The following is a 60948-nucleotide window of genomic DNA, read 5'->3' as shown; positions in this document are numbered from 1 at the left end:
CCGTGAAGGACGGCCGGCGGCGTGCGGGAGGCGTGGAGGGCAAGCGGAAGCGGAAGGTTTGGCTTAGTATCTGAAACCCTAAACTCGTGATACCATGTAGGAGAATAGAATTGAGTATAACGGATTGATTGTATTGCATTGAGGCCTCGGTCGGTATATATAGAGTACAAGACTTGGGGGTAAGGCTCCCCGGATACATATGGCAGTCTACGATACGTATATCTACAACTACCAAATATACTCTAACATGGGAGCCGATGACGTGGCGGTGACCATAAGTGGGACATGATCCGAGGTGGGGCGCGGCAGCGACTGCAGCACGGAGTTGAGGAGGATGCCCCCCAAGCCGGGTTGATGAAGGCGCGATCGAGGTGTACCAGCGTCGGGACGGGGCGCATGTTCGACCAGGTATACTGCCGGTCGAGGAGCGATAGTTCCTGGAGGAGCATGGCGTTGATGGCATCGTCCAACTAGGCGGCGGCGGCGTCGAAGTTGTGGTTGTTCTTGTCCTCGGGGGAGCGTGTCAGGTTGAAGTCGTCGAAGAGGAGAAGCGGCCCGTCCACGAGTGGCTTCTGTTATCAGTTTATTATATGCTTTGACTGCTTTCTTAGGGTCTGTTTGGTTCCTCTTGCTAAACTTTAGTTGCTAAACTTTAGCAAAAGCTGTTTGGATACTCTTGCTAAAAACATTTAATGAGCTGTAAAAAGACCTATCTACCCTTACTAAAGGTGCGCAGGAGGGGGAGACAAGCAATAAATGAGGGGTACAGGTTGTCCAGCCCACCTTTTAGCAAGTTTTAGCAACCAAAAACTTGCTAAAGTGCTAAACTTTAGCAACTCAACTTTAGCAAGTTTTAGCAAGGGTGTTTGGCAGTTTAGGAGCTAAAGTATGCTAAACTTTAGCAACTAAAGTTTAGCAAGGTAGAACCAAACACCCCCTTAGATATATAGATTGATGATGGCCAAAGTTAAAAACTTCCACAAGAAGAATCCTAAGCCAACTTATTTCAGGCCGTCAGGGACAGGGAATGATAAGGCTGGACCATCCTCTGCCATGGACGGCAAACCCCCCTTTTCCAATAATTGGGCATTGGAAAACATCCTGTGTTCCAAAGCAAAACAAAAGGCATTGGGCCACTGGCCAATGGCTTTAGAGTTTAGACACTACTCATAACCGTGAATTTCACTTTACATGAAGTTCGCGGGGAAATCCCAGTAAACTTCCTGTGTGTGTTCCAACTTCCAAGCGACGCGTAAGAAAGTTGTCCAACGACTGTTCAAACAAACAAGACCCCAACTACTAGCCAAAAGTCAAATTAACTCCCATCGCACCCACTAGAATAATTGTATAATGTAGTAGTTCTCAAGCAAAAGGTTGAAATGCTCGAGAAATTGCAAGCAATCTGCAGATGAAACACCCAGAGCTGAAAACAAATCGCTGAGGCAATCCATACGTGACCGGACTCGCATTTCCCTGCAAATTACACACGGAAAGTCACAAATCTTTTCAGACGGAGCACTGCGCTGGTCTTAATCATGCATCCTTTACGAAAAAGCATGCGGTCGGGTCGATGCTCGCCGAAGCTGATTTTTCAGACAGCAGCGCAATTGCAGAAAGCACTAGCTGGTAGCAGTTGCAGTTGGGTCTCCTCGAGTCCTCGGTGGCTCGGTCGGGAAGCGATCCATCCGAAATTATCATCATCCGAAACGATCATCCCTGTGCATTTGGTTGGCTGACCGACCGGAACCGAGCGAGACTTCGACTCGAGACCGGCGCTGGCAGCCGCCGTGTAAATAGCCCGGACCTCGACGACTGACCGGTGACCGGCGCGCGCGACTGTGTACTGTTACAATCGATAGGCAATATAAACGAGGAAGACAGCAGATCCAATACAGGAGACACGAGACTTTAACGTGAAAAACCTTTTAAGGAGGAAGAGAAAAAACTACGGGCGCCAGCTAGCAAATCTTCACTGTATCGGGTGAGGTTACAAACGCTGGGGATTTACAACTGTTTCAACTTATCCCAAACGACGGCTTACAGGAGGTATATAAAGAGGTGAAATCCTACTAGGTGATGATCTGTACCGGCTTGAGCTGAAAAGAAGTGGAGGCCGAAGTCGGCCTTTATCTGTATATAATTGAATTTGGATCATAACTCAATATGTACTAGCTTCGTTGTCGCGGCAGCGTGGACTCGGCACAGGCTGTGTCTTCTTAGTCTTTTGTTTTTGGGAGACGGAAAGCTCCATGCAATTTAAGTTGGGTTCGGGATGGATGACGCAAACGAACACCGAAATCAGGCTGGTTTTGCGTTTGGTTATCCATGTCAACTTGCACATTCATCCACCGGGGAATCAGGATGATTTTTAACGAGACTATATGTATGTGTTTGTCAACTTGCAGATCGACAGTGAAATCAGACTGGTTTTAGTTTGGATTGGCGTCATGACAGTGAAAATCAGGCCAACTGTAGCTAGTCTACCTCTTTATCAACTTGCAGGCAGTCTCGGATGGTCAAAATCTAATGTATGTTGAGTCGTCCCGTCGTCAGTGGGAGCCCATTTGCAGACGAGAGAAGAGTTGCTTTGCAAATTCCAGAGCTGACTCACTCACCTGCTGCTTGGCCTCTTTTAGCGCTTTTAAGAAACCTTTATTGGATAAGAAAAAAAACTTCTCAGGATACTTCGTGCAACCTCCGTTGCTTGACCTAAAGAGCGTAGTCAATTATCTAGCTCGATCTGGTCAAGACAAAACTAGTATGGTTTGGCCCTGCATGTCGCGCTAGATCGGACCAGCACCCACAGGTAACTAGCAGGGATCTACCAGGTGACTGTCGATCGGATCGGATCGGATCGGATCGTATCACTGAATTGCACTGTTTGCGCTGCTCGCTGATCCGGTCAGGACGTCAGGTGCAGGCCATGCAGCGAGACACCGGTGGGGATACTGTATCGTTGTACTTAGAATAAGCAAATGGACAGGCACTCAGACAGTCAGTGCAACCACCTTGGCACCTTGTGGTGCCGCATCAACCATGCTGGTATGTCCTAGATTCTCACACAGCTACGTTCCCCATCTTTAAACATTAGACATTTAGTTCTATTATAAGATTATTAACTCTTTTAATTTTTATTAATTGTAGAAAAAATACAACAACATTTAAAACATCGATTTAGTATCATAATTAAATTTATCAATATATATGTCTTAGTATCACAATCTTCTTCTCCTCCGCGAAGCCGTTGGTGAGGCGCGACAGAGGCTAGAGCCATCCCGTCCTTAACAGAGGCCGTTGGATTCCGGCATCCTCTCACTGTGCCATACTGCCATGCCGCCACGGACTCCAAATCAAATCCTGCACTTGTCGGATCTCGGATCCGATCGTACAGCGTGGCCCGTACGATTGTGCTAGCCCCACAGCAGCTTGCTTAACATTCTAGAGACGAGTGCCTTGTGAAAAAAAAAAAAGCATGGGCAGAGGCGCCGCTTGGGCAGATGGAGAATTGCACGAACTTGGCGCTGATTAGATGGGGCACGGATCAGCACCCTGCCTGCCTGCAGCAACAAAAGATGAACGGACCACCCAACTACACCTTTCGCGCCCGCGTGGCGTGACATGCATGGTTACAGTACACCACCATAGCAACCTCCATCACTGGAATAGTGGAATTGGAACACAGCAAGCACACTGTTGTGGGGCTCTCTGCGTGCAATCACGCCGGCGAGCAATCACTGGAGCTGGCAGCACTAAAGCAGTACTTGCACACATGCACATCACATATAAGCACATGGTGCGCCCAAACTTCTAGATCAACGAATTGGAACCACACCTCTTGGCTTTAGGGGCTGTTTGGATACGAGGTGCTAAACTTTAACAGTGTCATATCGAATGTTCGGATGCTAATTAGGAGAACTAAACATGAGCTAATTATAAAATTAATTGCAGAACCTTGTGCTAATTCGCGAGACGAATCTATTAAGCCTAATTAATCCATCATTAGCAAATGGTTACTGTAGCACCATATTGTCAAATCATGGACTAATTAGGCTTAATAGATTCGTCTCGCGAATTATACTCTATCTATGCAATTAGTTTTGTAATTAGCTTATGTTTAGTACTCCTAATTAGTATCCAAACATTCGATGTGACAGGTGTTAAACTTTAATAGGGTGTTCCCAAACACCCCCTTAGTTCTCCAAAATTCCAACTTTGGCACTATGCAAAAAGAAGATTCCCCATCACATCAAACTTGCGGTACATGCATGAAGTACTAAATGTAGACGAAATCAAAAACTAATTGCACAGTTTTGTTGTACTTTGCGAGACGAATCTTTTGAGCCTAATTAGTCAATGTTTGGATAATAATTCACAAATACAAACGAAATGCTACAGTACTGGCTTTATTGCGCTGAAATGAATGAAGAAATCGAGGCCGAGGCACCGGCGCGCGCGGAACTGAACTGTCGCGGTCATATCATCACCAGCCCGATTCTGTTTTCCTCTTCTTGCTTGGAACGAGATATATGGGCTCCTGGCTGGGGCACATGTTTGGGTTCATCTAGATCACATAATCTGTCTTTTCGCATATGCACATGCGCATCTGTCTTTTCGCCAAGGAATGCGCGGAAAATATCAACGATTCTGGTGTCATTCGAGCCGTTTCGAGGTGTTTGGATATGACGTGCTAAATTTTAGCAGCATCACATCGGATGTTCGAATGTTAATTAGTAGGACTAAATATAAGCTAATTACAAAACTAAGTACACAGATGGAGTCTAATTCGTAAGATGAATCTATTAAGCCTAATTACTCCATAATTTGACAATGTGGTGCTACAGTAACTATTTAGACTTAATAGATTCGAATCAGATAGTAGTTACCGTAGCACCATATTGTCAAATCATGGACTAATTAGGCTTAATAGATTCGTCTCGCGAATTAGACTCCATCTGTGCAATTAATTTTATAATTAGACTATGTTTAATAATCCTAATTAGTATCAAACATCCGATGTGACATGTACTAAAGTTTAACGTGGTGTACAAACACCCCCTTACCCTGAATGGCTGAATCCATATACACAGTATGCAGCATGAACAACAGAAGAACGATCTACCGGACAAAAACTGGCTGCACGACCAAAATAGAGACATGCCCTGAAAGCTTTCGGCCGCAACGCCGCCTGATCGGTCGTCGTCGTCCTCCACTTGCTCCCTTGCTAGCTCCACTACCACCTGTCGCCCTGGGCACCCCATCATCATCAGTGGTCAAGGGTGTGGCCTCTCTCTCGTCGCCGAGAGAGACTGGTATGGTAGCAGTGGTGGGAGACGCAGGTACCATCTCTTTCGCGCGAAACGTGCGTGCAACCAATGCAATCTACCGCGACGAATCCTTGCTTGATCCATGGAGCATGGAGCATCAGAAGAAAAAAAAATATCGGGGGCACAGTTACACACTTCGGATCGTGGAACTGACCAGCAACGAACGCAACCTAACGTGCATTTTTTACTACTAGGATTACAGGATGCTCCTCTTCTTTATGACCTCATCAGGTTAAGTAAAATGATGAGCCTGCCATGCTACGACGCCAGGCGTCACAGGCCACGTATCACATGAGCTTTGGCGTTTCACCATTCCGTACACCGTAATTAACTTCCATGCAAACGAGATAGTGTATTTTTGCTTGACCTCGACAGGATCGCTACTGTCGTCATATAGTAAAACGCTAGGTCAGTAACATACGGCTCCATGTGCCAAATACACTTCACTGGCCACTCCAACACGTGTGGTGTGCTTGGTCTGCAGCATCTGTGTCGAGTGTCTGGACTCGATCGAGAGCTAGGACTTGACCGCAAAAGCTTGCAAGGCCAAGACTAGCAGCCCCGGTCGGTCGGTCTAATAGTCAATGCTTTGATGGTCAGGCAAGGGTTCACACGAATCATCTGCTTGACCGACATGCCGGACCCAACACTTTGCAACTAGAGATTCGAATATGCCAACGGAACAACCGAAAGGATAATTCGTGTGAGTTTGACTGCCCACTGAGTGAATTTGCCTTTTGAGGAGGTTCTCTTTTGGCTAATTTGATGGGCGTACCACGTACGTAATAATCTTCCATGAATTCTCTACGTATTGTCAAAGAAAAAAAAACGGTTTCATTTTATGATGTTCTATAAAAGCAGCGGTGAAATTTTTTTTCTGACGGACACTTGTTAAAATCCGGTTTTTGACAGTTCTCTTTAACAGAGATATGTTGGTTACTTTCTTGACAATTCTTTAAAAAGAGATTTGGTTGACACAAGATAACGCACACTTAGAGGGACCTCAGAAGTCCAAACTTAGCTCATCTCTACATTCCTTAACGTGTAAAATCATTGCCAAGTACACTGTGGAGAGCCAAATGAGTAGTACCAAAGAAAATGCCATTCCGGATAAACCTGTTGGCCCGAGATTTGCCCTGGGTCATTTATGCTCCCTCAAAGTTGTGGTAATATAAAAAGCAGATTAGGCCACAAAAAGGTACTCCATCTTCCACTAGTTTCATTCATTCTGGCTAATGCTCAATGTCATAGTTCAGTCCAACTTCAACCGGTTCCTATGATGGCAGTGTTGTCTGTGTTGATCGACACAGAGATAAGGAAAGCCAGAAGTGGACTTGAAGGCTGAAATCAGAAACAATATTGATTACTTACGGAAAATCACGGCTAGGTACATGTAATTTAGATCTGATTGATGTTGACTATGTTTTCGTATAATATCTATATACTGAATCCAAGTCTTGTGAAAAGTTATTTTTCTTAGTTTTTTTTCCTCGTTCTTGATATTGGTTATTTATGTGTTCATACCCATGTCATAATAGTTCCTTTTCGTTGCTCTCTCCTGAGAATCTCTACTGTGTGGGGAAGAAGAGCCCCGCCCGACTATAGAATGATGGAATCATGGATTGTAATCAGCTGAAGGGCACATGCACCACTAGTGTAAATATCTAATAGCAAAATGTAAACTAGATGCCATCTAGAATTGACGTAAATGAACTATGAGAAATTTAGCAGCAGCTTCAGTTCTTGTTCTAGAATTCAGATGCAACAGTCCATGTTCCCATAAACTATACCACTAAAAAACATGCCATAAATCAAAATATCACATCAATCGTCGCAGATACAGGCCGCAATCCAGACACCAACATCAACCGCAACAGAAAATCTCTCATTGCTCTCTCCTTCAATACCTGAGAATCTTTACTGTGTGTGGGGAGGAAGAGCCATGCGTGGCATCTAGATCGTACACGTCATGCGTGGTATCGAGCCATCAAATTCCTTGCTTCGCCTCTCACCGTTCTCACGCTAGCTATATAAAAAGAGAATGCTTGTCTTCTCTCTAGTCGCCATTTGAGCTCCTCCACATTCAACAACAATTTCGTTTATCTCTCTCCGGCGAGATGTAGATGCAAGCAGCCACGTAAGGTGAGCTGCATTGCCCTTTGCCCTCTTCTTCTTACAAAGTTTCCATTCTAACCGAGTCACTGCTTTGACATCAAGGAGCGCGAGATGGATGATGGAAAAAAGTTTTTTAGCTGCAGTCGGTGCATGATGTCTGGGATGTACACTCGTGCTCAAGCAGTGGTGGACCTAGATTTTCAAGATTGAATGTACATAACTAATATAAAAAATTTATACTCCGTCAGATTCTAAATACAACTCATTATAAATATGTTTGAACAATAGATCATATCAAGAACTTTTATTATTTTCCTCACAATTTATGTGTATTATTACACAAATATATTTTAAGATTAAATTGAAATTATGCCATTGTTAAGAAAAAACAAGTCTGAGTTCATGTACAAGTTTATGGTACAATAATTTGAAATTATAAGTAGAAATATTTTAGATATAATCTGCAAGTCAAACTGCATATAATGTATATTACCCATCTTCTCAAAGCTAATCATGTCTTTGTAACTTATTTTAATCGCTATATCACTAGCATGTAAAATATCTATCGTGGTTATTTTTTCTACCGTATGACTTAAAATTTTGTGTAACACATTTTTTAATATTTTGTTAGCATAAAGACTATTTTTTTAATAGCTGAGATAATTTGTAGCAACATATTATTTAAAATGTTGGAAACTATATATTTGAGTGTGGCATGCAATGATTAATAATATTACAGTCTCATATTTAATATAGCATTACTTTGCACTCGAAAGTTTGTAGCCAAGCCAAGCCCAACAACAGAAAGTTAATTACATGAAAATCCTACCATTATATGTTGCATGGATTCCACCACAACCGTGCTTGTGCTGCATGCATGGTCCATTCTTGCCGGCTTGCACTACTAGCCACGAGCCCACGGGTTTAGTATTCTCTACAAGTACAGTAGGACAAAACCGTCGATCGAGTAGAGTATCGTCAACAGCACGTCCTGCTTGCGTATACCGCATCGTGCCCACTGTCTTGCTGCCTGGCATAAATGAGACGTGAGGTCTACTCCTCCACTCCACACTTACACACGCACTAATCCCAACTCTCTACTCCGGCTATCGCAACTCTCTACTCCAGCCATCTCTACGCTCCGGCGGGTATCCTTTTGGCCTCGGATAGTTTGCTTGAATTGCAAATTCATTGGTAGCTTGATATTTGTTGTATTTTGGCTATTCTGCGGGTTAGTAATTTCGACGCTGACCCTAATTTGACAAGATGGACGGATGGGTGAATTGCAACTGTTCTTTATAATGTAATTGGGTGGAATATTAGTAGGAGGAAGCAATGAGATTTTCAAGATTGGGTGTACATAACTAATATAAAAAAAATTTATACTCCATCAGATTCTAAATACAAGTTGTTTGAACAACAGGTCATATCAAGATCTTTTATTATTTTTCCTCATGATTTATGTGTATTATTATAAAAAATATTATTTTTAAGGTTAAATTGAAATTATGGCCACTGTTAGAGAAAAACAAGTAACGAAAAATGTGAGTTCATCTACATGTTTATGGTACAATAATTTGAAATTAAAAGTAGATAGATTTTATAAATAAACTACAAGTGAAGTTGTATATAATGTATACTACCCAACTTCTCAGAGCTAACCATATATTTGTAGCTTATTTAATTGTTACATCACTAGCACGTAAAATATCTATTATGGTGATTTTTTTCTACGTATGACTTAAAATGTTGCATAACACATTTCTTAATATTTTGTTAGCATAAAGACTGTTTTTTTTTAGTTGAGACTTGAGAACCAAACAAGCCCTGTATGCATAGTGGAGAGGCAAACAATAGCAATTGACAGGATACCATTCCGGATAGGCCAACCCGTTGACTTCAGGCCTATCTATTTTCTGAATGAATTTTTGACAGTTTCCCCCGTGGATCTATGCACGTAGACAATGACAGGACAAGGGAAATTCCCAAAGTCGCATAGGCCTAGGACCATGCGATCCATGGAAAAGCAGTCTATCGAAGCTTTAGGAACCCAGTGCACCATCACTAGCGATCGATCTTGTTATCGCGCACGAAATCAATCGCGTGGGTGCACGCTCGCCACAAAAGCTCCTCTCACCGTGCCGTCGCACGTACATCTGCCATCTACTCTGCTGCTGCTGCTGCGTGATGCTCTGGCCGTGGGAACCTTACCCAATCAGCACCACCACTGCACTAGCAAATAGCAATAGCAGGCAGCAGCAACAGCCAACAGGGACCGGTCCACCCAGCGAACTAAGGGTGCGTTTGGATAGGAGACAATGTAGCATGGGACGGTCCTATTCCAGTTTTTCGAGATGGGATGATCCCATTTCATGTTTGGTTGAATGGGATGGGTCCGTCCTAATTTTTTGTTTGGTTGGAGAGACTGCTGTAGACGAGACGAGCACCGTTTTCTCCTTCTGTTAGACACCGTTTGTGGGGCCCACCTGTTATACTAACAGCCATCTTCTTCCTTCACCCCGGTTCCGCTCGTGGCACTGTTCTTGGGCTCGCCGTTGCGCCGCCGGGGGGAGCTTGCCCCGGGCGCGCCGCCCGTGAATCGGGCCCCGCCAGCCTCGAGCCGCCACCCGCCGAATCTCAGGGGCCGCGGCGGAGCTCGCGCGTGCCGGCCGGGGCGGATCTCGCGCCCGCCAGCTGGGGCGGAGCTCGCCCGCGCCGGCCCCTCCGCCAGCAGCTCGCCCGCCGCCGGCCCCTCCGCCAGCAGCTCGCCCGCCGCCAAACCTCGCCCCCTCCACCGGTGCGGACAGATGGCCCATGATGACACGTGCAGGGGGCGAAGTGGGATGCTCCCGTTCGCTCGTTTTGGTGGGATGGGGGCATCCCGCATCTGAAGGGTATATTCCCTCATAGGGATGTCCCCATCCCACCTGTCTCCAAACCAAACACGGGACGAAGTGGGATCGTCCCATCCCGTCCCACTTCATCCCTCAAACCAAACGCACCCTAACGGGCTGGGCAGCTACAGCGCGGGTGTGAAAAATCGTGCCCAGGAGGCACGGAACATGTGGATGTGGTCAAGACCCCGCGTTTTCACTTCACTTTCCTTGCAACCTCGAGCCCCTGCCCCCGACCTCCGAGCCGCTCCGTTTTCTCCCAAACAATTTTGTACACCCCTGGCGCCCCTGCTGGGTCCACCGTCCGACGCAGCTCACACTGCCCGCGAGCCCTATATATAGATCCACCTCGGCCGTCCCTGCAGCTCACTCACCTCACCCATAACATCCTCGCACCAGCAGCACTAGTGCTCCTTCATCTCTGCTAACTCAACTAAGGCTGATCGATCGACCATGAACCAGCTCCCGAAGCGCCCGGCCAACTACGTGCCGCTGAGCCCCGTCGGGTTCCTGCCGCGCGCCAATGCCGTCTACGGCGACCGCTTGTCGGTCATCTACGGCCGCGTCCGCTTCACCTGGAGCGAGACGTACCGCCGCTGCCGCAGCTTCGCCTCCGCGCTCCTCGCGCTCGGCATCCGCAGGGGCGACGTCGTCTCCGTGCTCGCGCCCAACGTCCCGGCCATGTACGAGATGCACTTCGCCGTGCCCATGGCCGGCGCGGTGCTCAACACCATCAACACCCGCCTCGACGCCAACGCCGTCGCCACCATCCTGCGCCACTCCGAGGCCAAGCTCTTCTTCGTCGACTACGACTGCGTGCGCCTCGCCGGCGACGCGCTCCGCCTCCTCGCCGCCGAAGCCGGCAGGCATGTCCCGCTCGTCGCCGTCATCGACGACATCGACGCGCCCACCGGGGTCCGACTCGGCGAGCTCGAGTACGAGGGCCTGGTCGCGCACGGTGACGCGGAAGCCGAGCTCCCGCCGCTCGCCGACGAGTGGGACGCCGTCACGCTCAACTACACGTCCGGCACCACGTCGGCGCCCAAGGGGGTCGTTTACAGCCACCGCGGCGCGTACCTGAGCACCACCAGCCTGCTGCTGCAGTGGGGGGTGGGCACCGAGCCCGTCTACCTGTGGACGCTCCCCATGTTCCACTGCAACGGCTGGACCTTCACGTGGGGCATGGCGGCGCGCGGCGGCGTCAACGTCTGCATCCGCGACGCGCGCGCCGCGGACATCTACCGCGCCATCGCGCGCCACCGCGTCACCCACATGTGCTGCGCGCCCGTCGTCTTCAGCATCCTTCTCGAGGGCGACGACGCCACCAGCAGCAAGCGGCAGCTCGAGGCCCCGGTCCACGTCCTCACCGGCGGCGCCCCGCCGCCGGCCGCGCTGCTGGAGCGCGTCGAGCGGATCGGCTTCCGCGTCACGCACGCCTACGGCCTCACGGAGGCGACGGGGCCCGCGCTCGCGTGCGAGTGGCGGGACCAGTGGGACCGCCTGCCGCTCCCGGAGCGCGCGCGCCTCAAGGCGCGCCAGGGGGTCAGCGTCCTGTCCCTCGCCGACGCCGACGTCAAGAACGCCGACACCATGGCCAGCGTGCCGCGCGACGGGAAGACCTTGGGGGAGATCGTGCTCCGCGGCAGCAGCGTCATGAAGGGCTACCTCAACAACCCCAAGGCCAACGAGGAGGCCTTCAGGGGCGGCTGGTTCCTGACGGGCGACGTCGGCGTCGTGCACGAGGACGGGTACATCGAGATCAAGGACAGGTCCAAGGACGTGATCATTAGCGGGGGAGAAAACATTTGCAGTAAGGAGGTGGAGGAGGTGCTGTTCCGGCACCCGGCCGTGGCGGACGCGGCGGTGGTCGCCATGCCGCACCCGCGCTGGGGCGAGACGCCGTGCGCCTTCGTCGTGGCCAGGGACAAGGCCGCCCGCGTCTCTGAGGACGATGTGCTCGCGTTCTGCAGCAAGCGCATGGCGCGCTTCATGGTGCCTAAGAAGGTGGTGGTCATGGAAGCCCTACCCAGAAATGGACTCGGAAAGGTCGAGAAGGTCAAGCTCCGGGAGGTGGCACGTAAACTGGCGCCAACAGTGACGGCGCAGAAGCCCAAGGGGAAGACGACGACGGTCGGCGGGCGCCGCGACGAGCAGCAGGTGGCGCACGTCATGGCCGTCTCGAGGCTATAGCCCAACACTGCGCGCGGTGACTGGGGTGCTACGCTTCTTTTTGCCAATGTTGCTGAACTGGTGATGATAAGTCAGTTGATGGTTGGTAAAAAAGAAGGATTTTGGAACTATTCGCGTCAAAGTTCCAGGAATAAGAATGGCGTAGTTTAGTGTTTAGACTTTTTATGTGCAGTGAAGGGGTAGGGATGGATGGGGTATATCACTGCGCACACATTTGTTCTTTTGTTTTTCCTTCCTTTTCTCTTTGCGCTTTCAAACTTATGTGCACATTGTAAAGTATATGATATGAAAATGTGAAGGAAATAAAATTTTGTGATACGTGTCTAAATCCCCATCTTTTCCTCTCTTGTTGTGAATCAGGTGGTAGAGAACTAGTAGTGATTGAAAGTAGTACCCTCGCTCTATATGAAATCCAGTGGCAATGATTGAAAATGGAATGACACGTTTCCCGTGGTTCAAGCATTTCTCGTGCATTTAGAAATATTCATCCATCTCTTTCTAATGAGTTTACGGAGAATCTGTGCCCACTATTCATGTGTGTGTTCTCATGCTCTTGTATTGTGTTGGCAACTACATAGCAATTTAGCATTACGAGAGGGAAAGCATTCAACCGCCAGTAACATAAAACCAGTACCAGTGCCGTATCCCATTCCCATGATAGTCTATCTTGAGAAATAGAGCAAACAAGCATAGTATGCACCGAATTGTGCTTTACTAGTTCAACAATAACTAGAGTTCTCTGAAGAAAACTGAAGCCAAAACCATCTTCAGTTTGCATAAATTTGTTTTTAGCTGGGTATGGACAAACTGCCCTGGTATCTCCTTTCATTCAGTGGGAACCTTGTAAAGCTTAAACAGTGACAGTCCCTATCGGTCCTAAAGAGAACAAATTGCTGAAACGGTGACAGTCTCTATCGATCATACAGAACACATAATTTGCCATTTGAGGGGACATCCGGCTGATCCACACACTGCAGTGCAGAGAGTATCTCTGTTTAGCTCAGGAGCTGACCATCGGGGCGGAACGCTCCAAACGTCTCCAGTCCAAACACAATACGCATAGAGAAGATGCAGCACGAGAACACCCGCGGGAAAGGGAAAAAAAAAAAAACTAGGCGTGTCTCTCAACAACACGTTTTGCGTGTTTCAAATTCAAATTTCTGCAGAATTGAATTTTGTAATGCCCATCCATCCATCTACTCTTTCTGGACGCTTGCGATGAAAACGAGAGCACCGGCCGATGCAAAATGGCGGCGTGCTTAACGTTTCGCCTGACGTAGGGCAGGAAAAACAAAGCAGGTGGCAGCGGTGGCTCCCTTCCCAAGCGCTCGGAATATTCTGCGCCGTGGCGTGTCTTTGGCCAAGTGAATGAATGAAGAAGAAAAAGAAAACATAGTTTTTTTTTATTCTGCTCCCAAATCAGGACCTGCTCGTGGTGCTCCTCTTCCAGCACGAAATTGGCGTGAACCATCATCCGCGAGCGAGCCTGGATGAAATTCTTTTTAATCGTCAACACGTCTACATGCAGTTACAAAAAAAAAAAACTCGTCTACATGTGGCGTACGTTCGTTCGATTCCTGGCGACTACGCGAAGAAAAAAACGCCGGTTTTGCTCAGAAGAAGGGCTACGGCACGTCGTGCGGACCACCAACTGTTTCTGCCGTGCACCGGCTGCTTCTGTTCGTGGTTTGCGGGTTGCAGCTCGGCTGCCTCTCGTGCACTAGCTGTCTGGCTACCGTACGTGAGCACCAGTAAATGATACAGGCCTTATTTAATTGCTAAAGTTGGGAGGTGCCAAATTACTGTTATAGCACTGTAGCACACTGTAACGTTTCGTTTGTATTTGAGAATTATTGTCCAAACATTGACTAATTAGGCTTAAAAGATTCGTCTCGCAAAGTACAACAAAACTGTGCAATTAGTTTTTAATTTCTTCTACATTTAGTACTCCATGCATGCACCGCAAGTTTGATGTGATAGGGAATCTTCTTTTTGGGTGAAGTAAACAATCGGCAAGTCGGCATGCTTCTCGGCTCGCCAAAGTTTCTTCCAGACATGTTGCGACATGCGGTGCTGTCTGTACCATGCAGTTCTGTCGCACATCCCAAAAAAAAAAGCAAGATGACATTGTGGTCTCCGGCGTCCCTGCGAAATGGACTTGCTGGGCCAAACCGGGCAACCGAGGGAGCAAGATGAGGGAGGGAAAGGAAAGCTTTGTGAGGACGGGCCGGCGACCATCTGCCGGGACCGACCCGGCGCGAAAAATATCTTCCGCGAAGTTGCCCCGCCTTGTCTTGCGGATCGCGTTGCGCGGCGGGGGTGCCTCTCCTTTGCCCGTGGCAGCGACGTGCCCGGCAGCGTGTCGCGGACAGCGATCCCGTCGCCGGTGGCCGGCACCGCGTGCGCACCCCCGCACAGTTTCGGCACGGTTTCGCGGCGTTCGGCCTCGCGATCGCGCCACGAAAACGACGGTTTTTGTTGAGTGAGACCACCGTCGTTTTTTTTCAGCCACAGTTTCGTTGCCTATTCAAATGCTGAATTTTGGGTGCCGTCGAAAGCTGCTGCTGCCGGAGGGCGACTCAGGTCATAAAACGTGTTTTGGAGGTTACGGAGAACGGACTTGAATAGAATTGACCTTTACTTTGGGTGCTCGTACGTTGCTGGTAATGCTGATGCAGTTTCATGAACATTGCTGCACGGTTCCGTTTGACTGACCGTACTACCACATCGGTACAGCCGTCTAGGTCTGTGAGGCTATTTGGTGGGCTGCTTCTAGTAAGGGTCCAACTAGTTCTCGGCTTTAAAGATGGGCTCAATTAAATGGACCCAGTGGGCTAATAATGGACCAAGATAAAGCCCAGGGAAAGTGCGCCCACCCAGTGGGCTAATCGCACCTTTTCTTCAGAGTGCACACGCTCTGCCTGCAAAGCAGACATGTTTGATGCTTCTCAGCTTCTGACGAGGAAAGAAGACAGCACGCAATGTCCTGTTGCTAACGGAATCACTTCGGAACGTGGTGAACATGGCGTTTGAAGCAAAGGGAAGAAAAAGGCTTCACAAATGTCAGACTGATGGTGCGGTTTGAAACGCTGGAAATTACCAGCAAAAAAAAAGAGAGAGAAAGCTAATGCGTTGCGCTACATGTATCCTTGCTTTATTCCGTAAATCTCTGAACGCTTCACTTGTCTCTCTTTTCTCGTCCGAACCTGAGTGACGATCCACAGCATCCACCCGATGGATCGACGAAGATCGGATCAGCGGGCTCCTTTATTTGACAGACTGCGCCGACGCGAATAAAACAACTATACATTTTCTGATCGGTGTCGCAAACTTTTTTACTTTCTGAAAGAAATGCACCAGCTGCAGATTCCCTGCAAAGGAAAAAAGGAAAGTGCCGACAGCATATCAGCGAGAGGCACCACGGTTAACGAACGCACACGCGTGACGCGATGAGAAAAGAAACCGCATGAGTTTTGCATGAACAAGCCCGTCGACGACTTGCAAAAGATCAGAACGCTTGCTCGTTAGTACTTGCGAATCGAACAAGATCGCCTGGCCTTGGGGCTCAAGACATAGAGCTATTTCGGTTGGATTTATAAGCCGGTTGAAAAGTTGAAACGGCTGATTTGCTGTGAGAGAAAAGCACTGTTCGGTAACTGATAAGCTGAAATGAAGAGAGCGGTTAACACTATTAGTAGCATGATGCTAACGTGCAGTGCTGGACACTGCTCCGTGCTCACAGGCATCGCCCAGCTCTGGAACGCTCCAGCCGGCACCGACTCCCAGCTTTTACGATGTCTCGTTGCGACCTAAACGGCAGGGTGCTTAGTCTTTACACGTACGCGCCTCGCTGCACGCCCGTGGACGCGCGCGGGGCCCCACGTGGACGGCGTTCATGTTGCTTTCCTTGCACCTGGTTGCTTTACTCGCGTCACGCCTCGCATCTTGTGCTGTGTGGCACACACTACCAGCAGTCTACCACGGCCATCACTAGCAGCTCGTGTGTCCGGCTCTCGCTATATAAGGTAGGACAGCCACACCCCAGCTCGCTCCACAAGTAGCCTCCCTTCATCTCCATTCCTGAGATCATCACTGGTGGAAGAAAGAATCAAGCAAGCTCGCAATGGAGCTCTCTCGCAAGCTCTTCTCGGCCGTCCTCCTCGTCCTGCTGCTGCTCGTGGCCACAGGTACGTCCCGGCTCTGCTATAGATCTTCTGAACTGAATTCGGAGTGGCTGATCTGAGATGAGATGACACTGCATGCTAATTCGTTTCTGTTACGCCTTCACCAGAGGTCGGAGGTCCGGTGGGCGTGGCGGAGGCGCGTACGTGCCTGTCGCAGAGCCACAAGTTCCGGGGACCCTGCGTGCGCAGGGCCAACTGCGCCAACGTCTGCAGGACCGAGGGCTTCCCGGACGGCAAGTGCCGGGGCTTACGCCGCCGCTGCTTCTGCACCACGCACTGCCGTGAGTGAGCTAGCTGGCTGCCGCCCGTGCGTGCCCGGCGCGAGATGCATGATGGCCGGGCCATGCATATGGCTAGCTCACTAGCTGCCGCCGCCCTTTTCCAACCCTCGTGTCACCAGGCGCAGTTCATGAATAAAGAGCGTGTGTGTTTTGGACTTTTGGCTAGTCCTGGTGTAAGAAATCCATCGTCTCGTTAATCCAGCTAGCCCGGCCTTCTGATTTGTTCTGCCGGTGTCAGCGTGTCTGTGTGTCTTATTTACCTTTGTTCAACAAGGTTTATATCGGTCCTCGGTGTGTTAAGATCTAATAAAGGATTCAAAGGTTCGAATCATCCCAATCAAAGACATGCATAGCTAGAAAACAAGGATATATCACTGCAAGCTGATGCATGTGTCCTACAAATATCACTGATATCCACGGGCACACAGGTCACACGGGCACACATGCTAGCTGCTTTTGGCTGGTGGCAAGCATGATGCGTGCGCAGGGCGCAGCGCAGTGTGCCAGTGTGTGCGCGTGCCACGCACTCTAGGTGCGAGCCGACACGCGGAGCTCTGCATGGATGCACGACGCACAGGTTATCACCAGTTGCTTCGCATCGCGTGCTGGTAGCTAGGTGCTCGTCTTCTCACGGGGAGAGAGCGGACGAACGCGGAGGAAAAGGAAAGGGAAAAGATGAGCGAGCACTGCTTTGCCTCCCAGTGCTGCATCTAGTTAACAGAAGACGCGGTGCACGATTTCCCCAGAGGCTTCTGAAACCGCACAAGCCCTTTCGTCGTCTGTCTTGTGTAGCCGAGGAAGCACAGCTACAAGGCCACATGTCGCCGTCGCCGGTGCCTATGGCGCCATGCCTGGTCCTTGATCCCAATGGGATAACCGAAGAGGGGCACACGACTCTACTCGACCCGACAGGCGAGCGCGTCACGTGCGATATCAAGCCGTTGGGGGAGCAACATGAGGTTTTCGCTCACATGGAAATTAAAGGGTGGATACCCTCCTCGGATCGAAACGATTTCCGCACCTTCCTCTACGATCCTATGACTTCGGACAAAATCGAGCTGCCACCCTTTGCTCACCACTTGCCCAGAGTATTCCAGTGTGCTTTGTCCGACAAGCCTACCAACATTGGGTGCATAGTGGTTATTCTTCATCCAAACGGACGATGCTTTTGGTACTGCCGTATCGGTGGGCCGAATGAGTGGAACAAGTACGACTATGACGTGGGGAGCCAGCAATACGACACAAAAGGGCTGGTTTGGGAGAAGATAGTTATAAGAAACCTTACATCATGCAAGGGCAAGTTCTATTTTCCCATTTCAGGCGTTAAGCATGGTATCATTGAGTTCAACCCGAGCCCAGTAACCCGTATCGTGACGATGCGTGGCATGCCTAGGGGTTACAATGCTGATGCTTGCTTTTTCGAGTTAGATGAGGAACCCTATCAGTTCTTTGCATTCAAGGGCGCATCAAGCATTACTGGTATCACCCTTTACAAAGATAGACTTGGTAAAGCAACGGTTCATCGAGATAGATGAAATCGGTGATCGAGCCTTGTTGTTGTCTGGTTATGGTGGAGGATGTTGTCCTGCTGCGAGAGATTTGCATTGGAGCCAAACTGCGTTTACTGGATTAGGCCACATGACAATTCAATGCATATATTCGACATAGTGGAGAACACGCAGAGAGTATGCTATCATCCTTCAGGAGATCTTCCAAGCTATCCTCAAAAGCATTTTGGCTGCTTCCTAGCAATTAGTTAAATCGTAAACCAGGAAGGACAAGCAACAGAAATGTATCGATTAGTGTCTTCAAATCATTTATCTCTTATATTTTATTGTGGATTTTGCCTCCTGTAATTTGCTTATGGATGTATATTTATAAATATTTTAGCATCTACCTTCTCTGACGTTTAGTTGTTGGTAAAAAGAAATGCATGCATACAACTTTTATTTTACGAAACAATAGTTTGCATATAACTTGGTCGATGAGGACTAGGTTCCTTTTTGGTGATTTCTGTCCCAAGTCCCATTGCGCTGCGAGCGGTGGATTTTCATGCAAAGGTCTGAGGTAGATACACCAACAACAAGAATTCACATCAGAATCTCCGAGCAAACCAGCAAAGTCTGTTGAGTCCAAGTAGGTCTGCAATTAATTAACCTACGGCGGCATCTCTGAGCATAGATTCGGCAAACTACCTGTTACGCCGTCTCGCAACACCTACTAAGAGAACAATGTAGCGAGACGGTGGCTGAGGGGATGTATATTTACTTATCTCCATGCATTAGGGTTTGCTGTTGGGTGTCAGTGGTTAGCGACAAGCTGCCGGTGGTCCTCGGCGTCCGGGCTCACGTACGGATGCATGGCGAGCATTGAACGGGGTTGCGACGACCTGCTCGCCTGCTCGCGTGGACAAGCATGTGTAGGTGGTGGCCTAGGCGGGGCGCTGGGTAGGGAGGTGACGAGCAAAAATCCTCGTCTGATGAGGAGTAACTAGTAGCTAATAAGACTTGAATAGTGTGCGCACCTATTGTTTATCTGGTAGTAGTAACTAGTATAATACGCGCACCAGCAGTTGAACTAGCTATCTACTTCGATATTTGGACTATTTGTTTGGTACCAGTAAATAGTAAGTGAAGTTTTAGTCTATGTTTCAATAAAACAAATGCTGTTACATTTGGAGAAGGTTTATCATGTCTAATTTGTATTTTGCATCAGCCGTGCCCGTACGTATGGTACGTGCAAACCCTAGCATGATCCTACGACCCTCGGCTCGATTATATAAGAATACCTATTCCATCCACAATCCACAACGAAGCCACCTACCTGCAACAAATTCATACTTTTCCACCGGAACTCGAGCGCTCGAGACATCCCATCAGGATTAGTTAATTGTTTTGGGCACTAGCTAGCAATGGTCGAGAGGACACCAAGCACACCGACACACGCGTAACTGGTCTCATGTATATTCTGTATATGCTTGACGTTAACTTTTCTCTACAGGAGTTATAGCGGGCCTTAGTTAACTGGACCTGCGATATTTGCAGGATGAATGGTTAGTTCATGCAAACCTATATCAAAAATCATGATGCGATGCATCAGGTAGAGGTTGCTGCACAAGGCGGTGGTAGCTAGCAGGGTGGTGCTGGACAAGGTGGAGGTGGGATAGCAAGACGGCGGCTGCCAGCAGGGCGGTGGTGGACAAGCAGGTGGAGGTGGTGGCCAGGGCTGGGCAGGGAGCTCGTCTGACAATGAGTAACTAGTAGCTAATAAAAGTTGAATAATGTGTGCACACGTTGTTTGTCTACTAGTAGTAATTAGTATAATCCGCGAGCCTGCAGCTGAACTAGCTATCTACTTTGTTGTTTGGACTGTTTGTGTGTCTGATAGTAATGTTTTAGTCTATATTTTGATAAAACAAAGTTGTTGTATTTGGAGGTGGTTTATCTTGTCTTTTAGGTGAGAGGGCGGAGGAGGTGATGTGAATCATTCGTTTGCCGCGGTGGCTGCGGAGATCCAAACAGCCTGTCGATCACCTTTTAATCTAGAGATCCGATAACCCAGTTATTTATAATCTTTAATCCAACTATTGTCCAAATTTTTATAGTCTAATTACCATGCTGATAACTCCACCAATTCTTTGCATTCGATAAGTGCATTAATCATCATTGGTAACACTCTTTACAAGCATAGACTTTATGAGGCAAATAGTCATTGAGGTGAATGAAATCGATGATTGAGCCTTTCTGTGGTCTTGGTAAGTGGGTATGGTGGATGATATTGTCCTGCTAATAGGTTCGTATTGGAGCCAAACTTTGCCTACTGGATTAAGTGCAGTTCAATGTATATATCTTCCAAATATATCCTCAAAGGCGTTTTGGCTACTTCTTAGCAATTGAACTGTAAACAACTAGTTCTTCCAATAATATATCTTTAGCCTCCTGTAAATATCTTAGCAGCTACTTTTCTTAGTAAAAGGAGGTTTCTCGATGTTTATTTCTCCTGGTAGAAAAATCTTTTATGCCGCTTTCGTTTACACTATTTGCAAGTCACTTGGAGAATAAGAATCATGTTATTTTTATTTTGTCATGTCTCTCAAGTCTCGTTTTATCTATGTTATTATATTTACTAGTATTGTTGTTGTTTATTTTTATATCTCTACAGGTAAAAAAAAAAGAATTGGAGGCCGAACAAACGTCGTACGTCGGGGATCCTTGATCGCTCCTCCTTGACGCCTCCGAGCTATTCACAAAACCGATCGCCACGGCATCGAGTAGCGTCGACCCTTAGATCGAGTTGTGGCTACCCCGCGCGGACTGAATATGAAGCTGTGAGGAGGTTGCATTGGGACGGCCGGGCCCCGATGGCTACGTGGCCCTAGTGGCTAGGCCTCCATCATTCTCTTCCTTCCCCCTCTTGAGTGGCACAAGTCAGATCCGAGCTCATCTGACCTTGGTGGTGGCCTAGGGTGTGAGGAGGTTGGGACGGCCAGGCCCTGGCAGTTACGTGGCCACCGGTGCAACCGGCTTGAGGCCAGATCCGGCAACCAACGCAGACACGAGCACTGCGACAACCGGTTTGAGCGGAGACCTCGAGTGAGCGAGCCACTCATGAAGAAAGGCACAAGGAAGAAAAGGGAGGGAGGAGGAAGAGAGAGGAAGAAGAAAGCCATGAGCCTACTACCGCGTCATGTAATACCACCATCAAAACGAGCGAGGGAAAAAACAAAGGAGTTTAGAAGTTGAGTAATAGTTGAGAGACGTCGAGATGATTTTTTCCTAATATAAACCATGGCGCGAAAATTGAAATGGACCCGCGAGAAGAATATTCCCCAGGCTCGCTTCGGCAGTCGGCGCAACCGCAAGATGCGATTTGCGAAGCAAAGGCCCACTGGCGCGTGAAGAGTGAAGAACCTGAGGGCAAGTACATTGCTACACGTTAGCGGTCTCATAGGTTGTCTCATGCAGTGCCACGTAGGATTTTTGATGATGTGGAGGAGAGAGAGCGAGGAGAGAGAAAGAGGTCGTTGCTTCGCGAAACAACCACCTCATGAGCTAAATTGTAGGACTACGAGACAACTTAACAACCATTATACGAGTTATTGTTGCCATGCAACTCATAATATTTTATTTTTCTTATGCACAAATTGAGGAATTATATACCACTACCAGACAACTTATAAGATAATCCATTATACAGGTTACCTGTTAAATCGTCTCAAGATTACATATTAATGCATGAGATCGTCTATTAGACGACACCCATGTAATTGGCCTTACGTGCAGCGCGGTCGCGCGGACCGGCTGGCATGCGGCCACCAACGCGCCATGGACCCGTCCTACCCACGCGCCAGCTTCGCCCGCCGCATCGTCGCTACCGTCGAGTGGGACCGACCGATCCACCGTCTCAGCGTAGACACGTTCCACGCCTCCCGCCGCGAGCCCGCCCACCTTCTTCTCCAAGGCTCCCTCCTCCCCCTCTCCTCCCGTCGCATCTCCGCCGCGCGTACAAATACGCGGCCGAAACGGTCAGGGCCGAACCCTAAACCCCCGCCCTCCGCCCCCGCGCCTCGCTCCGCTCGATCCCATGGCGGCCGTGCAGAGGCTCCTCCGGGCAGCCGCCTCCGGTGGCGCGGCGACGGCGGTGGCCAGGAGGCGCATGGCGTCGCTGGCGCAGGAGCAGGCGCCTTCCGCGGCGGCGGCGCAGAAGGGATTCCCGTTCGCGGCGGAGAGGATGAGGGGGCTCCCGGCGGCGGAGAGGAACGTGCAGTGGGTGTTCCTGGGCTGCCCCGGCGTGGGCAAGGGCACCTACGCGAGCCGCCTCTCGCGCCTCCTCGGCGTGCCCCACATCGCAACCGGGGACCTTGTTCGTGACGAGCTCGCCTCCACCGGGCCCCTTGCTGCGCAGGTGAGACTGAGCCTCCTCTCCGTCTCTCGAGAGTCCAGATCGGCCTGTTTTGCGCTGCGCTGATCTGGATTTCGCTTTAGTCGAGTGGATCAGCGACAGGCTTGAGCTTATATAATTGGAGATTGTGGTTTCCTTTGGGCTCCGTAGTGCGGATCAGCAGCACAATTGTCGCGAAGTGGCCTTACTCTTAACCTTTTGGGTACAAATGGTTTCCAGATCGAGAGGGAGTGAAATTGGTGTTGGATCTGAACAGCACTGCTGGAATTTGTCTTGCCTAGTGATTGCTAATTGAGGCTTACATGAACAGTCTTGAGCTCAATATTGTTGCTGTATCTGAGCCTTTATTTTGAGCTGGGACATCAAACAACTTACGCACAAAACTAGTCTAGATAGAGCTGTTAGGGGTTTGTTGTTGCTTCCCTGGTGGCTGGTGCAATAATATTTAGTGATATGTGCTAATGTTACACATTGTCTATTCGTTTCTGTGTTCTAATTGGAGAGCTATAGCAATTCAGAAAAGAAACTTGCCCAAATACTTTAAGTTGCAGTTCAGCTGGAAGTGTGTGGCTACTTTTTACTCTAATTTTGCTGTGTTCAATTCATGTTAACTACTTGATTGTAAATACTCACCCTAGTGATTCTCCATTCACTACTTACCATATATTGGTAAATTCATATGTCACTGATTGCAAGCATGTATGGGTTGTTATCTGATTATCCTTTTATTTTTTTCGCTTTGGAAGTAATGTGGTCAGCTTTTCTCCTGCAGCTTGCTGAAATTGTTAATCAGGGGAAATTGGTTTCTGATGAGATTATCTTCAATCTATTGTCCAAAAGGCTCAAGAAAGGAGAAGACCAAGGAGAATCAGGATTTATTCTTGATGGTTTTCCACGAACAGTAAAACAAGCGGTGCGAATCTTTTACATGCCATGAGCAATTGCTTCTTATTTGTTCCTTTTAGTAACTATTGAACTCAATTGTTCTGATCACTCTTGACTCTTGAGTGCTCAATGTTTTCCTGCTGCTTGGTTATGCAACTAATATGATGCAGTACAAAATAGTTCATGTTTCTTGTCATGGCCATTGTCCGTGACAAGGTTAAATCCCACCAGGAGGATGGCCAGGTGGAATTGGTTAGGGATGAGAGTGTCTAGATCATAGACGAGAGGGATGAACACAGGAGGGCAACTGGATTGATTGTTTCTTGCTTTCCTTCGATTGACACCTCTCTCGTTGTGTAGAGAGGTTTACTTGATTGCTAAGAAGAGATCTAATCTACTCCTAACAAATCCATCTAGTAAAAACCAATCTAATCAACTAACTAATATTATCCATATGACCGCAAGTCCGCAACAATTCAACAATCCTATCTGCTGCACGTGATCTGGCCTATGGCCCTTAGATTAGATCACACCCATAAAATTTCTCTGCTTCCGTTGAGCCACTTTTTCTGGTATGTTCCTTTCAGTAATCATTGAACTCATTGATCTTATCACTCTTTGAATGCTTAATATTTTCTGCTGCTTGGTAGTGCTCTTGAATGCTTAATATTTCCTGCTGCTTGGTAGTGCTGTTAATAATGCAATACAATACCATCCAGATAGGTCAAACGTTTCTGCTCTCACTCAACCAGTGTGGCACTGTGATAGTCTGCATTCTTTTTGTCGAAAAAATTTGCTGCTTCTCTATATCTGTAGTAATATATCTAGAGGCATGATTGCATAACTACTGTGCTTAGTTTTTTCAAGTACAATGTTTGTGACTGTATGTCAGCTCTTGAGAACTGTTAGTCTTATTTCCTCTGTTCATTTTTTAGTAGTGTGTTGTTCATGTAACTTTTGTACACTGAGCGCATATATCTTTGACTAGTTGTTGGTCAAAATTTATGAACTTTGACTTTTTAAAATCCTATGTGGCTATGCCTACTGAAAATGAATGGAGTACTTTCTGATACAAATTTAAACACTTTGCAGCCATTGTTGCTATAATTCTATTTGAACTCATTGATACTGGTAGAATGTGTCATTAGCAGGCCTTACAAGATAAAATGCCATAGTCAGAGACTTGTTCATACATGCAGTTCATCACAGTTGTCTGAACTATTCCCTCTCCCCTTCCAGGAAATCCTTGATGGAGTTACGGACATCGATATGGTGGTTAATCTAAAACTGAGGGAAGATGTCTTAGTAGAGAAGTGCCTTGGCAGAAGGATTTGCAGCCAGTGTGGAAAGAACTTCAATGTGGCCTGCATTGATGTTAAGGGTGAAAATGGATTACCAGCAATCTACATGGCACCATTATTACCCCCAAATAACTGCATGTCGAAGATGACTACCCGAGCTGATGATACGGAAGAGGTGGTCAGAAACCGGCTTCGGATCTATAATGACATGGTATGGTTCTGTTTTTCAGTTCGTACTTGCTTATATCATTCACAAAATTTACACTGTATTATCATTAAGTGTTGAGTGTGCAGTTCTGGTTAGTATACTTTTCTGCAAGGTTTATATGCAGTTTATGCCCTTGAGATTGCTGTCATTTTGTTTTGTGGTATTTCAGTATTTCCATATCTGGATCTCAGTGTTTGTGTAAAATTTCACGACTTGAAACATTCTGCCGTGAGAGATGTTCAAACCTATATAATAGATATCTGTAGAGTTGTTGGCTTGCACGAGAGAAGATTTTAGTGTTTCCATGTTTTAGCATGTTCCATTTGGTTCCTGGAAGATATCATGTTTTAGCATGTTCCATTTGGTTCCTGGAAGTGGAAGATATGCTTTGCATTGTGTTGACTTTTTTCAACAATAGTATCGCTCTTGTAGGCGTGTTCAAACTAACTGAATTCATGCCTTCATACTTAACATTTGGTTTTATGAACTTTGCAGTCTCAACCTGTAGAAGATTTCTACCGCGACCAGGGGAAGCTCTTGGAATTTGACTTGCCTGGAGGGATCCCTGAATCTTGGCCAAAGCTGCTCCATGTTCTAAATCTTGAAGACCAAGAGGAGTTAAAGTTGGCTGCTGCATAGGTCTCATGGAGCAGACCATTGCATACTAGGAAAAATCGATACCGCAAATTTTTTGAATAATGGAAAAGAGCAAACTTACTCCATAATTTAGTTTCGCTGCGGAAGTTATTCTTTTTTGTCAGAAGCGAGCTTTTGGTTTTTGCCGGCATTTTGATTAGCCGGTACTATGTAACGGTAACGTTAGTTGTAAGCTGTTACCATTCATGTCCGGGGATCTAGTTTGGAGTGCATGAAGACATGCACTCCAAACTATTTATGTCCGGGGATCTAGTTTGGAGTGCATTTTGCTGCTATTTATAACAAAGTTGTAATAGCTGAAACACTCTTTCCTGTGTCGCGTGGCTTGATACATAAACTTTGGGTGACCAGTTTTTAGACGATGCTATCTAAAGCAACAGAGAACTAGGTGCCTGCTTTATTATAACAGACAGAAATCTCATGCCGATGTAACTGAATTACACGGCATACAGCATTAAGAGGTTTCCCTTTCAGGCAAAAAGCTGGCGCGTGTCAACCTGATGAACAGTAATGACTCTGAACTTCTGTGCAGATGCAGGTTGCAAGTATTGACACTTTTGAAGTAATAACAGGAGCTAAATTAGAAGGATAAAATATAGAAGCTACATTGCACCTGGGAGACTACAGGTGAAACAGTCACACACTGAAACTGATTCTAAAATGGCGTCAGGAGTAGAAACAAGGCATGTCAGATTATAAAGAACGTTTCCCAATTTACTCAAGGTCTTGAGCCAACATTGGCATACCATATAGTAGTATTATACAAAAGTATAATGAAGAAAATAAAAAAAAGGTTATCACGAGTACTCGTCCAATTCATATAAACAAAGACAAACTCGGTGTAATTTACAACTTACAAGATAAAGAGAAGGATTACAAAAAACAAAGATATAACCCAAACCTGTCCACTTTGTACGCGAGTTGGACCAGAAAATTGCACACAAGGCAAATGGTACAAATGTCAAGCAAAATGACTATCCATGGCATCAAAATGTCAGAGTTCGCTCAAAGAATCAGAACTTTGTATTGACAAATCAAATCACAAGACACAATCCCTATCAGAGCAGAAAGCATATCAGAACTTAGGGGGAGACCGGCTTCCAGATGCTTTAAAAGGTCCACTTGAACCGAATGGATCGGCATCATCAAAAGAGTCAAACCGGCCAAAATTCCGTGAGCTATTCCCTGCATCAAATCCTGACACAGTCTCGCCTTTGGAGCTGCTAATGGAGTCAAACCTGGAAAAACGACTTTCCTGTGGGAAGAATCCAGTGTCTTGGGATCTGAAGGAATCAAACCTCCCAAAGTTATAAGAGGAGCTATCATCACGGCTTTCACCGAATTTGGGTGAGAAACCAGATGTGTATGCAGGTGAACTTGGGACGGAATCATCAAAGAACGAACTTCTCTTCTTTCCAAATACACTAGCACCACTTGGCGAGCCTGCCTCAGACCCAAAGAAAGAGTTATGTGCGCCACCATGATGGTCAGTCTCCTGTATTAAGACAGTTCATCAGAAACAGGAAAGGGATAGACACACACCCACATACCAAAAAATTAAAGAAAGAAATAAGAAACTGCATAGCTTACAGTGTTCAGTGCAGTAGAACCCCAAACAGAGTCAGTATCTTGATCATCAAAGTTCCAGGAAGTTTCATCAGCAAACTTGTCTCCAAAAACAGATTCAGAACCACCATGATCACTGCGTCAAAATAATAATTGATGTTATTCACATATGGGATACAAATACGATTTACACTCTTCAGCATCTTTTTCAGAGACACTTAGGAAGCACCAAGGTAAACATCTATAACACACATAAACCAAAGGTGGAAACAAGTACCTGTAGCTTTCTCTTTTGCTGGGAGATGAGTCATGCATCCCAAAGCGGGAAGATTTAAATGGACTTCCTGAGGCACTCCTTCCAGCACTACCAGGGCTCCTCACAGAATCATCACCAAAATCATATCCTATTTCACTCTCAGCCACTCGGTCACCACCACTGTAACGTCTTTCATCCTTGATATGACCATTAGAAGATGCAACAGGGGACATATCATCCCCATCATCCCAAAGAGATGGTACTTTTGTATTTTCAGCAGAAACTGGGTTTTCATGTATCGTACCATTATCCTTAACAATACCAAACCCTGCTATGCCATATGATATGATCAGGAATACAGTAAGATTAAATTGGGAAAGCGAGGAAAAAACTTGCCCAGGTAGAAGACACAAATTAACAATAGATCATGTCATCAAAATCTATGTACAACACTATGTCCTAGCCACAGAAGGTTCACTAGAGGCACTGACTTGATATATCCAATGAAAAGGAACCCAAACAAGGAAAATGACAGGAAATGAATTTTATCTGCAATAGCTAACATTTGACAAATCATACTAAACTACACAATGTATCAGGCTTAGAAATAGTCGTGGTTGCTTATTTCAGGATATGACATTGCTGGTATCTGTTTACAGGTGTGGAAGACATGGCATCTTTCACAGATCAGGTACCAGTACGGATGTTATGCTAACATCCATTTGTAAATTAGTAAAGGCACAAACATTTTGTAAGCAGCAGCATGACAGACACTGTATTGAAAAACTGTGCACAACATGCAGAGTACTCTGATGTATAAACATGAATATGGCCAACTTTGAAAAGAAATCAAACTTCAGGTACGCTTGAGTAATAATAGAGAAGAATGAAATGGAAGTATTTAACCTTCATCCTCAAATTTATCCCAGTCTTCATCCCACTCGATGGTTCCCTCTTGTGGGCCAGGTTCCCAACCTAACAAATAAAGACAAGAGAATAAGTGATCAAAAGATGTGCAATGTTGTATACAGGGAGCAAAACAATACAGCCGCTAGCATTATAAAGACCACATGAAGTTGGAAAGTCAGGAATAATGAAATAGTAATTACAGGAAGATGGAAAGTCAGGTACCAGAAGGAAGCTCAACAGTAGCGGACGACTTGAATTGGAGTCCAAAGTGCTTGCACCGTTCACTAAGAGCTTTCTCCATCTCTTCTAATTGATGTTGGATTCGATCGGCTCGAACCTAGGAAAGGACCAGTGTTATTGAGAAATACAACAAAAGCATACCTAGCAAAGTTACAGCGTACCTGAAGCAAACCATCAACACTTCCGCCTTGTACCATTTTAACTAACGCATCATGCAGCTCAACTTTTCTCTCCTGAACAAAATAACATGGTCCAGTTTAAGACACAGAAATCCATCAAGAGGGAAGAGAACATAAATCAAGGGATGGAATGCAAATGAGGCTGATGATAAATACAAAAAAAAAACTATAGATGAAGAGATTTTTCTTTTGAGGTGCAGGAATGCAAATACCTGAACGTCACGAAATGCAGCTTCTTCAACTGCCAGTTTGGAAGCTAATTCTGCCACTTGCTTGTACTTCTCTTCATATTTCTTAGCCAATGATTCCACCTAAATTAAATTAACACCATAGGTTAGTTTGCTGGAAAACAAACAAAAGCTCAACTATGAATTTGTGTCTCCAAGCATTTAGCATTGAAAATAACTCAAATGAGCAATTGCATTTTGCGATGTTGGTCCACATCTTGAAAGAAGCAATGTTCTGTGATATTAATTTGTCTGCCTCCAAGAATTTATCATTAACTACAGCTCAAAAGGGGCTACTATAAGCAGTGATCTGTACCTCACGCTTATCAGAGGATGCCCTTTCTGTGATCTCATTCAGCCTATTGTCGCACCGACTTTTATACAAGACCTTCAAAATAAGGGAAATAAAGGAATTAAAAGAATGATAAAAGACAACTTTTAATGCCAATGATCAAATATCTAACTAAACTCAAATTGCAACTGTGCTTACAAGATCTTGCATCTTTGTGCGGTAGAACTCCAGTTTCTCTCTGGAGTCCAGGACCTGCTTCTCCACTTCAACCTTCAAAATGCAAAAGAGACAAAAGGTAAATGGTTTCGAATGTTTAAATTAGTAAAAGAGGAAAGCATTAAATGCGTTAAGCACATAAGCAATACCTGCCAGTACATACAGAATTGAAAACATAACTTGCATGGAGCAAATATTTGCAATGAGTGAACCGATTCAGAAACCTCTTACTACCATTTGAGAGGGAGTTGCTTGGCAACGAGCAAAAGGTTACCGAGAACAGCTAACTAAAGAAATGCGAAGAAATAGTCTCCGGAAAATATTCTGAGCAAGAGTATGAGCATATATTAATTAATATGATACACATGGAGTGGAAATTTGTTTGGGGCAAAATCACCACACCTTAATGGTTGTGTAATTAACTAATGTGATGGTGTGACACAAGTGCAAACTGATACGAACTAAATATGTACCTAATGACATTAAGCTCAGGTGTTGGTACCAAAAAAAGATCAAAAGTATAGCAGGCTTAGCCCTGGGTGCGTTAAAACAGCTTATTTATGGATTCACACTTCCATCCCTGATCACACCTATCGAAAGCACATGTATGCAGCTCTTTTAATGAATAATTTAGACCAGCTGAACTAATTTAAAGGTGCATCAGCTTGCTGAATTGATCAACAGAGTCAGCCTGATAAAAGTGGAACAGGAGTTGTAAACTGATGATCAACACAGACAATTGAGGAAAGAAGGATGGGTCCACATACCTTCTTAGGAGCATCCGCCACCTCCTGCACAGCTGTGTTCATTCCGCTTCTGTCATCTTTGCTTCCTTGAGTTACCACATGATTATCCATACCGGGCATGTGAGATCTTGGCTGCCCTGATCTGCTAGTGGCATCAGCCTGTGAATGCAAATGTGGTGGTAAGGGTGGCCGCACGCCACCAGTAGGCACACCAGGTACTCCAGGGCCTCTTTGTGCTGCTGACAACATAATTTAGCAAGTAAGCAATGGACCAACACAGGATGCCATATCACAATATGGTTATGGTAGCTGAGAAACAGACGAGAAGCCAAGCATTACCTTGATTCTGTTGCCATGATGGACCATTATATGCTGTTGAAGGCAAGCCTGTAGCTCGTAACAACGTCTCATCATGCCTAAGTGAGTCAGGAAGTGCCGGGGGCAGAGGAGTTCCAGCTCGGTGCCTCTCCATTAAATAAAGAGCAATGCAAAACTCTCTCAGAGAAAGCATGCCATCATTATCTTGATCAGACAAATCCCACACTTGCTTCAGGACCTCTGAATTGGTTAAAAGAATAAAACTTGCATTAGCTCATAGCTATGGTATTACGTACTATGAGATATGTTTCGCACATAAAAAAGAAAGAACCACAGCAACAGAAAAGGTGAAACAACAGTACAATAACATTGATTGAAACTAAAGTTGAAACAAAAAAAGTAATCAACAAATACAAAATTAGGGCAGTGAAAAGTTGGTGATAATATCCCACCTCTTGGAAGCCGCCAACTGAGGAACAGAGTACGAGCTTCTACGCCAGTTATTTTGCCATCTCTGTCCCTATCAACATCCCCAAAGACTTTCATGTACTTCTGGATGTCAGATTGACTAATTTTCGGCCACTGGGAAGCTGAATTAGAAACCCCAGCAGAAACAACAGGTGCAGCTGAAACAGGAAGATTGGGCTTGGTGATAGGCTGAGTCTGTTGAGGTTGGCTGCTACCTTGCAAAGAACCAAGCTGTCCAAGATTAGTCAGGTTCTGAGAGCCAGTTGGTGTGGACATAAAACTGGATGAGCTGGGAATCGAGCTTGTCTGAGGTGCAGGTGCAGATACGCTTGGCTTTGGCTGTGTAAGAGCAGAGAAGATGTCTGTGCTTGATCCTGAGCTACTGGCAGGGCCATTTCCAGACAGTACCAAAGCTTTTGAATCCTGAGGTGAAACAGCAATGTTGCTCTGCGGAGGCAATGGCGATGAGGACATTGCTTGCACCTGCTGTCCAGGAGCCATGCCCACTGATCCAGGCAATCCTAGGCCAAATCCACCTCGTGTTGTCTGTGAAGGAGCAACTCCTGGTGTAGCTTGCGGAATGCCTCCCGCTGAGGCGACATTACTACCGTGCCAACCGACAGATCCTCCCATGCCGCCTCCACCAAGTGGACCTTGATTGGTTCCAGGCGCTTGAGCTTGAAGTGATGATGCCAGAACTCCCACCTGAGGTGGCCGCATGAAACCAGTACTTGAAGGGGGCTGTTGATTAAATCCCATGTTAGGAGGCTGCGATTGCATTGCCCTTGGTCCGGCAAATTGAGTTGCCTGCAGAGCACCACCCTGACTTGCAGCCGGCATTATAGAATTGATCCCTTGGGGTCTTGGAGCAGCTCCAGGGTTCACCTGTGGCATGCTAACTTGAGTAGAAGTCGGGATCACGCCAGTCCCCTGGGGCCTTGGTGCGGCGGCAACCGCTCCAACCTGCCCTGGAGTTGGCGTCATCGCAGCACTCCCCTGCGGCCTAGCAGCCCCAGCCGCACCCATCTGTGGAGGAGCCTGTCCAGTGGCAATCTTCGGAGCTGGGATTCTAGCCGCGGCAGGACCATAGAGCGCCGACTGCACTATGTCGGGCGTGAGCTGACGCCCGCTCTGCGCCACGGTGACGAGGCGAAGCGCGTTGAAGAACTCCGGGCGGCCGAGGAAGCCAGTCTTGTTCTGATCGGCGTGCATCCATACCTGCGCGCATCCGAAAAACTCCAAGTCATTCGAATTCGCGGGGCGAGGGATCTACTACTATTTGCGGAGATCAAGCCTAAAATTGGGCGCTCGAAATGTGCAAATGCGCGAATTGGAGGGAGGGTTTAGGGGGGCGCACCTGGGCGAGGACTTGCTGCGGCAGATTGGCGCCCTGGAAGAAGGCGACGGCCTCCTGGCCGCTGATGCGGCCGTCCTGGTTCAAATCCGCGCGGCGGAAGTAGGCCTCGAAGGCCTCCATCCCCGCCATCTCCGGTATCAAGAGGGAGACCACGCCGGCGGGGGTGCGGCTGGGTGGATCTGCCGCGACGGGAGGCGGAGATCTCGTGGGGAGCGTGTCGCGGCGGGCGGCAGGAGCACGAGCCTCTTCTCCCTGTCGGTGTCGCGAGGGCAGTGGTTGGGTTCCTCCGGGTGTCGAGACGGTGAGCAGGTAAACTTCTCAATTATCCCCCTCGAGTTTTCAGCTTTTCCAAAATCCAAAAACACAAAAAAGGGTGTACATTTGAATCGTTGTGCTCGACGCCTGTGGTCTTCTTCAAAACCCATGCTATCCCAGGAGGAATTCCATTCCGTTGCTTTCAAAAATATTGTGTCAACTACAGTAAATTTATGAATGAAATAAATCCATCGTCACACATGTTCGTCGTGTGATGCCCCGGATCGGAGGAAGAAAGATAGCGAGAAATTAGTATTGGAGAGCGAATGAAGAGATCATATAGTATATGCCCTTGCACGGTGTCGCTTATAATGTTTGATTGGTTGCATGTAAATAGCTCAGCCATGCTCATCAGATGCAACCTGCTCGTGATTGGTTGTCCAAAGGCCTAGCCCGTGCGGTGCAAGAAGCCTCCTCCAACCCAGGCTCGGTAGATACGAGAGAAATCGGTGTTTCCGTGCGGCCTGGCTCGAGCGGGCGTAGCGAGCACATGAATGTACAGAAAAATTACTATCCCTCTGTACATTGCAAGCAAGTCTAGCTGGAATGAAATGCTCAACCAATCATGCTCACCATGCATGTGTCGGGCCTGGCCAACTCGGGCGAGCCAGGCTCGGCAGGGGCACAAACCAATCACCCCGTATGTGTCGTCCCGTCGGTTGAAATCGGGATGGATTCATGGGTGTAGCTTACGTGTTCATGCATGGCCTTCCTAACTCCCTGACCATCCTCTGCCGCGACGGCCCTGTACCCCTGACATTTGGTGGACCATGTCCGACCAGACGACAGTGGGCTCCCTAGGTTTACGTACGCCACCGACCGGTCCTCGACTCCTCGCGGCCGTCTAGTCACGCCGTGCAGCCGCCGCTGTCCTCGAGAGGTACCGGAAAAGAATACTTTACCCCTTTATCACGGCGTTAACGTCTCCGCTTGGCAATTTGTGTAAGTCATGTGCATAATGAAAACTGTATTACTAGCCACTTATATATAATGTCAAATAGAGATATACAAGATCGGTGTTGCTAATGTTTACCAATGCAATGCAATTGGACTAGCACATGGATATTTGCGTAATTAGCTCATATGTAGTGTACTGAAATACACATACAACACAAATTATGTAAAAGGAACTATACAGTGGGGACGAAGACGCTAGCTGAAACGCCTACGGTGTCTCATCCCGTTTTGCACTTCAATTGGTAGGTAGCAACCAGAAAGCTTTAGAAGACAGCTTTGGAATATCTTTGGAAGGATGGAAGCATACTCGTCCGGTATTCTTTGTTAAGCTGAAGATATGCAAACCAAACCTTTAGCATCATACTTTTGGCTTCCCACGTCGTAGTCATATTCGATCCACTCATGTCCACCGATGCGGCAATACCATAAACATGTATCTTCTGGATGAAGAACGACCACTACGCATCCAATATTTGTTGGTTTGTCAGACAACGCGCACTCAAAATTTCGCGGTAGCACCTGGGTCTCCAAATGTGGCAGCTCAATCTTGTCCGAAGTATGAGGGTCGTAGAGGAAGGTGCGGCGATCATCTGGATCCGAAGACAGTATCCACCCTTGCCAGGTGAGTCCAAATCTCGTATTACTCTTCAAAGCCTCGATGTCGCGTGTGAGGCGTTCGCCTTTGGAGTCTAGCAGAACGGTGCGTCCCTCTCCGGTTATCGCATCGGGATCGACGACGAGGCATGGCACCGGCAGATGATGGCTCGGTGCTATTTCACTATAGTTCGACGACATTTTGCTATACATGTGGTGGAAGGGTCTCGTAAACTAAGGGTGTATTGGCGTGTGGCCACGAGTTATTTATAGGGTGTATTGGCATGTGGTAGCTGATCTATTCCCCAGGCTCTTCTCTTTTGCAAACCACACCCAACTCTCAGTGAAAGATGTCATGAATACTGTTGATCTAGAGACTGTTTTCACGCTTCCACTTTCACAGGAAGCTTATACTTAAAATGCAACAATTACATCTCTATCTGCAGGAAATTTCATATGATGCCAACATGAGAGACCATTGGACCTTCATCTGGGGTAATGACATATACCTACAACAAGTTTTACAAATGTGTATTCTCTAGTTTTCAGGCCCCACAGACGTGCTTGGTTATGACATTCCAAGTGCACGCCTCGGCTGAAATTTTTTGCATGGTTACTGGTAGTGGATCGTCTGAATACAAGAGTTATTATGCGAAGAAGGCATTTCAATGTACAAACAGGGTTCAATTGCGTCCTCTATGATGCCCTCATTGATGAGGACAGAGATCACCTCTTCTTTGATTGCCAGTTCGCACAAACCTGCTGGCTGAAATTGCAGTTTCACTGTGACAGTTCATTGAACATCTACGAGAGGATTAAAACTACACGACAAGCATCTCCCCAAGTGTTCTTCGTGGAAATCTTCATTATAGTGTCATGGGAAATATAGAAAATGTGTAATGTTAATCTTTGATATGCCTCAAACTAGCATTTAGCTTTGGACTGTGAGGTGCAAGAACAAAGTTCTCCTCCAGCTGCTTCGCTTCCGAGAAGACCGTAGACTTCAACTTACTCAATGACTAAACTCCTATTTGTATCTAAAATATTTGTATCTTTTAGTTGTCGGTACTACCGAGGGTATCCCAAGGTAATAGATTAGTTGGTGGGGGATTGCCGGATCTAAAACTTGATAGTAAAAGTGAGGACACAAGACACAGATTTATACAGATTCGGGCCGCCAGAGTAGCGTAATACGCTACGTCCTGTTGGGGTTGTGTATATTGCACCTTGCGCTTGGGTGTTGTTTGGTGTTGAGGATTTTGTCCTCTGTTGTGGTTCTGCCCATATAGGTATCCCCGTTCTTCTTTATATACTTCAGGAGGCGGGATTACTAGTCAGTTACAAGGAGGAGTCCTAGTAGGATTATAAGGTATGAGTTCCAGTAGGATTACAGGGAATCATATTAGGAGTTCGTTTTCTTCCTTCCTTACGGGTACTAGGGATCTATCCCCGACAAGTCTCCAAGCGCTTCATAGTCGAGTGTAGCAACCTTCGAGTACTTTTCAGATCCTCGCCGAGTAGTTTGGTGCTCTTCGAGTATTTTGTCTGGCTGAATCTTCAAGGTTCCTCAAAGCTGCCATGAGGCTATGGTGTGCTCAAATCCTTGATCGTCTTGATTTTATAATTTTCATCTTTGGAATGTGATATAGAGGGTGCGAAAGTCACACTCCATATGGAGTAGCCCTCGAACCTTAGGTTGAATCGAAGAATCAAGCTGAGGGTCAATAAAATCTTGAATCTTTTTCTTTCATCTTGAAAAAATCAAGTATTTGGTGTAATTTATCAGCCCCCGAGTCTTGAAATGATTAAATAATCAATTCAAGAGTCTATCAAGGTTTAGTCTTCACGCCAGTCGTCATTTGAGTAGTTTTGCGGCATCCAGCCCTCAAGCTTATACGGCAGGTAAACCGTAGGAGCCACGTCGAGTAGTTATTTGGCGCTTAGCCCTCAAGTTTGGAAGCTAGCTTAGACATTGGAAATATTCCGAGCAGTAATTAGTGCTTAGTCCCCAAGCCTGGGAGTTAGCAGAGCCACTGGAGATATGCTGAGTGTCCTGAAAAGTCATCGCCGAAGCTTGATCTGCAAAAAGAGATGCATATAATATGTAGCATATTTGTAAAATTTTGAAGATACTACCGAAATTTACTCAGTATGAATGTAAATGTTGTGTGTCATTTTCTTGTTTCGGCTATATTTCTTCCGAGTAGTTAGCCTGATACATTTAGGCTCTCAGTCCCTGTTTAGCTATTGCCATTACGTATGAGATCTGTGTCTCGTGTACACGTACTAGCACTGCTGCTACGCGTCTGAGATCTTTGTCTCATGTACACGTCCTAGCGTTTAGGTATGACAGAAGATCTGAGGCTTTCACGGATTAAGGCGTGTTCTGCTTGAGGAGATTAGTGACCGCTAAGAGGAGACAACAAAAATATGTAATCGATATTGCGATAAAAAGAGAGCACGATTGCGCGTAAAAATAGTCATTCAAACTTTTTTGCCTTTTGGTGAGGAGAGCGAGTGTTGCCGCACATAGGATTTGTGCCTCCTTAGGGGGTAGCCGCTACGAGCCTCTAGCACTCAGTGCACCAACCTCATGGCCGTAGCCTCCGAAATTCGATGTACCAAGCCTATTGGCGGATCTTCCAAAACTTAGTGCACAAAACCCCTGGCTATAGCCTCCTAATTCGGTGTACCAAGCCCATGGTTGTCGGTTAACATGTCCTAGAAATAATTGGTAAAGTGTAGCTCTGGAGGGTAATTTCTATCGAGAGACGTACACAAAAAAAAAGTACTCGGCGCGTTTGCCCTGCATGCGAAAAACAAGCGAAAAAATTATATAAAATAATTAAAAAAGTGACTTAGCTTGATTCGTGGATGATCATCGATGAAGCCGTGGCGGTCGTCGTGAAGCCGCGACGGTTGTTAATGAAGCCGACTAGTCAGAGTTGATTCCGACTAGTTGTTGATCACGTGGAACCCGCCCTCAACTAGTTTGTAGTCGATACAAGAAGTTTTAGGTAGTTGTTATTGTGTCACCGAGCGTTCTGGTGAAGCCAGCGCAGTCATGCATGTTGAAGTGCCACGTGCATTTCTTGAGTACGTGTAGTGAAGAGGAACATATCTCCTGGTAGCTTTCCTGGTACGTGTACTGAAATTCCAAAAAGTAGCCTTGCATGGGGAGTACTCGAGCTGATAGTTTCCTCGATCCGTGCACGAGCAGTAGATGGAATATTGATTGGCTTTCATCACTTCAATATAGGATTCGGCAACCGGAGATAATTAGCATAAGATGCATCGACGGTGACTTCGACTTGGAGATGGAAAAATAATTCCGCCGGTATTTTTCCTTCTCACGGGCATGGAGCAGTAGCGGATCGTTAGCCTTGAGCGACGCACGGAGCCACGAAGGATGATCAGCTATAGCAGTGCGACTAGTGCTGCAGTTTTTTGCATGCAGACGAGCCGACAACTGATTGATCTCCCACCGGCTTCTCGTATCCGCTTCGAATTGGAACTCGGCGACTTCCTTCTCATCGAGTAGATTGATTTTGAAGATAAGGTCCTTTAAGCTCGCCCGATGATCTCGATGATCACCCCTACCTGCCACGCCGGATGTCGGCCCGACAACCTACCAAGGGTATCCCGAGGTAGTAGATTGGTTGGTGGGGGATCACCGGATTTGTAACTTGATGGTAAAAGCGAGGACATAAGACAACTTTATATAGGTTCGGATCGTCAAAGTAGCGTAATACCCTACGTCATGTTTGGGGTGTTGTATATTGCGCCGCGCCCTGCGCTTGGGTGTTGTTTGGTGTTAAGGATTTGGTCTTCCATCATGGTTTTGTTGATCTAAGTACCCCTACCCTACTTTATATACTCCAAGGGATGTGATTACTAATTGGTTACAAGGAAATGTTCAAGTAGGATTACAAGGTATGAGTTATAGTAGGATTGCAGTGAATATTAGTGGAAGTCCATCTTCTTCCTTACTTACAGGGTACTGCTAACATCAGTCCCCTCACTCTTTGTACATATTTGTAAGTATGTGACGCTAACTCTCTAACCTTAATATATAAAATAAAGTGTTGTGAGGAACTCCCCAAAGTTTGCCTTAAAAAAGGATAGGGTTGGGTCATGCACCCGCATCGTCAAACACAAAACCGTTGTGCTGCATGGCATTGAGCCATCAAATTGCTTGTCTCGCTCTCACCGTTCTCACGCTTCTCATGCTATATAAAAAGAGGATGCTTGTCTTCTCCGGTCGCCATTGAGATCCTCCAAATTCAACAACAGTTTTGTTTTGTTTCCCTTTCTCTCCGGCGAGAGGCAGACGCAGGCGACCACGACAGGTGAGCGGTCACCGCCAGCATTGCCCTTTGCACTCTCCTTCTTACAAAGTTGCGATTCTAACCAGGTCACTCCTTTGACATCAAGGAGCGCGAGATGGATAAAATTGTACATAACTAATATACAAAATTTTATACTCCATCAGATTCTATATACAAGTCATTTTAATATGTTTGAACAATAGGTCATATCAAGAACTTTTATTATTTTTCCTCATGATTTATGTGTATTATTACACAAAATATTATTTTTAAGGTTAAATTGAAATTACGGCCATTGTTAAGTGAAAAACAAGTAACAAAAAATGTGAGTTCATCTACACATTTATGGTACAATAATTTAAAAATAGATGTAGAAAGATTTTAGATATAAACTGCAATTCCCAACTTCTCAAAGCTAATCATGTATTTGTAACTTATTATAATTGTTACATCACTAGTACGTAAAATATCTATCATGGTGATTTTTTTTCTACCGTATGATTTAAAATCTTGCAGAACGTATTTTTTAATATTTTGTTAGCATAAAGACTATTTTTTTTTATAGTTGAGACAATTTTGTTGCAAGTCCCTCAATGGTGGAAGGAATCATAGACCAAGAGCAAGTAAAGATATAAAACACCAAAAGCAGAATCACAGCCAACCTATAATGTTGTTTGGAAGGGCGCGGCCGAATGGACTATATTGTCTTTGCACAAGCTCGCCCGAATACGAACAGAAAGGGCTAGCTAGGTACTCGGTGTTCAGCAAATGGATTTGGTACTGCGTGATGCTTGTCCGATTGTCACTAATCTTATTCCTTCTGTTTGACAAACTTAAAAGTTTAACTCTTCAGCAGCAAGAAAACTCATGTTCACAGACTCTCTGTTTACCACTCTATGTGCAAGCCTTTGTCGATTACAGCATTTAGAGGAAAATATTGAAGGGGCTCACTTTAACAGGCGTAAAATTGGGGCTCAAATAAAATTTCTTGAATTTCAAGTTTTTTTCCCTAAATGAAAAGAATACCGTCGAAATATACAGCTATTTTTCCTAGGAAAATGTGACACGGTAGGCAAGACTTGGTGCAAAAACTGCACCAAAAATAATAAAAAGCTCGCATTCCTTTTTCTAAATCCACTCTATTTTTGCTTCTTTATGCATTTCTTAGTGTAAATTTAGAATTCTCCACGCGCAAACATAGTTACATTTTTCACTCACCTAACACACGATCGCAATTCCAGCAAGCACTCAGAAGAGGTAAAAAAAAAAAGGCACCCTAAAATGTACAAGTATACTCGTCAGAAGAGACCTACGAATCATCAGTCCCCCACGTTGAGGAGCACGTCCCACACCATCTCATCAACCAGCTCGTCCAGTATCTCCGCCTCCACCTCTTCTCCGAACGCGTCGGCGTCGTCACGGAACGCACCATGCCACGCTGACATGCTCAGGTCACGGCCGATCAGCACGTCCACGGAGGCAGAGCTCGACGTCTTACTATGGCTTGGAGGTTCTAGCCACACCTGCACGGACTTCCACAGTGCCTCTAGAAGCTTCTTGCCGCCGGGGGCTCTTCTTGGTGCTGCGGCATAGAACTTGTCGAATGTGCAGAGCGTCGTCGAGGACCGGACAGCTCCTGGGAGCGCCTCGTTGATCAGGTCGAAGAGGAGCCGGTGGTCGATGGCTGCCGCACCGACATTGGATGAAGCTGCCACGGTTGAGGACGAGAACTCGACTTCCTCCAACACCCGCTTGGGGATCGGCTTAGCTTCGCAGTCTGATAACAAGTTGACGGGATTCTGCCTCGATCTGTACATGCCGGCGACAACGAGAACGTCTCTGATGAAGGATTTGATAGGGTGATCTAACTCGTCCATGTCGTCGTCCTGGTCGTCCAGGACAGGACTTGTCTCAGCTCGTTCTTCAGTCGTCTGAAATTGTTCTGACAAGATTCCTGGTTCTGCGAGAGGTTCTTTGATCAGAACTCATGGCAAACATAATCACTGAAGAATGTATTCAGTGTAGCATCACTTGATGCTTGGTACTCACCACAACCACTTGAGATCATGTCCTTTGTTGCCGTCCTCAAGGGCGATCGGTGCCCGCTGAAGGCGGCCTCCAACGGCGAGACAGGACTTGGGTAGCCTCCCCTGCTCATCTCGTCAGGCGGGCTGCTGCACCACGACGCCGGGCTCGGCGGCACCTCGGTTGAGTTCTCCTGCATGCAACCAAAGAAGCATCAGTCTCATGTCAGATTGCAATGGCTCTGAAAAGAAAAACCATCAACCTTGGTGGAGTTGCCTCACCTGGAGAACGCCGGGGTGTATGAGAACCGAAGGTGCGGTGACCAGCGTGCCGATCGGAGGGAGGTCGTCCGGGAACGACGACTCGTCGGAGGCGTGGAACTTCTTGCCGAACAGCTTGGCTCTGAGCCCCAGGTTCTGCCTCAAGTTGGACACCTTGCCTTTGATGCCGAAAGCGTCCTTCCTCCCTTTCCTCTCCTCTGACGACGACGGCCTGCTCCCGTAGCCTTCCTGCTTGCGCTGCAGCCGTGCGCCGGTCAGCACCCGGGGCTCCTCCGAGAGGAGCTTCACGAAGGTCGTCCCGGACACCGGCGCCGAGAACGACCTCATGAGGTTTCTCGGCGATACCGGCTCCGAGTCCAATTGGGTCGTTGGTGTCTTGTTTGATGATCCGTATCTGAAGGACCTGACGTCGGACTCGATCGCGCACTTCTTCTCCTCCTTCCTCCTGATCTTCCCCTTCCTTGATGCCATGTCGTGCCTTGGCTTGGGCCTCGGCTCCTCGTCGAACGACGTCGAGGCGGCCCTTCTCCGGTGAGAGAACGGCGGCTCGGCGTCCGGCTCCCTTCGCAGCACGTTCTTCAGCCTGTCAGAGAGCTGCCTCCTGGCATCTCTGCCGATGTAATCCATCTGGTTCTGGCCATTGAATGGCACGTCGCTGCGGTATGATCGTGTCGACTCCGACCGCACCAGCGCCGGGTGCAAGTCCCTCGTGACGTTCTCCCTGATCTGGTTTGCGATGTTCCGAGCGATCTTCTTCGGGTCGGCCGGGATGTCGCCGACGGCCCACCGGTTCGCCTTGTCGTCGGAGGCCATGCTCCCCTCGAGCTCAATCTTTAGCCTCTTCTTCACCTCCTCGAGGAAGGCCTCCATGTTGTTCTCCTTCTTCACCAGCTCCGGCGACCCCAGCGACGACTCCTCGATGTCGTCCATGCTCAGCTCCGGGCAGGGCTTCAGGACGACGATCCTCGTCGGCGACAACGACCTCTCCTCCTCGTGGTAGAACCTGGAGAGTGGCAGCCTCGTGGAACACGCGTCTGCGCTCGCCAGAGAGAACGTACGGCTGCCGGAAATTGATGTGCTGCTCTCCTTGCTTCTTCTCCGATGCACATCGTCATTGGAGTGAATGTACTTGTTGCCACTGCTAGCATCTTTCCCTTTGTGGTGCTGGTGCCTGTACGGCACGATATCCGTGCACTTGTCATCGTCGTCGTCATCGAGGTTGCTCTCCAGTTCAAAACTTCTTGATTGCTCCCATGCTCTGCTCGCCTGCCATGCCTCGAACTCCTTCTTGAACTTCTGCAGCTCCTCCTCTTGCGGGTGCTCTCGCGGCTGCGGCTTACTCCACTCATTGTTCCTCTTGCTAGGATGCCCAAACACATCCCTCTCGTCGTCGTAGGCTCGGATTTCTTGCTTTGGTGCATGCTTGATGGAGTCCTTATCGTGTGGCACGAAGGAGACATGCTTGGTTGAGATCATTTCAGAAGGATCTCTGCTTCTTGGCACTGATCTTCTTTCTTCTGAACGGCTGATGGATTCAGTGCTTGTGTTCAGTGGAGGTGAATCCATGCCCATCAGTCTGGCGATGACGCTGGGCCTCTTCTGGCCTTCATTTGTTCTGAAGGAAATGTCCTCATGGATCAGCTTCTTGATTGGGGTAGAGCTGTGGCTGGGCCCGGATTTTGGATACTGCCTCATATTGCAGGAATACTGTTAAATTCACAAGAAACTCAATCAGATCATCGTAGTTTCTTGTTCGTCACCTTTTGCACAATAAAAAATAATACAAACTTTCCAAATAGTAACTGGACGTTGCTTCATCTAAAAGAAGAAAAATACTTGATGTGCCTAATGAAAAGTTTGCTCATTGAATGGAAAGATGACAATGAGGCAAAGACTAGTCAGTAGATGCAGCAACAGTAGATGGAAGAAGATGGGGGCCACGTCTAAAGAAACAGCAGATGAAGGTCTACCACTTGACATTATTAATGCAGTTTCTGTTATGTCGTGTCAGGTAACTACAGTCAGTTGCAAGTACAGATTGGAGCTAGCAACAAAGTTACCAGAGTAGGTACCTCATCGCCCAAGAACGATCAAAGTTTTTTCACGCACACAACGAACTATGCGTCAGAGGAACAAGACATGTTCTTTTCTGAAACAGAACAGTGCCTACTTGTGGGGAACAGAAGATTGAAGGAATTACTCTGACAGAGCAGTACTGGTACAAGGAAGACTCACCGGGACATCCTCTTGGAAAACGCCGTAGCTGTGGGAAGCCTCCAAGGCGAACTCCATGCTGTTTCTTGGAGCTTCAAATCCTGGAAGCATGGATATGGCATATACCAATGAGTTCCCAATTCAGTCATCAAAAAGCCGAGAAATATCAGGAAAAAAACCCCCTCTTGATCAATTTATTCCATCCTTCGGTTATGTTAGCATCCATCAAGGATTCAGAAATTCAGGTCAATTTTTTGTGTTGTAGGATGGTGGACAGAGAGAAATGGATCAGCATGCATCGCCATACCATCGCCCTGTCTCTTGTGCCCCCACTTCCTTGAGGTGCTGGCATGAGAGAAGTCCAGGTACTGCAGCATGATGGTGCCAGCCAGGGAGATCCAGCGTGTGCTTCGATGGCGATATCAGAGTCTCTGCAGGACGAAGGAGATTGACTTTCTTATCCTGCAGAAAGAAGTGCAGGATATCATGTCAGATTCTGCAGAAAGCATGTCACAACCGAAACACCACAGGATTGCTCGTCAGTTTTAAAAAAAATCATTTCCTGCTAATGAAATCAACCTGATACACAAGGCCAGAGCAAATTCAGGCACGCGCAGGATGCTGAATATCACTGTCACAGCAACTGGAATCGATTGGCATTTTGATAAGAGAAGGGAGACATATTTCTAATCGCCACGAATTAAAAGAGATCATAAGAAAAAGGAAGCGGAGCAGGGTCGTATGAACAAAACTCTGTTGAATTCATTTCGAAAGAATCATCCAAGGCCAAGCACACCAGCACATGAACAGAAATGCCAAGTCGTCAACAGAATGGGAAGCTGAACCCCACCCACGTGCAACCAGATCACAACGGAGAAGAAGAAGAAGAAAAGAAGAAGAAGAAGAAGAAGAAACAGCATTTCCTCCAAGAACCAGAAAATGATAACCAACCCAAGAAATCAAATCAATCTGCACGCAGACCGCAGACGCGAATGAACGGAGAAAGGAAGACAAGAGCCATACATCCAAGGATCTCGTCCTGACGTCGCCTCCTCTCCGCAGTCGGCACGCGGCTCCGACGACCAGCCGCCGGCCGTCGCGTGCACAGGCAGAGGCCTCGCCGCAGCTCCTCCAGCCGTGGGAACCCGGGCGCCGCGGGAGGCGAGAAGAGAGATGGAGAGGAGAGGTACGCCGCGGGAGGTCGAGGCTCTTGTTTGTTGATGCGCGCTTATGGCGGCACTCACGAATAATAATTACTACAGCCCATGTAGAGAAGAGAGGGCGGAAGGAAAGCAACAGCCGGGAAAGCGAAAGCTTCTTCCGCCTTTCCCCCCTCAGGCTCAGGCCCTCACCTCACCCACCATTGCCCTTTATTACTTCCACTCGCGGCATCTTTGGCCCTCTGTTGCCACTGGATTAGGCTGTGATCAAATCATGTACTGCATTTGTTGCAACTAGAGTAGTTTTCAACAGATTAGCCAGCATGCATGCACATGTAACAATGTAGTATGATGAAACATTTCTCATTGGCCATCGTTAAGTTGTTACCGTTATGGTAAAAAATGAAAAGATGATGAACTGTCCAGTGGTTGACTACTTGACTTTGACTCCCTTCTGGGCTGGACGGTTGGTGAAGAATTAACTGCTTTACTATCAGGAGAGGAGAGGTTAAAACGAGAAGGTTTTGCAGGGAAGGAGGTGGGAACGGCAGCAGCCAGGTAAATGAGGCCCATCCAGTGAGGAAGATTCTGTAGCAGGAGCCAGGTAAATGAGGCCAGAGAGACAGAGAGGGCTCTTGATAGTATTTTAGGCTGGGGACAGCTCGGTTGTGCGAGGACCCTAGTTGGTGCGCCACACGCTTCGGTTGATCTTTTCCTGCTCTCGAACGCACGGGGGCAGCTCCATTTGGCGCCGTTCCTGATAACCGGCCGTTCCGGGGGCACGGATCGCAGTCGCAACCTGTGTTGGTCACCATCATGTGCGAATCGGATGAGATGTTCCCTCGTTAAGTAGTAGTTTCTTTTGTAGTATTATTACACAGGAGAATCACTTGATGCACCCCAACTGTACCAGAACAATCCTATCCAACTGAAACCAGTGCTGATGAAATGCCGAAGCTGCTGTCTCGTCCTCTTTTTTTTCTTTTAAAAAAAGATATTAAACGTGTGCGGATTACATTTGCAATAGATAATGGTGTACTTAAGCGGTATGGCTGGCTCAGTCCTGGATAGTTTAGCACCTGTTCTCTAGGCTTAACTTAACAGCGCAACAAAAGAGGTTTTGAACAGAAAATCTGTGAGGTCTACGAACATTTCAATTTTTTTTTGCATGGCTTTGAAAAATTCTGGTTCAAAAAAAAATTCATATATCTATGCCGGCTCCATCAATCATCAGCAGCTGCTGCACAAATTATACTAAACTAGAACAAGCATGCATGTACACGACTTAACGACTACGTCTACATAATAACCCCATTATTGATGATGCAACTCGCGCGTATACGTATATTTCCAGGAGGAACACCCCAAATGGCTCCGGGACCGGGTGTGTTTTCTGGGCGGCGGGCACGGCACATCAATGGCGGGGGTACGCCCGGCCCGTAAGGATTGCCGGGGCGGTGTCGCGCGGGGCGCCGAGAGCGACGCGTGATGTGTGTGTGGGATCTGGGCGTGATCGGGGATGGAATGTTGATGACGTCCTGCACGCACGCACACGCACATGCGCCTTGACCCCGGCCAACAACTGCTGCGGCCTGCCGCCGCTTGTTTTTTCCCCGTGTCGTGCGGCGCGGCTGGCTTCTCGTTGGCTTGGCCGGGGAGGGCTGGTTAGTTGCCGCTAGCTATCAGAATTCAGAAGAGATGACAGGCGACATCGCGAACGAGAGCCCCAGATCAGATGGCCACTGTATTATTGGTTCGTAACGCCATGTCTCTGCGCATGTCGTCTCACCAAACTGCCAACTGCAACCGGTGCCTGACGGACTTATGCATATTCCTTACCGGCTGGCCCCAGTGCTCCCTCCGTCCAGTATGGCGTACCGGTACCCAAAAAGAAACTGAACTATGAAACGGCGTGTGAAGAACCACAGGGATACGCCACCGAACATGCAGTGCGTATACCATGCAATGAGGGAGGCACCAATTACTCATGGTAAGGTAAAAGCATCGAGCATGCCTGATGTTGGAGTTCTCCGGGACACCAACCGAACATCATTCCTGTAGAAGCATAAAAGTGCACGGGGCACGGCGCAAGCTTTCGGTAGGAGGATCAATGCCTCTTTCCGTTCTTAAATCCGGCAAGTGATATCAACTGGCATGCGTTCATGCACGGCCATCATTCCTCGGCGGCTCAGCGCTAAACTAAACTTGCATTGGAGGAGGGAAAATTATGCATCCAGGATTAAACAAGTTAACCAGAGGCCCCTCCGGCATGAAGAGATCACATGGTGGGGCTGCCACCGAATCAATACCATTCAGCAATTTCAGTTCCACACCCCACACTGGCACTGCCTAAAGCGAGGCAAGGGCACTGAGGTCATCGGCAAGCCAGCAAGGCTGTCCTCTCAGAAAGCCCGAGATTTCCTCGGAAGCTCAACAGTATGAACGTTTCAGACCAAACACGAAAATGAGCAACTGTTTATGAGTCTTGTGGTCTTGTCACTCGACAACTGTTTTCTTTTCCCTCTCAAATGACTAGTCACTCTATGTCTCTATCAAGAATCATTTCAAGGGCTACGAACACAAAAGAACAGGTTTCCAGTTATGAAGTAGAGGATCAGCAAATCTGCATGTGTATTTCCTTGAAGTTCTTCACTGGTTCCAGCTCCAGCTTACAAACAGGATAATCTGCAGCTAAAAGTCTGCATTTATATATTGTGCACGCCTAAGCATTAATATATTTAGACAAAAACAGAGTATCGTATCTCCTGAGAGATTGCCTTGCACTTTCTGCCTTCAACTAAACATTGTCAACAAGTTTAAAGGAGCTTTCAGTTCTTAAAACTGAAAACTCTGCTCAGATGGTCCTGGCCTCACTTGCCATTTTCTAAGGTTACCAAAACTCACAGCGTTGGCGTTTAATGGCATCTTCCCGGACGGGCTCAAAGGGGGCATGGGGCTCGGTGGGTTGTAAAGGGGTGTCATGATCAGTACACCACGCTTTAATTCTGTGCCCACCTCAATCAAAAGATTGTGCCTCTTTGGGTGAAAATTCCCTGCGATCATTCAGATCAAGAGTCCCCCATAGGAACATGTGTCATGTGAAGTCGCTGCTTGCTTCTAGGATATGCCCTACTCCATTATGAGGTGTCTTAGCAGCAGTGGTCCAAAATGCTGGAAGAAACGGAGAGGGGATTGAGAAAACCTCCTTTGTCAGCCAAATCACACCTATGCAGTGGTTCTTTTGTGCATTGTATCATGACATCAAGAAGTCTATTCAATTTCCAACTCGCTTTTATTGATAGGTTTCATCATTGTGCATAGCTGCCTACTGATACAGAAATTTGATCTTCATTCATCATCATTTAACACTTCAGGAATTTATTATGGGTTAGACATCCTTAAGAGAATCAAATGCGCCGTGACCCATAAGATTACATGTATCATTTGCACTAAACTACCTATCACAAGTCATAGTTCAGTAACAGTTAGCATTGGTGAACATACACTCTAACAAGGAAACGTCACAACTCACAAGTGTTGGTTAAAAATGTCTAAAGCCTCAATCATTATTACTATCCAACTTGATTGCCATTTCGGCTACTTGGTCATCTCTCATAGACAAGATGAGGGTAAGAACTACGGCAAATTTCAGCTAATTGGTCATCTTTAAAAGACAAAATGAGGGTAAGAACTACAGCAATAATTAAGTTACAATGGGGCTGCCAAACCAAGCTGGAGTCATCATGGGCCCAAAATATGCAGGCAGGCACATTAGCAAATTAGTAGCGCAAAGTATGTGATACTTGTTGTAGAAGTCACTGCATGCTATATGCATCCAGACAAGAGAGAGCTGTTGTGATGATAAAACCTTGACTAGGTGAATGTGAATACATGATTGAATAACCACACACAGAACTAAGAAAAACTGAACAACATGCTTCTTGTACATTCAGATTTGACCAGTAAAGCGCAACAACATAGTAATCTGACTGTCTTCTCATTGGTCGGTAAACTTGGAAAAAGGTATTTCAGGTACAACACCATAAGACTTGACCATACGTTCTATCATAGGCTATATGGAACAAGTACTGAAAGAAAACTTCTACTTTAGATTTTGCATAGAAGAAAACTTTAATTCATGCCTTATGTCAGACTAACAAAATGAGGGCACATAGGGTGGTTAGCAAATCACCTCTTCTGCAACAAACTGCTTAACTGATTGTAGATAGTTTCTCTCATCGTATCCCTGTTACCAGTATTTAAGGTGAAAATAGCAGCTCCAGGATGATTCCGCAACCTAGCAACTGCATTTTACAGGAAAAATATTCAATGAGAACTCCAGGGGCAAACCATGGTCAGAATCAGGACTTGCAACTAACTTTAAAGAAAAAACTGGGATAGTATTTCAGTATGACATATCAATTAATTTATTGAATGCATAACATAGCATAGCTAGCAAGCTTTAAACATGTACATGAACACAGCTTCCTCAAATACATTAATGAATTGGCTTGTTAAAGGCAACCAAGGAAATGGTATTTACTGCAATATTTTGTACGGCATAGCAATAATATCAATCAGTAGCCTCTGCAAAGTTGCGAAACAGGATAACATGGTACCTCCTGGAATGTCTCGGCCATTTCTAGGAATCGGTATGGTGGCCAACACTGGTATATTGGATTCAACAACTCTCATTACAGCAGGGAAAAATGCTGAACTGAACAACTCCATCTTACCCACTTCATCAATGATGAAGAGATCTGTGTCTTCCTTGACCTGATATTTCAACAAGAAATATTTAGTAAATTACCTTTTGCATCATAATCAATCAATAACAAACTTCCAAAACTTTATCATGCATAAGCTAACAACAACACATGAATGAGACCCTTGAGATTTCATAACTCAGAATTGCTTACCTGCAGCTCAGGTAATGCTAGCGATTCCAAAGATGCTACATCTACTTTGTATTTCCCAACAGTAGGCCATCGAAAAGACTCTGGGCTGCAAAAATAACCAAGACTTTGATGGTTTGTTTTTACATATCTAAGATAAAAGAATTCAGCACCCATACATCAAAGTGGTATTTGAGGAAATAAGTAATGGCAGATGTGCAGCACTGTGATGGTTCAAAATTATTACATGGGCAAAGAGGTAACTGACACATTAAACTGTCACAACAGGAACTGACAAATTCAAAGTTCATTCAACAATGGAAAATTATGTGACATATAGTGTTATACATGAGCACAAACCAGCATAATTAGCCAGGCGAACTGTGTATTAGACAAGATGCACCATTCTCCAATCATCAACAAAGACAGATTTAAGTCATTCGAGCAAGGCCATCACTTGGCAACGGTGCACTAGAAAGGGTCCTTCATTTAAAATTGAGCGCTAAATTGCAACTATAATTGCAGGTAAGCAATCTCAAGATGTTCGTCTATTTGCTTGAATGCAGAGCAATGCAGTACAGCAGTAGTACCTGATCTTGAAGGCTTGCACAATTAGTCTACTGCTCCGTAGTATCAGATAACTTCCACAGTAGTGATGCATTTAATAATTTCAGTTACCCAAATGCATGGTGCTAAGCAAATGAAATCAGAACAGACATAATAGCAAGGTGAGCCTGACCTGGAAACCTCTGGGTGAGGCTTCAAAAGACCAAAAAAATATGATGGTATGTGTGAACACATCTAGGTTAACAAAATACCAGACATACATCAAAGCAGTATTGCGAAAATAAGCAATGGCAGCCATGCAGTGATGTGATAGTTAAATATTAGTAGAGGGGCAAAGATGCAACAATAGGTCTAACTGGTACGTGCAGGATGGAAGTATGACAACAGGAACTGGAAAACTCAAGTTCATCCAACGATGGAAAGTCTATGGGCAGATGGAGTGTGTGTTTTTAACCAAAAGGGACATATAGTGTTACACATGAGCACAGAGCCACAGACTAGTACAGGTGGCTTGAAAATCTGCGTAATAGAGAAGATGAACCATTTTCCAATCATCACCAAAGATGGGTTTAGGTCATCCAAGCATGGCCATTACTTCTTGCTGGCACGTTGGGAAGGGACTTTCAATTAGAATTGAGCAGTGTAACTAGAATTGCAGGGAAGCAATCTCACACTAGATGTTGGGCTATTTGTATAGATCCACAACAATGCAATATTTCTTGTCGACAGTCATTATTGACGGCTTGAACAATTAGACTACTAATCCATAGTATCAGATAATTTCCATAGCACCGACACATTTCAAAATCCCAATTACCCAAATGCACAGTACCTATAAACAAATGAAACCAGAAGAAGCGTAATAGCAAGGTGAACCCCACCTGGAAACCTTGGATGAGGCGAGCGGTCCACTTCGGCCATCGAGCGTGACAACCTCGAACCCTACCCTTTCCCCACTCTCCCTCACCTCCCCTGCAAACAGATGACACACAAAAGCTGGTGAAATTTCTGGTCGCCAACTGCGCAGAGGAACGAATCGAAGTTCTAGAGGGCTAGGTAACGCAGTACGGGTATAGAAGCCGCGAATGGTGAGGTTCGGGTGGGAGGCCCTGAGGGCTTCGAACACCCGCATGACCAACGTCGTCTTCCCCACGCCCTGCGAGCACCACCCAGGCCGTGAGGTAGCTGTTGGGGAGAGAGGGAGGAGGGTTCTGTGAGAGGTTAGGGGCTTACCGGCGGGCCAGTGACGAAGAGGCACCTCGACGGCGCGCCGGCCATGGGACCGGTAAGGCAGGCGGCGGCGGGAGCGAGCGGCGAGGCGGGAGGCGCCGCGCGTTCGAGTTCTGTGATCCTACGCGCAGCAAGAGACGGAAACCATAGCCGTGTTCATTGCTTTACGTGACCATAGCGTGAAGGCGGAAGTTGTTCACGTGGGCTTGATGGGCTCGATTCTCCACTGGGCTTGAGCCGATGTAAACAAGCTGAGCCCAAACTCTATTACTGTTATTGGTGTTATTTTTCTCTATAAATTTATTATTGATTATCTTGATGCGGACCTAGGGAATATTCTGTCAAGAAAATGTTGAACCTTCTGTCCGTGAGAAATAGGTCACCCTGAAACGGGCATGGCTGCATATCCTTGCATGATGCATCCTATGGTAATGGAGGACTACAATGAGCTGGATACGCCATTATCTCCTGATTGATTGGGGATCTGTCAATCCACACGGGCTTCAACTTGGGTCACCGCTCTTGATTGCTTGATGTGAGGACCCTTTTTTTTTTCAGAATTCATGCCATGACATTCTATGGCAATTTCTCAGCCTACAAAACATGCATGTAACCTCCTCCCTCTCAGAAAAAAGGAAAATGAGCCCGCCTCCTCCATGCTAAACAGTAAACACTATACAAAGGATGTTTGTGCTTTATCGTGTCATTTATTACTGTGCTACAACATGTCCTTGCACCCCATGTTCCTCATAAGTCGACAATTTATCCACAGATCACGTAAAAATATTACTTGGCTCAAAAGATCGATTAGCCTTTTCAAAACGGTAGGGTACAGTGTTTTTTTTTTTTGGAAGGTCCGATACAGTGATTCGATGTAAGAATTGCGGGAAACACAACCGAAGGGAACTCCTATGTGACTGGCAGGTGGGTCACACGGCCTCCTATTCCAACTAGAAAACAACCACCCACACGACCTGGGGGGCACCCACCAATCGGATCCGCCCACGACACACACGAGCCCGGTCCCACCCCCACCAAACGCTCCCGCGGCCGGCCGATCCGAACCCAATAACACGGATACCTTTATCCCGTCTCGCTGACATATGGGGCCACACACAGCTCCGCCCCACAGGTCAGGAAACGGCGGGCCCCGCAAGAGCCGAGCCGCCCGACGCAAACCGAAAGGCCCCAGGAAAAAAATACCAAACGCACGCAAAGCCACACGCACCCCGACCCGTTCCCAGGCCATCACACCACCACCACCTCCTCCCCCCCGCCCGCGCCTCGCCGCGCCGCCGCCGCCGCTGCCGTCGCCGCCGTCGCGGGCCTGCCGGACTCCGATGGCGAAGACCCGCAAGCCCCCTCCCCCACCACCGCCCCCGCCCCCGCCCCCGCCGCCCCCCGCAGAGACGCCATCCCCGCAGCGGCGGCGCAAGAAGAAGGGCCGCCCCTCCCTCCTCGACCTCCAGCGCCGCAGCCTCCGCCTCCAGGCCCAAAACCCTAGCCCCGCCCCCTCACCCTCCCGCAGGGACCCCAACCCCTCCGACGACGATGAGGACGGGGCCGGGAGCGGGCGGCGGCGGCAGAAGCGCCTCAAGAGCGTCCTCTCCGGCGTCGTCAAGGTCGGGGGCCTCCCTCTCTCGCGCCAATTTTTCGAAAATTCCGGGGTTTGGGGACCTCCCCGAGGGGGTTTTGCCCGCGGGACACGCGGCGATGCGGAGCCGTAGTGGTTGGATCTGCGGGCTCGGGATTTTTTTTGGGGGGGTGTTTTGTGGTACGGCTCGCCTCCGTGGTGGGGAATCTAGCGGGGATCAGTGGAGCTCTGATAGTGGCGGTTGGGGATTTTTGCTTCTTGGAGGGCGTTGCTTTTTTGGGCGGGTTTGGAATTCTTTTTGGGGCCTCTGGAGTCCGGCCAGTCTAGGGATCTTGACCCTCGTCAGCGCTTTAATCCTTTCCTTTGAAGGGAACAGTAAGCGGATCTGACAAGCCTTGACGCATTTGACCTCCTTTTTCTCCTATTGATGGGTTGTAAGCACTGTCCGGACTGCGAGAGGCAGAAAAAAGTCGTCGCTTTCAGTGCGGAGCTTGCTGCAACACTTGATTTTTGCTGCAATTCCCACTACATGACGGGATAGTGACGCTTTGAAGCGAAATCGTTATGCATGAATGTGTTTGTTGTGGTGGATTTCTGTTCTGATGGTTGCTGTTTCGGTTCTTTGATGCTGCAGGAGGAGCCGGGGGAGGGAAAGAAGGACGCAGCGAAAGCGACGGGGAAAGGTAAGACTTGGAGGGAAGCAAAAGCATTAGCGTTGAAGTGGTTCAGGGATTTGAATTTTTCGTTGGTTAACGTTTCTTGCGTTTGTGGGAGTAGGGCTTGCTGCGTTGGATGGCGGTGGGCCCACGGGGACGCCCCTCCCAGACAAAAAGTTGCTGCTCTTCATCCTCGATAGGCTCCAGAAGTGAGTGCCCTGGCCCCATCCTGATGTAATTCTCGTCCAATAAGGATTGCTTCGGTTATGTGTGTTTATCTGTCTACCTTGCACTGCTCTCAGGAAGGATACTTATGGAGTTTTCTCAGAGCCTGTCGACCCAGAGGAGGTGAGTAATGGAGGTGTGGTTCTGTTGTGTTTTCAGATGGAAACTCTGTTGCTAATGCTGGCATTTTGTGTGTTCCTCCTCCAGCTTCCAGATTACCATGAGATTATTGAGCATCCAATGGATTTCTCAACAATCCGTGAGAAGCTGTTGAATGACTCGTATTCTAACTTGGAGCAGTTTGAGGTATGCTGCGTGACTGTTTACTGGTTCCACTATTGTAGGTTTGGTTGACGTCTCTGTTTTGTGTAGCCGGCTTTCATTTGAATCTTTGATTTAACTAATGTTTGATAGAATCTGCTGTGCTTTACTGCCGTATTTTGCTGTCCAATTCACTGGTTTAACAATGTCTCTGTAGTTTTCTTGTACAATCTTGTGTTCTTTCCAATTTAATCTCGTGTATAATGAACTAGTGTTTAGTTGATATTATTTCACGTGTCTATCTTTCATTAATCCCTTGTGAGGAACTTGATACTGCTTTTTGGTATTGTTAATAGAATATGCCAGTTGTTTGCTTTCTGCACCAGACAAGAAATTCTTGAGTAACATGCGCTACATTATATCTCTATGTTAATTTTCTGTAGTTGTTGCTGTTTTTACCAGGGGCCAAACTGGGCTCGTACCATATGAGTTAATGTCCTTAATGAAAGGTACCTTTTGGATTGGCATGTAGAGACTTCCTAGGTTGTGGTATAATGATTGTCTTGCACCATTCTGAGATAAAAAAAGAATTCCATTGAACTAAATGATCTTGACCTATTCCAGATCCAATACAGTATTAATTCGTCAAACTCCAGCTTAGTTTATACTGTATGATGATGATAGTAGTAGTCATTCGTAGATAATCAGTTGGATCTATTCATCACTCAAGGGTAGTTCTAACATAGGCTAGATGCCTAGCTTGCTAAAGTGAAATTTCATTGGAATAATTAGTCCAAGACACTTATGAATAATAATCCCAGAACTAGTTGCTATGCCAATAAACCAGCTGCTTTAATAAGAAGTATCAGTACTCAAGAACTTTTCTTATCCAAAGTGGCACTATGCTTCTTGCATATACTTAACTTTATATGCAGTACTGATATCTTGGCTTCAGCGGATATGGAAACATTTGCTCTTTGTAATTGCCAAGTTCATCCCTTGACATAGGGTTACACCAAATGGCGTGTTGTTGCTTTGTTGAATTCCATTTTCTAAATGCAGGATGTCACGCATGTTGTGGGTTTTGAGAATACCAAGTGCACTGGGGTGTTCTAAAATTGATGTGTTTAATTTCCCATAGAAACACTGGAATTTTTTCTCCATATATGTGTTAAACCAAAGATTAAGTATTTGATTGCAAGCTTTGTAGAAATCAAGTCATAATGGAGTACTATTTGTGGTTCAGTAACGTGGATCTTTTGACATTTTATGTTTTTCTGTTTGTGCAGGATGATGTATTTCTACTTACGTCAAATGCTATGTCTTACAATTCAGCCGACACAATCTACTTCCGGCAGGTAATTTTTATAGTGCATGTACTGTTTATTATTATATCATATATATAACCACCTTGTCGCATGCACTGCTATATTTTCTGGATCATGTATGTTTTTTGGTAGTTTTGTTCTTCAGAATATATGTTAAGTGTGAAACTTGTTCTGAGTTTCTGAGTTTTCTTTCAGTTTTGCAGGGACATGCAAATTTGCATGTATGTTTGCAAAAACCATGTGCGCTTTTTGTGTTCTTACTGTAATTGTTTATGTCTGTGATTGCTAGTGCGTTTATTCCTTTTGACGTACTAACGTGGCAACTGTTTTTAAGTCTTGGATATTAAAGGGTTACTTGATTTCTTCCAATAAATCTATAGAAACTGTGTATCAAGTTGGCTATTTTCCTTGGCATGTCTCCTCCAACAACATGCTTTACTATTATAGAAGACACCATATATCTTTTGCAATGGAAAATATACTGATACATCCACATATATAGGCAGCTCAGTTCCTTATCCCTTGAATGTTTCTGCATTGTGGACAAGTTGCTGATACCTTATTATCTTCTAGCCATCTACTTACCTGAAATATTCAATAATCTTTTAGGCACGATCTATTGAAGCTCTTGCCAAAAAGGATTTTGAAAACTTGAGGCAACCTAGCGATGAAGAAGAAGAACCCAAGCCACCAGCTCGAAGAGGCAGGCCACCAAAGAATCCAAAGACAGAGGATGATGTGTCACCAGATCTATCAAATGTAAAAACAAATAAACCTGAAGACAATGCTGATACAATAAGAAAAAGATCTACTGGAGACAGAACTCGAAATACTACCCCATTGAAAGATCCATCCACTTTTCACAGTATGTTTGGTTCCTTTAGTGCAAAAAGAACAGATAAAATCGGTGATTATTCAGGTTAGTTCTTACTTCTACTAATAAATGTTCAGTACGGTGCTAGACATCTGATTGACAAACATGACTTATATAAATCTTCTAGGTTCATCAAAGTGGGGGAAGAAACCCCCTAGTTTAGATGACGACCGCCGGAGTACGTATGATCAGCATTACTCACGTAATAGCTCTCTGTTTGGCGCCTTTGATGATGAGAGGAAACTACTGGTGCCAGTAAGCACATCCTAACCAGATACAGTTTATTTTGAAGAATTCACAAATTTGGTTATAGGTTGACTTTGTGTAAACCCTACTAACTTAACTGTAGTTGATCATTGCAACCACTGCTTTAATCATCTATGCTGACTGGAACTTGCTATGCTAATATTTCTAGTCTATTTGTTTTTTTCCTTCCTATTGCGTGAACCAGGTAGGGGTTCAGCAGCAACATGCATATGCTAGGAGCTTGGCGCGGTTCGCAGCAAAATTGGGCCCAGTTGGCTGGGATATAGCAGCGAATCGTATCAGAAGGGCACTACCCCCTGGGACAAATTTTGGTCCAGGATGGATTGTAGATGGTGAGCCACCCCAAAACTCCCAGTGGCCTCCTGTTGTCACATCCACCAATCCCTCTGAGTCCACTGCTCCACCCAACATGCCATCCAAGATTGATGTCCTCCATCACAAGTCTGGACCGTCTTCAAATGGGGCTGTTACTGGTGAGGAGCATCTAACTAGAACTCAAACAGTACCTTCTACATCAGCAAGCTTTGATAAGAGCTCTGAAATTGCCAGTAAAGTAATCAAGCATGAGAATGGAGCTAACAAGTCATGTGGTGGTATAGATAATACTGGACCAGCGCCTCCATTGCAGCACCACAGCCACAGTCGAGAAATCCACTCTAATATCAATGGCTTCTCCGCTGTGTCAAACGCCATGAGTCAATTTGCTGGACACGGGTTATTTGGATCAGGCATTCCTATGACACATGCTCAGGTGCTTGGGATGTTTTCTGGAATGAATGGTAAAGCCAACGGCTATATCCATGGCCACCAACTAACTGCTGATAGTCTTAAAGCAGCACAGAATGGAGATGTTGGAAAGGCGACAGTCAACCCTGTGCAAGGTGCAAGTCATGATCCAAAGATTGTGAATGATAATAGTTCTGCTCACCCAAGCTTGAACGCTGGTGTCCAGTCATCAGGTTCCCTGCCTAAGGGGAAGTTAGTGAATCCAAAGCATCCTGATCTGGCTTTGCAGCTATGAGCACAGCAGTAGTCATTGACATAGTTTGCCCTAGTACTGTGATCTGTGACACAGGCATGAGTTGAATACTGCTTCTCCGGGCCCAATGCTGAATCATCAGATAGCCAACAGACATTCGTAACTCAACAAGTGGAGCACAGGAGCGAGGAAGAATCAGTCAGAGAATAACACGAGCGGTGGTTGTGGGAAGCGGAGCAGCTAGGCCCTCCATTTAATCATTTGACCCCAAGTGAATTGTTGTAAAAGGGTAGGGTAGTTTGTACAGATTCTAATCCTATTGGAGATGATAATGTTTGGGATGAGGCGGTGCCTGTTGTCCAATTTGTAACATTATAGTAGAAGAGGAAGTATACAAGCAAAAAAGGCAGTGAATAATTGTGCCTTTTCCCCTTGAGAGGATCCATTCCATTTCCAAATGTACGAGTGGCTGATTGTGATAGGATGAGCAACCCTCGGTCAAAGCTTGCCGGAGCGTGACCTGGTGCTGTGATAACATTTGCTCATGTTGCTGTTGTTTTGATTTTTGACCCAGTACAGTTCTGGTTCTTTTTAGGTTTGTTACCGTACGTGGGTATGTTGAATGGCCTGTTCCACCAAATTCAGCATTTTGATGTCATTCTTTTTACTGCATAAGCCAGTGATTACCTTCTGTGGATGATGTGACGTGGGTGATTGCCGCAATATCTCTAAATGTCAAAATGCTGGAATCTCGTTGGATGCGTAGGAAAATGCTGGAATCTGGCAGGATGCGTGTGGTATCTCGTGCTATTCCTGTGAGTGTTGACTGATGCCGAGCCAAGACCATGTTCGGTAGCGGCAGGGGCAACAACAGGCAGCAGCACACGCATCACATGAAGGCAGAGGCAGTCATGATTCGCGTCGTTGTCAATTTGCCATGGCAGGCCGACACCCCTGTCCCAATGATGCGCGGTCGCGGCACGTGAAGGCCCGGGCGCGTGAATGCGTCGATGCCCAAGCCCTGAACTGAACCTGAACGCTCTCCCCTCAACTGAAAGCCTGAACGCCATCATGTTTGGTTTTTGTCCCGCCCGGGCACTCGATCGGCAGCACAGCACAGCGCTCTCCCCATGCGTGCACGCCATGCCATTATTCATTGTGGTGTAGCCATGGATGGACATGGGTGTGACCGCCGTGTGAGTCATCGGCACCCATTACTACTGGGCTGCCCCGGCACCCGGCCCCCGGCCGTCCCATTACTTCCCCACAGTGACGATGCAGCCCCCCTCCAGTACCACGGCGACGCGAGAGGATGCATCGTCCATTCAAAATCTCGTACGCCTTCCGCCGTGGAAAACGCTGTCACGCACGTACCCGGCCGCGTCACAGGAAACTTTGGAGAACTGCGCGCCGCTGAAACCTTGTCACTCTGTGAGCCTGTCAGGGTCGTCGTCGTAGGTTCTGGCTCGTCTTTCGTGCGTGTAGACAAGGACCGGAAGAAGCAAAGATGACGCGACGCGAGTTGGGACTTGGGAGAGGAAATGTGATCAAATGATCCGGCCGCTCTTTGTGGCGAGCAGATGGAATGGAATGAATGGGCTTGATGATGAGGATTCAGTGTGGCGGGTTACCGCAGCTGCACCGGACTGTCCAGTCAGCTCCCTTCACTGCAGGCCGCCAGGGCCAGGTTGCTGTTTCCGGCGGTCACCGCGGCACGTGACGCCGGCCGTGCACGCTCTGCTCCTGTTATCCAAGATGCAAGACGATTGATGACTTGATCAATTAGAACAAAACCAAAACGTTTTATCATACGTTTTACAAAGAGGAAGTGTTTATTCTTTTGTCCCGATTTCCCCGTACAAAACCACCCTGCTCTTGTTGCCGGTTTGCCCAGGCAATCGTCGTCCCGGGAAACCTGGCCTCGTGGAGCCGTGATTGATTGAAACGAGATGGGTTGCTTGAGATCAAAGGAAAGATTATATTGCTCCTAGTGATCGCTAATCCTAGGCTGAAAATTATATTGCCGAGCGATGGGGTGGAGTGGTTCATCGCACTTCGCGGAGAAGCAAGCAGCGTCGTCTTGTCTCGAGCCTCGAGGTTAGGTGAGGGTTACAGGTCACTGCTGCTGCACCCCCGTCTGTTGCGTGATGGCACGAGCAAACCGCTCGCTAACCAACCTCTCCTGTCAAGGAACCTAGGACGATACAGTACAGTCGTACAGAACGTGACGTGACAGTGACATGCACGCACGCAAGTGTCTGATTCAATCAGAACCGATCATTCCATCACGCACGTGATTTAGTGAGGCGATCAGGCAGGGCAACTTCGTACACAGGATTGGAACTATTAAGGTGTAGTTAGCTTGACATGTCCGTGTAGCTTTTGGTATGTGAATTGGAACCATGCATGATAGATACATCAAAGCAAGTGATTTTTTGTTATGCAAAGAGATCGAACCAAGTGATGTGATGCTCAGCTCAGCTCAGCAGTTGTTTGGCATTAGCCTTTTCAGGCGGCGTCATCAACCTTTTTTATAGAGTGAAAAGGGCACTAAAAGTTGAAGGGCAGAGGTCGGCTAGCCATGCTACAAAGAAAAATGCTTCCTATGCCTGCTAGACGGATCGATGTCCATCGGTTTATCGAAGCCACTCCGTGTCATACGCTACCACCCATTCTACACAGCATTTCATACTCTACCACATGCGCGGTGAGTGGTGACGGTGTGGCGCCTACTACAATGGTGTAGTGCTAGCGCCTCAGCGCCGGATCGGACGTGCACGCAGGTGAGGTGACGATGACGCATCCGCCGCCCTGCGTGCCGCAACTAACCACTGTCTTATCCTCCGTTCCTTCTCCTGCCGCATTCGAGGCTCCGTGCCCTGCATCTTGAGGCTTGAGCTGCTAGCGTCAGCCAGCCGGGCTCACAGGGTTTCTTGTGCACTTCCTTTGTCCATATACCATACACCCTCAACCACCCACCACCAAACTGGGAGACAAACACTTGATGCCCGTAGAACTAGATTGCTCTCACTGAGTGAGAGCCTCTCAGATTGTGATGAAATTATGTGCTTCCCAGATGGATCTGCACTCCGGGCCGGCCATACGATCTTTTGATCGGTCGCGCTCGCAACAAATTCCATCATCCAGTCAGCAATAATCAGTCACCATGCGTTGCCCTGTCAGTGACAGAGTGACCACTGCCAATCATTAGCCCGCGATTCTGATTTTTTTTTCGTTTTCTTTTTTAAAAAAAGAAGAAGCTTTCTCAAAAGGGCTCCATTAATACCACGAATTAAGACAGAAGTGGCCGTACCGCCGCTGGTCCCGAATCCCGAGGCAATTATGAGCAGTGACCACCGTAGCTGAATGAAAAGCTTTTTCCTGCAGCAGCAGGCAGGCACACACTTGGACTGTGGACACTGCCGCCTCGCCTCGCCTGCCCTGCCCCTTCGTCCCCCTCCATCATGCTCGCTCGCGCCTGCCC

General features: G+C 46.9%; 7 protein-coding genes across 8 annotated transcripts; 4 read left to right on the top strand and 3 right to left on the bottom strand.

Moving 5' to 3' along the window:
• Positions 1–10695: 10695 nt before the first annotated feature.
• On the top strand, positions 10696–12855 carry LOC101784986 (benzoate--CoA ligase, peroxisomal). The gene has a single exon (XM_004985796.3). It carries the CDS (start codon positions 10787–10789, stop codon positions 12521–12523), a length of 1737 nt encoding a protein of 578 aa, XP_004985853.1. The 5' UTR covers positions 10696–10786; the 3' UTR covers positions 12524–12855.
• Positions 12856–16509: 3654 nt separating this feature from the next.
• Positions 16510–17325, top strand: LOC101784585 (defensin SD2). Its single transcript, XM_004985795.1, has 2 exons — positions 16510–16710; positions 16815–17325. The coding sequence occupies exons 1-2, from the start codon at positions 16647–16649 to the stop codon at positions 16994–16996; spliced, it is 246 nt and encodes an 81-aa protein (XP_004985852.1). The 5' UTR covers positions 16510–16646; the 3' UTR covers positions 16997–17325.
• Positions 17326–22425: 5100 nt separating this feature from the next.
• Positions 22426–26302, top strand: LOC101784185 (probable adenylate kinase 1, chloroplastic). Its single transcript, XM_004985794.4, has 4 exons — positions 22426–22892; positions 23662–23802; positions 25014–25286; positions 25779–26302. The coding sequence occupies exons 1-4, from the start codon at positions 22572–22574 to the stop codon at positions 25920–25922; spliced, it is 879 nt and encodes a 292-aa protein (XP_004985851.1). The 5' UTR covers positions 22426–22571; the 3' UTR covers positions 25923–26302.
• A 329-nt stretch (positions 26303–26631) lies between these two features.
• Positions 26632–33015, bottom strand: LOC101783521 (epidermal growth factor receptor substrate 15). 2 transcript variants are annotated; one of them, XM_004985792.4, is made up of 13 exons: positions 32715–33015; positions 31342–32575; positions 30911–31129; positions 30593–30810; positions 29808–29879; positions 29634–29705; positions 29303–29401; positions 29073–29144; positions 28894–29008; positions 28669–28737; positions 27784–28090; positions 27531–27642; positions 26632–27435 (listed from the first exon to the last, which is right to left on the bottom strand). In XM_004985792.4, exons 1-13 carry the CDS (start codon positions 32841–32843, stop codon positions 27016–27018), a joined length of 3138 nt encoding a protein of 1045 aa, XP_004985849.1. In that variant the 5' UTR covers positions 32844–33015; the 3' UTR covers positions 26632–27015. The 2 variants fall into 2 exon arrangements, with proteins under 2 accessions (XP_004985849.1, XP_004985850.1); XM_004985793.4 differs by having other exon boundaries at positions 30593–30807.
• A 7021-nt stretch (positions 33016–40036) lies between these two features.
• LOC101781888 lies at positions 40037–44765 on the bottom strand. The gene is made up of 6 exons (XM_004985787.3): positions 44452–44765; positions 43736–43890; positions 43450–43529; positions 41215–42921; positions 40958–41126; positions 40037–40868 (listed from the first exon to the last, which is right to left on the bottom strand). The coding sequence occupies exons 2-6, from the start codon at positions 43803–43805 to the stop codon at positions 40228–40230; spliced, it is 2667 nt and encodes an 888-aa protein (XP_004985844.1). The 5' UTR covers positions 43806–43890; positions 44452–44765; the 3' UTR covers positions 40037–40227.
• A 2423-nt stretch (positions 44766–47188) lies between these two features.
• LOC101782829 (cancer-related nucleoside-triphosphatase) lies at positions 47189–51434 on the bottom strand. The gene is made up of 7 exons (XM_004985790.3): positions 51284–51434; positions 51119–51206; positions 50932–51022; positions 49508–49592; positions 49208–49364; positions 48781–48892; positions 47189–47759 (listed from the first exon to the last, which is right to left on the bottom strand). The coding sequence occupies exons 1-7, from the start codon at positions 51326–51328 to the stop codon at positions 47738–47740; spliced, it is 600 nt and encodes a 199-aa protein (XP_004985847.1). The 5' UTR covers positions 51329–51434; the 3' UTR covers positions 47189–47737.
• Positions 51435–52553: 1119 nt separating this feature from the next.
• On the top strand, positions 52554–58129 carry LOC101781486. Its single transcript, XM_004985786.3, has 9 exons — positions 52554–52902; positions 53509–53557; positions 53652–53739; positions 53833–53878; positions 53963–54061; positions 55306–55374; positions 55954–56263; positions 56346–56473; positions 56670–58129. Exons 1-9 carry the CDS (start codon positions 52621–52623, stop codon positions 57504–57506), a joined length of 1908 nt encoding a protein of 635 aa, XP_004985843.2. The 5' UTR covers positions 52554–52620; the 3' UTR covers positions 57507–58129.
• Positions 58130–60948: the final 2819 nt, after the last annotated feature.

This window comes from Setaria italica, chromosome IX (genome assembly GCF_000263155.2).
Source record: "Setaria italica strain Yugu1 chromosome IX, Setaria_italica_v2.0, whole genome shotgun sequence".
NCBI classification, from domain to species: Eukaryota; Viridiplantae; Streptophyta; class Magnoliopsida; order Poales; family Poaceae; genus Setaria; species Setaria italica.
The sequence above is the reverse complement of the archived record's forward strand: the minus strand, read 5'-3'. Positions and strand labels throughout refer to the sequence as shown.

Coding starts and splice junctions, on each gene's coding strand:
- LOC101784986 (XM_004985796.3), top strand. CDS start 10,787: ATGAACCAGCTCCCGAAGCGCCCGGCCAACTACGTGCCGCTGAGCCCC.
- LOC101784185 (XM_004985794.4), top strand. CDS start 22,572: ATGGCGGCCGTGCAGAGGCTCCTCCGGGCAGCCGCCTCCGGTGGCGCG. Junction 22,893..23,661: donor CCGGGCCCCTTGCTGCGCAG/GTGAGACTGAGC, acceptor TTTCTCCTGCAG/CTTGCTGAAATTGTTAATCA. Junction 23,803..25,013: donor CACGAACAGTAAAACAAGCG/GTGCGAATCTTT, acceptor CTCCCCTTCCAG/GAAATCCTTGATGGAGTTAC.
- LOC101783521 (XM_004985792.4), bottom strand. CDS start 32,843: ATGGCGGGGATGGAGGCCTTCGAGGCCTACTTCCGCCGCGCGGATTTG. Junction 30,811..30,910: donor ATCATGGCAACAGAATCAAG/GTAATGCTTGGC, acceptor TTATGTTGTCAG/CAGCACAAAGAGGCCCTGGA. Junction 27,436..27,530: donor GTTCTACTGCACTGAACACT/GTAAGCTATGCA, acceptor GTCTTAATACAG/GAGACTGACCATCATGGTGG.
- LOC101782829 (XM_004985790.3), bottom strand. CDS start 51,328: ATGGCCGGCGCGCCGTCGAGGTGCCTCTTCGTCACTGGCCCGCCG. Junction 51,207..51,283: donor TCTTCGTCACTGGCCCGCCG/GTAAGCCCCTAA, acceptor TGGTGCTCGCAG/GGCGTGGGGAAGACGACGTT. Junction 47,760..48,780: donor AGCAGTTTGTTGCAGAAGAG/GTGATTTGCTAA, acceptor CGTTTCTTCCAG/CATTTTGGACCACTGCTGCT.
- LOC101784585 (XM_004985795.1), top strand. CDS start 16,647: ATGGAGCTCTCTCGCAAGCTCTTCTCGGCCGTCCTCCTCGTCCTGCTG. Junction 16,711..16,814: donor GCTGCTGCTCGTGGCCACAG/GTACGTCCCGGC, acceptor CGCCTTCACCAG/AGGTCGGAGGTCCGGTGGGC.
- LOC101781486 (XM_004985786.3), top strand. CDS start 52,621: ATGGCGAAGACCCGCAAGCCCCCTCCCCCACCACCGCCCCCGCCCCCG. Junction 53,558..53,651: donor AGCGAAAGCGACGGGGAAAG/GTAAGACTTGGA, acceptor TTGTGGGAGTAG/GGCTTGCTGCGTTGGATGGC. Junction 54,062..55,305: donor CTAACTTGGAGCAGTTTGAG/GTATGCTGCGTG, acceptor CTGTTTGTGCAG/GATGATGTATTTCTACTTAC.
- LOC101781888 (XM_004985787.3), bottom strand. CDS start 43,805: ATGCTGCAGTACCTGGACTTCTCTCATGCCAGCACCTCAAGGAAGTGG. Junction 42,922..43,449: donor TTTTCCAAGAGGATGTCCCG/GTGAGTCTTCCT, acceptor TGAATTTAACAG/TATTCCTGCAATATGAGGCA. Junction 40,869..40,957: donor CATGATCTCAAGTGGTTGTG/GTGAGTACCAAG, acceptor AACCTCTCGCAG/AACCAGGAATCTTGTCAGAA.